The sequence below is a fragment of the Brassica napus genome, chromosome A10 (genome assembly GCF_020379485.1).
Source record: "Brassica napus cultivar Da-Ae chromosome A10, Da-Ae, whole genome shotgun sequence".
Classification (NCBI taxonomy): Eukaryota; Viridiplantae; Streptophyta; class Magnoliopsida; order Brassicales; family Brassicaceae; genus Brassica; species Brassica napus.
In genome coordinates this window covers 3,870,386-3,942,474 of record NC_063443.1, presented here as the reverse complement: position 1 = coordinate 3,942,474, position 72,089 = coordinate 3,870,386, and the positions used below count along the sequence as shown (strand labels likewise).

The 72,089-nt window shown below is 31.5% G+C and overlaps 5 protein-coding genes across 6 annotated transcripts; 3 read left to right on the top strand and 2 right to left on the bottom strand.

Annotated features, from left to right (window-relative positions):
- The first annotated feature begins 16,597 nt into the window (after nt 1-16,597).
- LOC106345356 (heat stress transcription factor B-4-like) lies at nt 16,598-18,078 on the top strand. 2 transcript variants are annotated; one of them, XM_013784561.3, is made up of 2 exons: nt 16,598-17,008; nt 17,087-18,078. In XM_013784561.3, the coding sequence occupies exons 1-2, from the start codon at nt 16,739-16,741 to the stop codon at nt 17,804-17,806; spliced, it is 990 nt and encodes a 329-aa protein (XP_013640015.2). In that variant the 5' UTR covers nt 16,598-16,738; the 3' UTR covers nt 17,807-18,078. The 2 variants fall into 2 exon arrangements, with proteins under 2 accessions (XP_013640015.2, XP_048599497.1); XM_048743540.1 differs by having other exon boundaries at nt 16,623-17,008; nt 17,095-18,078.
- A 13,522-nt stretch (nt 18,079-31,600) lies between these two features.
- Nucleotides 31,601-36,637, top strand: LOC106386667. Its single transcript, XM_013826485.3, has 7 exons — nt 31,601-34,807; nt 34,905-34,991; nt 35,222-35,458; nt 35,572-35,730; nt 35,818-35,871; nt 35,973-36,116; nt 36,216-36,637. Exons 1-7 carry the CDS (start codon nt 34,661-34,663, stop codon nt 36,597-36,599), a joined length of 1,212 nt encoding a protein of 403 aa, XP_013681939.3. The 5' UTR covers nt 31,601-34,660; the 3' UTR covers nt 36,600-36,637.
- Nucleotides 36,638-43,898: 7,261 nt separating this feature from the next.
- Nucleotides 43,899-46,458, bottom strand: LOC106384284. The gene is made up of 4 exons (XM_013824274.2): nt 45,777-46,458; nt 45,553-45,653; nt 44,495-45,367; nt 43,899-44,369 (listed from the first exon to the last, which is right to left on the bottom strand). Exons 1-4 carry the CDS (start codon nt 46,456-46,458, stop codon nt 43,899-43,901), a joined length of 2,127 nt encoding a protein of 708 aa, XP_013679728.2.
- Nucleotides 46,459-49,644: 3,186 nt separating this feature from the next.
- Nucleotides 49,645-60,771, top strand: LOC106454046. Its single transcript, XM_022689496.2, has 7 exons — nt 49,645-50,221; nt 50,319-50,405; nt 50,636-50,872; nt 50,986-51,144; nt 51,232-51,285; nt 51,387-51,530; nt 51,632-60,771. The coding sequence occupies exons 1-7, from the start codon at nt 50,075-50,077 to the stop codon at nt 52,013-52,015; spliced, it is 1,212 nt and encodes a 403-aa protein (XP_022545217.2). The 5' UTR covers nt 49,645-50,074; the 3' UTR covers nt 52,016-60,771.
- Nucleotides 60,772-67,903: 7,132 nt separating this feature from the next.
- Nucleotides 67,904-70,398, bottom strand: LOC106454047 (cysteine proteinase RD21A-like). Its single transcript, XM_013896230.3, has 5 exons — nt 69,867-70,398; nt 68,995-69,230; nt 68,773-68,913; nt 68,240-68,689; nt 67,904-68,167 (listed from the first exon to the last, which is right to left on the bottom strand). Exons 1-5 carry the CDS (start codon nt 70,324-70,326, stop codon nt 68,081-68,083), a joined length of 1,374 nt encoding a protein of 457 aa, XP_013751684.2. The 5' UTR covers nt 70,327-70,398; the 3' UTR covers nt 67,904-68,080.
- Nucleotides 70,399-72,089: the final 1,691 nt, after the last annotated feature.

Sequence of the window (72,089 nt, the reverse complement as noted above, 5' to 3'; positions counted from 1 at the left end):
TAGATATGTGCACATAAGGGCAAGTTTCATCTGGATCCAGCTTCAGCAAACACTTTACTACTCTTTCAGCCATCTCAATGTTACCCTTTTTCCTGCAAGTAGAAAAAAAGAGAGCTCCATATAATAGTGGCTTCTTCCACTGTTATGTTCTTTATCATTTCTTTGTCTTCGTCCAATAGCTATGCTTCACCCAACACGTTAAGAGTAGTGTTTTATTGATGGCTCAACAAAATACTTTTATTTCATCGTTATCAAATAACCAGCCATCTTCTCTAATTCACGACAAATTCAAATTTACAGTTATCAAATCTCTGACCACCTTCCTAGAAAGTGAGCATTATTCTGCATGACGCCCACATATAACCAGATCACAAAATTTAAATAATGACAGAACCAATACAAAATATGTGTGCAGACTATATGAAAATAGGAACATCTAGTAATACGCAAGAAGAAATTTCTTACTTAAACTTCACAAGCGTACCCAATAACAAACAAACTCACTAATATGAGTATCATGAAGGTTTTGGTTCTAACAAAATGATGCAAAGACACTAATAAGTTATCAAAACCCATCAACTTATATATACGATACAAAAGCTTAAAAAAACTAAGCACACCATAAAGAGCTCATCCATAGCGAATTTATGTTTAGTTTTTTTTTTTAAATAACTAATTAGTAATATCTGATATTCAAAGCCATTCAGTAGAACCAATAACTGATACAAAAGATAGTGATTACTATCCAAACAATTGAATTAGCTTTTCAAAGGTAGAAGAAAAGACATACGATGTAAGAGCTTATCCACTGAAAAGTTGGAAATTTGATCAACTTTAACTTGCGAGCTTTAGAAAGTTGCATGAGGCGGCCTAAAATTAAACCAATTAAACTGTAAGTTAAAAAGTAAAGAGAATGCTTATTGTTGAAAGAGGATTCGTCGGTGACATCACACGCAAGCGAGATTCCCATTGCTCCACGGTACTATGCTGCAGTAAGAAGAAACCACATAGGTGAGTATTACAGGTTCCCACCATAGTGAGGAAAGAGAAAGAATGCATATATAACATTAAGCTGAATCGAGAAGGAAAATCCGGGATAGTCTGAAATCGCTCTTGTCTGGTAGTATCCCAGATTTGCAGCTCAATTCTCTTCTGATCCAGCTCAGTAGCCTGCCTGTATCTTGAATTTAATTCTGTGAACAACAAAAAAAATGAACTTGAGTGACAATTGACCACTAAAATGAGCACTTACGAAGAGTGTCATGTATCAGAGAGATCATACTTGATAGTTGTAATGAAAGAGATCAACATGGTTCTTGTCGTAAGTTGCATGATCGAAGTGAAGCATGCTATTCAATTACGTCTTTTGTATTTCTTTGATCCAGTTCTGTTTAATCAAGAAATCAAAAGAGCAACATAATCAAAAAAGAAAATGATTTAAGAGAAGATAAGATTTGATAGGAACCACTATGAGATTATCTCAATACAGCTATAAACATATAGAGATGTAACATCCACCATTGACGAAACTAGACTGAGATGCGGCGCCACAATAGATAGAAATAACATGAAAACAAAAAAAAACTAAAAAGACCGTTTTCTATGATTCGACTTCCGTTGCATAAGAAAACCCTCTTTAATAGAAGTAAAATAATATGAGTGTTTTTGATAGAAACCAAATCGATTCATCAAGCTGAGGAAGATAATTGGTTTTGGTATCAAAAAGTTTTTCGCAAAAAGAGAGATTAAAATAAAAGAAGTAATTGCATTTATTTTAATGACATGATCTAAATATTTTCTTCAAAAGAATGACATGTCATTAAATTATTATTTGATTGGTTGATTAAACATGATGATGTGGATACTCTAGATGTTGATTATATTTCTCTTATAGTATTATAAGATTCGTGTTTGTTAAAAATAGTAGTTCATAAGATTTTTATATTCATTTGAGTCATGATTTGAATATTGTTCTTTTTTTTTTTTTGAAGATAAAAGGGTTAAACCCGGGTCTATTAAAGACACAGACCTAACCCCCGGGTGGAGGTACAGCCCACGGATAGACCCTCTCCTGGGCATTCAAATGAGCCGAAAGCAATAGCCCATATCCGTGTGGCCAGCGGGGTTCGAACCAGGGTTCGCCGTATTGGGTTTAATCCCTCAAGCGCCACTGGACTACCACCACTGGTTCATTTGAATATTGTTCTTAATCATTAAAAAAAAATTGTTCTCTTTCTTGAAACTGTATTTGGGTTCTTTTCTTGTAAAATGAAAAGCTACTTATAGATAAATTTGTTAGAAATTTTACAACTATTGTATGATGTTATTAGTAGGTTGGGTTTCAACCGTCCGGATACCCCCGAATTATAAAAATAAGAAAAAGTAACTAGCACTCTAATTATGAGCTAATTGACAGTTTGATACAAAATTTAATTGTATGTTTCAAATTTGGGAAGCTTTAGTTCTATAAATATGTGATTCAAACGCATGAAATATATTTAATGTATTAATCTTATAAATATTTTTAATAATATAAATAAATGTAATGCATGGGTCTAATATCGTATGTAATTTCCTTATCCAAAAATATTCACTTCCACTGATAATTTGAAATTATATTTGTGTGTCTAATTTCGTATATGTATCAAAGCCTATATCTAATAAATGGAATTCTTATTTAAGTATTTCTCAAAAGCATCTACTAGAGAAGCTAATAAGACTAAGTTGTTAGAGAACCTACTTAAGCAAAGGTTTGTAAACTCGTGCCACTGAAACAAGTTCTGGAATGAGACAAAGGAAGAAACCAAGTAGAAGAGACACGAGAGAGAACCTTGTAGGGATACCCACCTTGTCGTATTTACCACAGGATTCTGAGTCTTTCCAAAATACTATAAAAGTATATATCTTGAGAACTATATAAAGAATTATGTGTTTAATTTAAAAAGAACTTATGGGTGCAGATGTTTCCTTTTATCCTTATTCGCACTGTGGTCTCTCTTAGAAATTCACGTGTCTTGAGTTATAAATTAGACTTGTAGTTTCACGCCATTCGATTTGTATTTTTCTCTTTGTTTTTTTCTTTCACGTTCTAATATTGAAAATAGGGATATGGTTTAGTATCTTACATAATCAATTTTAGAAGAAAGTAGAGAAGTCATGTGATGAAAGAAGCCATTGGTGATATACTGATATTCAAACTTCAGTTCACTTTAGAAAATATTAGAATAGAATCTTCTAGCTCTCCATACGCCATAGGGCTATGTCATGCATTGATGATGCATGCACATGAATATATGACCACTATCGCCAAAACGTGGTGCGTAGACAATAATCGAGAAACCAACAAAAAATCATGTTATATGAAGGCAAAGTTCATGCATGAAAAAATATGTATTCATTTTTTTTTTTGTAACTAAAAAATATGTATTCATAAGACGTGGATATGATCTCATATCGAAGAAAATATAATAATTCGGAAGCTATGACAATTCAGTCAATGGTTTTGATTGGAAACCCATAGTTGATATGAAACTTAAATCAATAATGCCAGTATGATAATTTTAATCATCGAACGTTTTTGTAGCATAGCGATTTTTTTATTAATTACATTATACCGCAAGATTCCTGTGATACTAACTAACCTCAAAACTTACATTTTGTGAGTTATGGTAAAATTTGTTTTTATCTCTTAAAGTGACTGGCATTTGATTATACACATTTTCCCACGGTTTCCCCATAAAAATAGTGTTACCCGCAGTTAGAAAAGTGTCTAGAAAGATCGATCATTCATTGATTGCTAATCTTCCTACTAGCAAAAATGTTTTTTTTAACTAACTACTAGCTAACTACATTTAACAGTGATTGAGTTATTTTGGCTCTGATTCCTTCATATTCTTGTTTTCTGGGAGACTCAAGAAAGCTAATCAAGTAATACCAAATATTATAGTGCAGTGATATACGATAACCAAAATCATTTAACAAAAATAAAATAACAATAATCAAAAGATGCTCTGGGCTTGTCTCGGTTTTCTCATTATAGTAGTAACGCGAATATTTTCAAATCATCCAATACTTTATACAACTGTTAAAATAATCATTATAATTTTTTTATTAGAATTTAGATCCTAGATCCATTCTAGATATCAATACTTTTTTTTAGCTACATTAGATGTTCGTTTCCACATTTTTTCTTTAAATACTTCCTTTTGTAAACCTCTTCATGCTATTCATTGTTGTTAATAAAATTCGTCAAAAAAAATCTACAGCGGTAAGTTTACTGCTGTTAGTGACATAATTGCTAACAAACATCTCTAGGTGGATTGCTTTTAGGATGAAATCATATGCGGTTTTCTAACTACTTCTTACGTACACATCGGATCTACTAGCTAGCATCTCCATCGAGATTTGCAATATCAAGCGTTCCGCGGTTCAGATTAAAATTCGGATAGATTCTCGCACTATATCTTACCTTCGCATATCGGATCAACGAGTAGTAAATCTTCACCAAAGCTCTACGGTCTCGAGCATTCGACTATATACATGACAACTTAAATACTTTTGGTATCTATATGCTAAATTAAATGATAAGTATTATAGACTCTTCTCTTAATTTCCTTTGAATAAATATCACATTTTAATTTGTTATATGTAATCTTTTTTTTTTATGTCAAAAGGCTATTCTATTACTCAAACATGAGGTGGTTTGGATAACCAAACCGGAATAGAACAACCAATAAAAAAGCAATTCCCTATGGAAAGATCTAGCCGTTTTAGCTAAAAAAAATCAGAAGTCTGATTGCACGCCCATGGAACATGAGTGATTTTGAAGTCTGGAAAGCATATCTGTAACGTTTATATCCTCTCCAATTATGTCGCAAAGCTTGGCCAAGCCTAGGGGTCCTTTATCATTGCAATAAGTTCCTTACAGTCTGTCCCGAAGCTCTGATATGTTGAATGTTGAAGCATGTTCTCCATCGTCCATCGCAGTGCTTCTACTTCAGAATGCAAAGCTGATTCGCGTCGCAGAAAATTTTTTGTCCCCATAAGTTGAATGTTCCCTGCACTTTCCATCCATACCCATCCACATCCACTAAAGTGAGCCAATGGTGTCCAAGATCCATTTAGCAAGAAAATATTACCCAAGCTTATGGCTTGGGGTTCCTCAGGATTATTTTCTTGTACCACTGGTTGTACCGCTTCATTGGCATCAAACCAGGCTTGACATTCACTTTCTGCATGTCGAACTAGATCCAAAGGGTCTTTATATATTCCCCTGAAAAGTTTTTCATTCTTTGCCTTCCAGATATACCAAATTATCCAGGAATAAGGATCCCTATCTTGCTCTGGCACAATAATGTTGTTTTTCCTCCAGAATAGATAGTCTATATTTGTGTAGACACTTGATACTGGAAAAATATATGTGCTTGTTGGAGTTGATGATAGAGACCAAACTTGGAGAGCTAGTGGACATTCGAAAATGGCATGGGTTACAGTCTCTTTTATTTCTCCACATCTTGGGCAGTAGTTGCCACACCTCATATTGCGCCTTGTTAAGTTTCTCGCTACTGCCACATGACCAGTTACCAATTGCCATATAAGATGACATATCTTCGCAGGCGCTTTTAAGTTCCACGCAAAAGCTTGGAGCTTTGTGATACTTGGCTCCAAAACTTCTTTTTCGTCCGCTATCTTTAATAAATTCCGAGCCACCCAATATCCAGATTTGATCGTGTATTGGCCATTTCTTGTGTAGCTCCAGCAGAATGTATCACGACGAAGAGCTGAGCTTATGGCCAAACTCCTTATGAGTGGTATGTCCTCAGGATTAACATAGTTTTCCAATGGATCAACATCCCAATCCTTCGATCCCTGATTAATGAGGTCGTTGACTCTCATATTAGGATGCATAACTGGTGCTAGGGGGACAGCTGGTCGCGCATGGGTTGTTGGAATCCACGGATCCTCCCACACCTTAACTTCATAACCAGAATGTATCTTCTGTTTGATTCCCAATAGTAGCAGTTTCCTTGCAGCAGAAATGCTAGTCCACACATAGGATGGGCTGCTAGCAGTGTTTACTCTTAATGGAGAGCTCAATCTATAATATCTTCCCTTTAAGACTCGGACCACCAACGAATCAGGAAATTGTACTAGTCTCCATAGTTGTTTTGCCAATAATGCCAGATTAAACTCATAGATCATACGGAAACTAATCCCCCCCTCCTCTCTTGGTAAGCAAACTTTTTTCCATTTCGCCCAGTGTATTCCTCTTTTTGGTAGATTAAAACTCCACCAGAATTGAGCGATGGCACTGGCTAGGTTTTCACATATCTCCATAGGGAGCAGGAAAGTAGGCATAACGTATGTCGAAAGAGCGAGCAAAATGGACTTAATCAGCACTTCCTTTAGAAAAGCAAAAAGTTTGCATTTAGATCCACTTATGTCTTTGGGGATGCCTAGGTAAGTTCTCATTCCTCCTTCATTCTGTATTCTAAGTGCATCTTTAATCTCTTGTCTACTAGTTGCATTAATCCGTTTACCAAAGAGTAAGGATGATTTATCAAAATTGATACATTGACCTGATGCTTTGCCATAATTCCTGACAACTTTCATTACTTCTTCATATTCACGGAGCTCCGTCTTACAGAAGAAAAGGCTATCATCAACAAAAAGAAGGTTGGATACTGACGGAGACGCTCATGTGACGTGCATCCCTGTTATCTTCCCTTGATTTTCTGCATGATTAAAAAGGCTATCGAACGCTTCCGTGCATAGAATAAAAATGAAAGGAGACAAAGGATCTTCTTGGAACAATATTTTTTCTTGGTTCTCCATTCATGAAAACCTTATATTTTACCGATGTAATGCATCGCATTATTTAGGTGATCTAGATTTCTGAGAAATCCATTTTACGCATGACAGCTTCAATAAAAAGACTATTCATATAATCTTTCTTATTTGTGTGAAACCAAATATATATATATATATATATATATATATATATGGCTAACGGTAATTCATGCGGTTCTATTCAAAGTTTATAATTAATCAGTAATAAGCCCGAAGTTATGGCAGAATAAAACGGTAATAAATGCATAATAAAACGGTTTTATGTGGTTTTTTGTATATTATAAAGAAAATTAATGTTTATTTTTCTATCTGTTTCCTTTTCAAATATATACTATAAACCTTTTTTTTTTAATCTCTTGCTGCTGGTTAAACTTTGAAAAACTACGATAAGCAAGCACCACCTTTCTAATTATTAAAGATTGTAATCTAACAACGTCAAATGTGTACCCCAATATCGAAATCATGAAAGGGCTGCCAGAAGAGTTTGGAGTATGTCTGTTTCTTCATTGGAAAACACAACCGTTCTTTTTGAGAATCTACAAAACAAAATAACCAAATTAAGATAATGGTATATAATTAAATTATTTAGATTGTTTAGATTCTCTCCGTTTTATAATACAATATTATAAAAGATGTTTTTGTTTCAAAAAAAAAATATTTTAACGTATCTACACATCTTTAATTTTATTGAAACTGTTTAATCAATTATATTTCACAATTTTTAATAATTAGTTGAATTATCTTTAATTTATAGTTTTAATAGTTTTTTATAAATAAATTTCTTAATTTTTGTGATTTCATCCATTACACCATCTGTTATGAAACAGAGTAGTATAAAGTCAGGTGGGCTCAGAACATAAACAACTTTATAAAATAGAAGGTAAGATTTAGAAAAGAAAGAGAGATTCATACTTAGAGATTCTCTATTTTCGTATTGTACGAATTATACAACTGATTGATCAAGTATTATATTCAAAATTGTGTCTACAGTTTCTTTTAAGTCTAGTCGATTTTTAATATCAAAACTTTCATTAATATCACGGGATATGGTTCAAAATATCTTACAAGGGTTATTTATGAGTATAATAAAATGATAAAATAAATACGAACAATAACTGTTGACCTAAACTTTATTTTGTGTAAACGAAGGACTTTTGTTTTAGTTATGAACTAAATAAGCAGACAATATTATTAGGATAATCTTAAAATTTGATAGGATAAATAAAAAAGAGTTACTTTATAAGTTCCACTATATTATATTCCATCTACCTAATGTTGTATATATTATATACTACATGATTATTCCAATATAAATATTTATATAGTAAATATTTAATATAATAACTGAATGATATTTTACTTTTAAATTATTTTATAATTTATATTAATAATATTATATTACTTTAACTAGATATCGGATTTTAGATATATAATATCTAGTCGGTTCGTTTTCCATTTGGTTATATTGATTGCATCTATTTCTCTAAATTAAACTATAATATTTTTGTTCTAAGTAGATTAAAATTTTGATTAATTTTTATTTTCATATCTTGGCTTTTCTCTTAGATGTGTAAATATATTTATTAAAATTATATATAAGTTAGTATATATTCTTTCGAGAATGAAATAAAATGTAAACTAAATTATTCAATATAAAATTAAATAAATAAATATCACAATAGTATTTTTAAGTCTCATACATGTATTAAAAAATTTCAAAATAACTAGATTGTAACAATTCATTAATATTTTATTTTTATTTATTAATATGTTTGAGTCATTCCGTAATTATATGTAAAGATAAATAAAATTTTATTATAAAAATAATATGTTGTCATTTACTTAAAATCTTTTATTTTGAATATAAGAAATTTTATTAGTCCAGTTACTCATTTTGAGTATACTGAATTACATATATTTATTTCAAATTTAAATTGAACTATAACTATTTTTATTCTAATTAAGCCAAATTAAATTAGTTTTATTAATCTTATTAGTGTAAATACCTTATATATTTTTTATTTTGTTGGAATTATAAATATATTTATAGTCAACTAAATATCAAGCAAAAAAAATTGAATAAAACTTCTCAATGATAATAATAATAAACCATTTTAGACAGTTAAAAAACAGATAGATGAGAAGAAGATATCTCTATTACTTACAAATATGTTTTATGTTGCTTACAATTATGTCTTAAAATAAAAATTATTTATTTTCCTTATATCAAGATTACTTTTGTGAAGTTTTGTTTTTTCTATGAATTCACTTATATGTTTCATAAAATATATAAATATAAAAAAATATTTTTGTTTCTATGAAAATATCTTTTATGTTGCTTAAAATTATGTTTTAAAAGGAAAATTATTTATTTTGAAAATATCTGCACTATTTTGTGAGCTTTCCTTTTAAAAAAAATCACATTATATATATAAATATAATATTTCTTTTTCAAATTTTATAAATGTCTCCTTTAAATTATATAATTTAGTTTGAAAAAATAAAAGTGAAACTAAATTAAAAATCTAATTAACATATGTTACTCAATAATTTTTCCAGTAATACTATATAGATATAATATTTTAATTTATTAAAAGTATATCTGTAAATAATCGTCGTAAAAATTAAGTGCTACATGTACAAAATTGATTTATTATATAATATTATAGGATGTTAGTTTTATCCTTCTTTAGTTACATGTAAAGAAGAGATAATATTTCAGTAGTCTGCACTTCACATCAGTATGAAACTCATATACTTATTCCTTTTCTTTTAGAAAAAACAATTTAGACCATTTCTAGATTTATGCATGTCATCCTTCTACATTTTATTTTAAATTGTTTAGTCTTAGTGGCTGTTTAAGCACTTTATATATGTTTCCTTCGGTCCATTTTTTTTTTTTTGAGAAAGTGTTTTCCATTTTTGTTTCTTTCCCATATAGATCTTGTTTTATGATTTTTGAGTAAGGATTTTTCTTCTTTTTTTTAACGCTGATTTATTATGATATTATAATTATGAAAAAGATTACATATATGATTCGACAACCGACAATACTATATACCTTAAGAGGATCTACGCCTAACTGCATCATCTGAACCGTCCTACGAAGACCTACGTCTGACCTACGTCTGACCAGATTTACTTACACCATGTTGAAGATCTCTTGTAAGCTTTTTTTTCATAGTCTGCATAATTGTTTAATAAATCGCTTTCTCCGGGAATTGAAACCTAGACCTCCTATAATGCGCAATCTGCAAGAAATTGCATAGCATGAAATTTGAATCCCAGACCTAGGTATAAAAGCCTTTAAACCTTAACCACTAAGCTACAGTGCTTTCACAAAGATTTTTTGTTATAAGGAACATTTTTTGTGGTGGGAAATTTGAGGAACATTTTTGCTTCTTGTTATAAGGATTTTTTTTTTCTTGTTATAAAGCTTTCTTTGGTATCTACTATCTAAGAATAAAAAGAACAAGTTCGAAAGTAAAGGATTGTTTTAGTGTTCGAATAGTGTAATGGAAGAAAGACAGTTCACCTACAAGTGCAGTTTTTCTATCTTAAAGTTACCATTCGCGTTTTTCTTTATTTATAAACTACGTAGCAGGAGATCTGCATGCATATCAATATTTTTTTTTTCTTTCTGTAAAAAAAGCAAGAAATCTGCATGCATATTTCACCACCATACCTTTGAGACAGTTTATCTGTTTTTATAAATATTTTTGTCATAAATAATTAAATTTTAAAATATATCTAAACTTCTTCTATAAATATTATGTTTTCATTTTAGTTACTCACAACTTTAATAATACAAAAACTATTGTTATCTATTTAGCTCATTCATAATATAATTTTTATATCTGTTTTAAATTTATATTTATAAAATATATGCGGTTTTAGTTATAATATGTACTAGGTTAATACCCGCATCTTGCGCGGGATGAACATTATATATATAAAATGAACATTATATATATAAATTATTTTATATATAATATGTTTATAACATATTATGAAATAATAAATATATATTTAATAATTAAAAAGTCATTATCTACTACTTATATAATTAAATTGGTGCGAACATATAAATAAATTTTATAAATCGAAAAAATATTTTTTTATCTGATATGATATATAATTAAATTTAAATGATAGTAACATATATATGGTATATTTTAATATTAATATTTATTAAATGATGATTTTTCTCATATTTTTTTAATCATTTATATCTGTTATAGCAAAAAGTCTAAATTAGTGATAACAAATTTTTTATTGTGGGATTAATGGTTTATGTAATTTATAATATTTTAAAAAATGAAGTTGTCAATATTTTTGCAAATGTTTTTTTCAAAAAAATGTTCAAATTAAATTTCAAAATTAAGATATTTATGTATTTTTATATGGCATATAGTTTAATTTAAAATGATACATATATTTATATATCTTTTATTTTTGATAATTATTAAATGAGACTTTCAACTTATATTATTTTTTAGTTATTTGTATCATGTCATAAAAAAAATTTTAAATCATAGATCACAAAATTTGAATGTGAAACTTTAACAGTTTTAGTAATTTATACTCGTTTTTAAAAATTCAAAATATAATATATAAATAATTTTTTAATTTTTATTATATGGTTACTATAATTGTTTAATTTATTTTAATAGCTTAAATTTAAACAAATATAATTATAATACACACTTATTTTTATCAAATCTTTATTACTCAAAATCATTAATTGTCATATATATTTTAGCCAAATTAGGTAATTCTGTAATCTTATTTAAGGAAATAATGAAGCACATTAATAATGTATTTATTGTGGTTTAATAAAAAGCTTATTATATATTTAGATGGACCAACTTATTTCTCTAAGGATTCTAAGAATCATTCTAGTAATGACACGTGGCTACAAAAAAATGTTGCAATGCTTCTCAAATAATATATAGGGGATTATATAAACATATAGTATTGTAGTTTATATATGTATACAAATAAAAGAGATCGATATGCATTTCGTTAATTGTTAAAGTTTTATTATATTATGTGTTTTGATTTTTATTATAATTTTAATTATTAAAATATATAATTTTCTTTAATTAAATTGATTTTACCATTTAAAACTGTATTGATCTGCATTTATCTCGCTTGATCTACATAATCTGTTTGATCTGTTCTACTTGAACTGTTTTTACCATTTGAAACCTTACATGCTAATTAGCAACGGTTTTATCTATTTTTATCTCTCTATAAACTATGACAAAATTAAGATAAAACATTTTTGTAACTAATACGAGTTTATTTATGAGGGAGAGAAAAGTGCTACTTGCCCGAGGAGAATTATACACATGATATATATTTGTAAGTCAGATGATATATATGAGGGGGGGGGGGGGGGGGGGGGGGGGGGGGGGGGGGGGTGTTATACACATGATATATATTTAATTTCGAATTACAGATTTTGTCAATAAAGGTACCCTTTGCAATATCCTGAAAGATGAAGAACTCTTGTGATCTTTTAAATTTCGCATGATTAGTCGTCCATTAAACAACAATATCTAACAAATAAAGGAGCAAAAATAAGCATCAAATTTTAGAAAAAAAGGGAGCAATGTAATGTTTAAATAAGAAACAGTCTATATAGTGAGCACAAAAACAGTTGTTGTGAGAAGAAGAATATATAAAGTTTCCAGTAATTTGATCCAGAAAAAAAGTTTCCAGTAATAACAATAAGTTGAGCATAGTTGCACTAGAGAACATATGAGAAACCTCATAAAGTTTTCTTTTTTCTTTTCTTGTTTCCAGTAATAATAATAAGTTTTTTTTCTTTTTTTGTTTTAGTCGACAAAAAAAAACCTCATAAAGGAAAAGTGTTGACCCACCTAAAAAAAGTTAAAAGAAGGATGGCAAAAAGGGTAAATTCAAAGTAATTGAATTGGTATATACTAAAGTTGTAATTATTGAAATAAACAGATAAAAAAATAAATGATTGTTTAAGAAAGCAAGAGAGGGAAGTGGTGGGTGAGGAAGGGGATCGTAGTGTCAGAAAAGAAAGAAGGAAGAAGGGGTCACGGGTTTGCCTTGAAAGCCACTTTTTCATTCTTTATTTTGTTTAATTTAGTTTAATTTATTTTATTTCAGACACTCAGACACATATTCCCTTCATCATCTCAGTAATCGAGGTTGCTAACTTCCAAAATTTTTACTTTTACATTGTCACACACATTTTCGATATTTCTTCATAAAGGAAAGTGTTACAAAATTAAGTCAATTAACAGTTATGATTTTACCGCAAGTGACAATGCGGAAATTTTCATATGAATTTTTGTAAAATAACTGTATTCGTAAAATAAAGGCCTATTTTTTTATAAAATTTTTTCATTTTTTTAAAAAATTAAAGCTAATGTTTTACGCCTCCGTTTCATATCCCACTAATCTTTTGTTATGTTTCGGTTAGGAATAAGGTTAAGCTAATATTTTTTCATCGTAATCTCTCTTCAAAAATAAAATTAATTATTAGAAGTTAATTTTTATTAATCATATAAATTTTGTATAGAGATACAACTTAACGATAAAAGAAAAAAGGTTAAATCTAATATAAAAATATTATAACCAATTATAACCAACATTTTTTTTGTGCGTGGGCATACAAAAGTAACACATGGGTCTCCAAATATATATATATTATAACCAATTATTACAGAAAATTCACCAAAAATATTGATAGAAATCCATATATCATGTTCATTATTTCTTTTTCCGATTTTTTTTAGCAACTTCTTTTTCCAATTTGAAACTTGTTTCCAAGCCCCAACTTAGGTATTCCCCTATCATTTCCCACGTTGTGTGTTTAACCTATTCTCTCTCTCTATCCTCCAAAAATCTTTGATCAAATGTCTTGTAAGTGCTCCCATATTTCAGCTTTTAAAATTTTCAAGATCATGGACGTTTTCTATTCAACATCCTTGATGTACTCCTTTAAACCTTTGAAAAGAGAATTCCATGATATAATGGCGACTGTTAAAGTTTGTGCTGAGAATTGAGAATCTTAAATCGTTGTGTGGTTATGTTTTTCTAGCTCTGGAATCACTGGAAACAACATGTCTAATATCAAATTGATCATCCTTGACACTAAAAAAAATTTTCCAACGTCACCTGCTCTTCGTATAGTTCTTCCATCGTTGTGTTGCCGTGTTGGTCTCCTCATGCACCACCACTTGCACCACCACTTGCACCACCACTTGCACCACAATAGTCGTATTCAACATTTGCCTTTGTTTGTGCATGTTGTTTACCTTATTAGGATGAGATGAGTGAAACAACATGCACAAAGCATGTTGGCTTTCTTGTTTCTTGGCGAGAGCTAGTGAGTGTGGACTACGTATGAACTTCACTAGGGTATTTTGGCTTTCTTGTTAGCTTGGTGGAGCTTCACCGGAGGTTGTGTTCTCGGTCAGTCTGGCGGTTCTATATGGGCCCCCGGTTAAAAGGGTGTACACGGTCTTGGGTTGGTTGGTTGGAGGCAGCAATCTTCAACTGTACTTTCCGAACGACGGCATCACTGGTTCAGAGCCTTTCTCGTGCTGCTGGTGCGATTCTTCTTGGGTTAGTAAGCAGGTTGGAGATTGTGATTCTTTGTGTAGGTTGTGGCTTGTGGGTCTTCGGAAGCTGTAGGAGCTGTGTGTTTCAAGGTTTGAGGGTGCATTTTTCTCCGGTAGCTCGCGGTAACTGGTTCTCACTCCGTTCATACCTGTTCCTCTGGTCCGTCATTGCTCCGGTGATGTCTCGTATAAAGTCTCAGTCTTTGTTTATTTCCTGTTGATCATTTCTTGCTGCTTGGATTCTTTTGTTTAGCTTAATTTTCTGCAAATCTGTTTCTTGTACATCTCTGTATTTCTGTAAAAAATTGAAAATCTGGTAATAATATTTAATATTTTACCAAAGAAAAAAAAAAACATGCACAAACATCCTAATTAAGGGAAACAACATGCACCACCACTTGTTCCTGAAATAGCGATCATGGTCAACGCATGCAAAAAAAAATCCGTTGGTTCCTTCCACTCTGATACTAAAACGATATGGACCAATTTAATTTTGATCTAATAGTCACAACCACTGTTTTAACGTGAAAGAACAGAGAAAAAAATTTACTTCAATTTTCTTTAACCATAACCTCTTTTTGAGAATAAATTTATTGTTGATAATTGTTTTGTTACTAATAAAAATAAAATATATAATATATAATTTAATGGTAAAAAGAAGCTTAAAACTGATATAAAATAGAAAACATTAAAACCAATTGTAAAGGAAAATTTCTCCAGAACTCTTTGACGACGTATATCGATATCTTACACTGCAATATAGGTACGGATCCGTGGGATATTATCGCCAAACAGTTTTTGTATGGTGAATGGCCTAGTCCATCATATTCAATAATTGAAAGTTATACATTGTGAATATGAAATATGAACGAGTAATTTTATTATATTCCACTGAAGCAGTTATATATGATTAGATTTTAAAATCTGTTTTTTACATGAGTTTATAGTATTTAAAGTTACGTTTTTTTATTTCATAATACATGAAGTTTTGATTTTTTACACACATTAATTTTTTTTTCTAAAACAAATCCTTGAAAATATAATTTTAACCTAATTTATTTAATTATAAAAAATATTAAAAATTTAATTGGCTACACTGATAAAATTAAAATTATCTAAATATGTGAAAACATCATCTATTATGATACAACAACGATCATTTATCTATACTGAAACAAACTGAAAGGAGTATATATTTGATCTAGTCACAAAACGAAAATAGCAAGTAAACCTAAAAGTAGAGAAACACTATGTGGCAATTAAGCCGGTGAATATGTTTGTCGTTAATTCAAACAAAGTTAAAATTATTCAAGTAGAATCACTCTTTTACGTATTGGTCAATAGTCTAATCAATTGACATCCATGATATTTATTTTCTGAATCAAAGATTAATCATTTGATGATCATTCAAAATCATTTACATTATACATCTATATTTTCACCTCAGGTTTTAACCAACATTTTTGGGTGTGTGGACATACAAAAGTATCACACGGGTCTCCAATTTCATTTACATTTCTTAGAGCATCAACATTCACAAAGTTTTTGAAAGGAGTTTCTATAATATATATATAATATACATATGCTAAAATTTAAATCACATTTTAAATAATATTTAAGTCGATAATAACCCAAATTCTCAACATAAAAAAATCTCTCATCCGAGAGACTATTTCTCTTCTCTCTTTTTTTCTTTTATCGCCTCTCTCCTAATTTTATTATTTTCATAGGAAAAACTTGGTTGAGATATCAAGGGATGATCATGTCCTAAGACATATTCATCTATAGTAAAGCATGTGCATTGAGAGATTGAGATTAAAACATGTCCACTGAAAGATATATTAGAACCTCATTTTGAGGACTTCTACAGTAAATATGTTTTTACAAAGAAAAGATGTTCTTACCATCTCAATTTGTAACCAACACTATTTGTGTGAGTGTGTGTGTCTGTGGGCATGCAAAAATAAGATCACACACGGGTCTTCCAATAACATATATAGCAGGAAAAAATATCCATACATTGTTATAAAATAAAAGTATATAAACAAAAAGAAATTACAAATTAATAGTAGTTACACATGAGGACAGATACACACACGTACGATCTATAACCTCAAAATAAATAAAAAGCAGAAAAACAAAACAGAAAATAGTACACACTCACTACTCAGTACTGGAGTACCGCCCCAGGCTCCATTTTTATCCAACCACACCGATACAAAACAAACACAACCGTCTCTCTACCTCTGTGTCTTTTTCTCTCACCCTCTTCTCTCTCTTTTATGGCGAAGATGCTGGAGAATAGCTATGGTTACGGCAATGGAGAAAGGATACAGTTAATGGTGGAAGGTCAAGGAAAGGCGGTTCCTGCACCGTTTCTGACCAAAACGTATCAGCTTGTCGACGATCCCGCGACGGATCATGTCGTTTCTTGGGGAGACGATGACACCACTTTCATCGTTTGGCGTCCGCCGGAGTTCGCTCGTGACCTTCTCCCTAACTACTTCAAACACAACAACTTCTCTAGCTTTGTTCGCCAGCTCAACACTTACGTAAGTTCATATGTCTGGTCTCGTTAAAGAACTGATCTTGTCTTGATTTGATAGATCTGTGTCTGATTTTGTTTATAGGGTTTCAGAAAGATTGTTCCAGACAGATGGGAGTTCGCGAACGAGTTTTTCAAAAGAGGAGAAAAGCATTTACTCTGCGAGATCCACCGGAGAAAGACATCTCAGATGATTCCAAACCAACACTCTCCGTTCATCACTCACCATCCTCCGCCGCAGATTCCTTTCTCCGGCGGCGCTTCTTTCTTCCCTTTACCACCTCGTGCCGACGCCTCCGCCGCAATGGACGACCACTACTGGTGCGAATCTCCTTCCCCGAGACCACGTGTAGTCCCCACCACCGCCGACGCGCAAGTCGCCGTATTAACCGAAGACAACGAGAGGTTACGGCGGACCAACACGGTGTTAATGTCGGAGCTTGCTCATATGAAGAAACTGTACAACGACATTATCTACTTTGTTCAGAACCATGTCAAGCCTGTCGCTCCGAGTAACTCTTTCCTACAGAAACAGCAACAACCTCCTCCTCCTCCTCCTCCAATCGATTATTACAATAATGCCACTGTCCCTAATCACTCTCCTCCTACTTCTCAAAGCTCCATTACTCTTCTTGAAGATGACACTAATCCGGAGAGTATTACGAGAAAGACGAAGCTTTTTGGAGTTTCCTTGGCTTCTTCCAAGAAGAGATCACATCATTTCTCAGATCAAAGTAGCAAAACTCGACTTGTGTTGGATAAGTCAGATCTTGGATTGAATCTCATGACTGCTTCTACACGTTAAGAGTCTCTTTTTTTTTTTTTTTTTTTTGGTTAAGTTTCAGCATTATCAGCACTAATGTTGTTTATGAATGAGCATCATCATCAATCTTAAAGACTTTGTTTTCTTTGATTAATAAATCTTCTTCTAATCGATTGAGTTTTCAGTTTTGTTTTATTGTTCATGAAAAATGAGAATGACAGTGATGTCTAATGTAGATAAGGCTTTTAGGCTACTTTATGCATTTTCGAAATTTTCATGTGTATTGGACCGATCTAGTTTGTTGATTTTTTTTATTTAATGCTTTTTCAAATGTTTCTTTATTTTTTGGTGCTTGTGTTTTGTTTGTCTTCTTTCTTTTTTCCGAATCAAATAAACCACGTCATTTGATTCTAGTAAAACTTCAAATCGCTGGCTTCTATCATCGATTTCATGGACCGAAAGTGAGGAACCAATATCCATACATTCAGACAACAATCCGGTTATGTCTACGCAGATGATTCAGTTCTGGCTAGCTTCCCTCTCCACAACCATCGTTTTGATGACTCATCACACTAAGGAGTTCAATTTTTAGGCTTCTTTATGGGTTTATACTTTCATTGGGCTTTACTGAAATCTTCTCGCCTATCGGGCAAGGTCCACTAACCAAACAGTAAAGTCTTTGTGGGGGGTCCAATAACCAAACACTAAAGAAAAGCTTTTAACTTGTATTTTTCTTATTCCCACATTAAAGCTTCAAACTTTTTTTTCGTGAATACCAAAAAGTTCAGAGTCTATCGATATACAAAATTTTGCACAATACCCACGAACGAGGACAAATGTGTGTCGGGTCAATAGTAACAAATTTTACATATGCAGATTACAATATAGTTATGCTAATAGTATATTTAACTCCATATCGAAAATTTACGATATTTCACGTTTATTCGTTTCAGTTAGACCATCTCCAATCACACTCTATTTTTTCCTCTATAATTTACACTAAAATAGAGTAACTCTATTATAATGTAACTTTTGCTCTAATGGTGTTACTCTATAATAGAGTTACTCTATTATAGAGTGACATATAGAGGAATGTCACTTTTTCACTCTACTTATACACAAAAGGTTGTGTTACTTTTTTCGATAACCTTATGAGCTATATTATATTAATACGTACAATAGTCATATAGTGTATATCAAAAGGGGAAATTGCCAAAAATTATCAAAATTTAATTTTAAATGTAAATGTATATGGATTTGTATATGAGAGAGCGGCTAGGGCTTTGGGGGCAACAATGGCGATTATCAGCTCCATCTCCTTATGACGGCGTCATCCTCATCCAGCATCCTCGACTGCTCTCTCATCACCACAAGGGAGACTGTAGATCCTAAAATCTATACTAAGGTTCTAACTGGTAGCCACAAAAGGAATAGAATGAATAGAAAAAAAAAGAATGAAAGAAAATAAAATAAAACGAAAATCTATTCCTCTCCTAATTTGTTAAGAAATAATTGTAGTCTTTTATTCCTTAAATCTTAATGAATGTTAAGGAATCATAGGTAACAAATATTTCCTGTAAATGGTGAAAATTATAAGGAATGGTAAGGAATGAGTTATTCTCAATCATTCTCTTGGTCACCATTTGGAACCTAAAAATTTGATAGTGATCGGGAGTTTAATCAGGAGAAGATAAATGATGTAGGTAACAATATCTTTAGAACACAACGATATAATCAATTTCCAGTAGGCGAAAATGGACTTTTACTGATGAATAAGATCGGATACAATGAGTAAAACAAGATCGAATGTTACAACGAGATCATCAAAAGAAATGATCTAAAGATCGATGAAATCAAGGTCGAAGTATGGGTGCAGCTCTCTCTCTAGGGCGTGTTCCTCTCCATGTTTGTTCTCCTCTCTTTATAGTAGGCCGACTTCGTGATCTCCGTAACCGCTCCGCGATCTCTGTATCTTGTTCCACGATATTTGGGCCCTCGAAGTTTCCATCTCGAGCTCGAATACTCGCTATGGGCTTTAGCTCTTTACGGCCCATATCCTTGATCATGGCCCATTAATGTATTGAGCAAAATTGAGTACAACATTTGTCCCCCAGTCTCTTTTGATTTGAACGAAAAGAAAAGAGGCGATTAGCTTTTAGCTCGGATTTCGTCGTTTGATACCCGATATGATTTTGGCTTGACTTAATGATGATTCTTGAAAACCGTTGTTTGGCGCGCTTTTTCCATTTCTTTTTTTAACACGTAACGGCAATATAAGCCGCCGCTAGGGTGAGCCCTAGGTCATCATTATCCTTCTCGAGAATGATGATAGAGCCGTTAGGATGGTTATAAATACGTGAGAGATTTCTTTTTCGTCTCAACTCCGAATCTTTTTCCTTATCCCTCTTTATTTTTGCTCCAAGATTTCTTGATCATTGAACTTGAGATGTCTTCGTCATTCAGTTTTCCTCACCCGACGACTACGATCGATGATTTTTAAGATCTCTACAAGGTGTATGAGGTCGATCGCGCCATCGTCTTCGATTTGGCTGGCGCATCTGAGACTCCCGAAACCGTTCGGGGAAGGTATCGCAGAGCCTATCTTTCTTTCTTTCAGTCTAGCGGTCTTACCTTCTCGATTCCGAAGTCTGTGCTCGAGATTCTGGCAGAGCTTGGCTTATCGTTTACTCAAATCCCTCCCAAATTTTCTTAGGCACCTTATCGCGTTCTTGGTTAGGGCTAGGGAGGAATGTCTTTCCTTCGGTCTTGGTGAGTTCCGACACCTTGTTCTGGTGAAGCGAAACAAGCAGAATCCTGGTACCTTCCTCGTGTCTCCGCGCCCATGACGCCATGTCATTGAGGACGTCCCCTATCGCGATGAGAAATGGCGCGAGCAGTTTTTTCGTTCTTAAGGTGGATCGAGAGTCTCTGGGCAACTTCGATTTTTTTCGACTTCCCCTGAGTTGGCTGAGAATATAGGTTAGTGATTTCTTGATCTGAATGCCAATCTTTTTCTTTGGGGAATTGGTGACTCAATTTTTCGTTCCTTCTGGAAGTTTTTTGATGTCAGGCTAGATTCGTGGTTTGATCGGAGTTTTTCAGAGAGGTCATTTGAACTGGTCATCGTTTGACCGGACCCGGATCCGAACTGCTTTTGCCATGCCAGAAGGGACTAATAGAGCCCCATCGGTTGTAGGAGGTTCTGAGGAAGAGACAAAACATTTTCGGGAAGTCGTTGCGACTCCTTCCATTCAGGCTCAGTCTTCAGATTGATTGGTTAGGCAGCTCGTGAGGAGGTCTTCGTTTCGTGCTTCTGGGTCGGCATCGAGGAGCCGAGCTTCTGATAGACCTCCTTTGATCTCGATTCGAGACTCCGGCGATGAAGGTCCTTTCGAGGAGAGGCGGTCTCCTATCTTGTTGAGCCCTGGTTTGGAAGACGAGATAGTTGCTGCGATCCCTAAGCGATGTCGATCGTCGAAGGCCGCCCTACCCCGTCCATCCCATTCTAGGCTTGTTTCCTAAGGCGATGGTTCTTTGTTCGCGGCCCAAGGCGACTTGATTTCTCTCGCTGGTCGCATGACATCTGTGGGCTGCCGTCTCCCGTCCCTTGCTTCTTCGGATGAGAAGAAAGCTTACGCCAAGGTTGTGGTCGCGAGCTAAGGTTTATTCCTTGCTTTCTTTTCTTTTGAAATGCGCTTTGAGGTACTCACTTGTCTGCTTCGGTTGCATTTTAGGTAATGGAAGCGTTCAACGAGTACGTTGTGGTGATGGAAGATCGCGTCGAGGCTTCCCGGAATGATAGGGAGATCGAGAGGATCGGTTCCGAGATCAAGAGGCTTTCAGAGGAGCTCGTAGCTACCAAACGCGAGGGAAAAAGGGATGCTGAGAAACACGTTGAAAACCCTAGAGAGAGCTACACACATACATCGACCTTGTTTCCATTCCAATCTTAGATCCTTTCTTTACCGATCTCAATTGTATCATTCGATCTAATTCAACTCATTGTATCCGATCTTATTCATCAATAAAAGTCCATTTTTACCTACTGGAAACTGTTTACATTGTTGTGTTCTAAAGATATCGTTGCCTACATCATTTGTCTTCCTTAGATAAAACTCCCGATCACTATCAAATACTTAGTGTAAATTTTAGGTTCTACACTTATCATATATTTAGTGAATTGTTTGTTGCTATTTAGTTAGTTATTTGATTTTAGAGTTTAGAAGACTTTTTGGGAAGTCTTCTAATATATAATGCATTAAAAGACTTCTTAGGATGTCTTCCCGGGCGAATAGTAAATTTAGTGTTTAGATGACTTCTTGGGAAGTCTTCTAATGTATTTTATGCTAGAAGACTTTCCAATAATTTTTCTGAACTGAAAATATTTAATTTAATTGAAAATTTTGTCTCCTCCTATAATTTTTTACACATTATTTCACTTTTTCTCAAATGGCTGCAACGTAAATGTAATGTTTCTCATTCTAAAACTCTTCAACCTCTCTCTAATCTATTTGAACTTGAAGACACCAAAATTTATATCTATTTCTCATCATTTTTTCTCATGTCTTTCTCACTACACTATCTTGTTTTCTTTAGGTTTTTTATTTCATGGTTTTCATCTTCCACTATTTTAAAGATAAATCTATAAATTTTGGATATGTATTTTGTGTGTTTTATATGTTTGATTCGAAAAAGCTATAGATTCAACCTAATGTCATTCTTTTATTTATTATTTACGTATAAAATTTTTTATTTTTGAGGTTTTTTTATGTTTTATCCATTTTAACGTTTGGATAGGTGGTTTTTTTCTGATCTGAGGACAATATCAGATTTTAGACTTCATTATCAGAATTTTTGGAAGATTTCTCGAAAGACCACTCGAATTAAGCGTAAAACATAAAATTTAAGCGAAATTTGACTGCAAATTAAAAGACTTCTCTAGAAATCTTCTAATTCACAATAAAATTTCAATGAAAATTTTAGTTCTCTCTTATGGTTCAGAGACTCTTGTTTTGATACTTTATATAATAATATATCTATTTTATCTCCAATCTATTAAACAATTCTTTGTTTATTGCTTAATTCATTCATTCAAGTTATTGTACTCATAAACTATTGTTTTCATTATAAATCTTTTGTTAAGATTATGGTTGTATAAATTAAATGGGAGGCTTATAATAATATAACAGTTGACATAAGTTCAATATAACAAACATAACAATAAGTTCATAACACGATAATATAAGTTTTAAAACATATCACACATAAGTTCATAACACAAGATATGGATAGGTATGACTTTGAAGCTACTTAAATCTCATGAAAGTTAAAAAAAAATATATCTTATGATCTAAAAAAAACATTTAACCACATAACTTAATGTTCTTGAAGTTACTTAATACTTTTGAAAGTTAAAAACATATCTTGACATTACTTAATACTATTGAAAATACAAGTTTTACAAAAATTAACAGAGAAAACTTCTCCATAAGTCTCCTCTTATTACCTAGAAATATTAACAAACATGAATGTTTGTAACCTCAATTAAGTTATGAATTTCATTCATGAGCCCCAATATTTATTAATACACATGAATTAACAAAAAATCTTAAAAAGTCTTTTTCAATTTGGAGAAAATGAAATTTTAATAAACATTAACATAAAAAATATTGGCTTAATTTTGAATTGAAATATTTCCGAAAATACCAACTATTTTCTGATAAAAATGTTAGTTTTGCAATTGACCCAAATTTTACAGATATTTGACTTTTTCTTAGAAGACTTCTAGAGAAGTTTTCCTGTTAAAGACTACTTACAGTCACATGAAGTCATTTTGCTGCTGCAAGAAGTCTGCATACATTACTTTTGCAATTAACCATGTTTGACTTTTAAGTGACCAATAAAATTTGAGAATTTTCTTTCTAATTAATATTAAATCTTTTACTATTTATTTTCTATTACAAAACTAACCTACACTGACATCTTGCAACATTTCAGTCAATGTAAAAATTTACTTGTTTATCCGAGAACACTTTTAGAAAAGTCTACTCATTTTGTTTTGTTAACAAAGAAAAATTAAAAAAACTTCTAGAAAATTTTTCTTTGAAAATCACACAAAAGTAAACTGCAAAACTAACATATACATTGACCAAAAGACTTTTAGAGAAGTCTTCTCCTCAAAACAGATCTGAAAAAAATCAAATATCATTCTTTGATTAGATTTTGGTGAGGTTCATGTTTAGCTCATACAATCTCATATAACTTCATAATGAAACTTACTCACTCGTTCTTGACCAAGAACCATGTACTTGAGTAACTTTAACAAGCTTATAATTATGAAATGAAAAATTGGGATTTTGAGATGAAATAAGAGAGAAAATGAAAAGGAAAGGGTTTGTGTGTGTAAGAAATGAGGATATGAAGATGTAGGTGCTGATTTTAGGTTCATTTAGAGTTTGAAATTGGTTATTTGTGGTGGTTGGTGTATTCTTCAGTGGCGGAGCCACCCCTTTGGCATATGGGTCAGTTGACCCATGTAAATTTTATATATGTGATTTTTTTTAACTTGTATTTAAGAAAAAACTCTGAAAATAATGTAAAAATTGGTTTATTGACCCTTGTAAAATATGCTACTTATAAATTTGACCTCCTAAACAGTTTGGCTGCCTCTGCCACTGGTATTGATGACAATGTTGTAAATAAATGAGGAAGATGAAGATAAATGAGTAAAACAATTATTTTTGGAAAAAAAAGAAAAAAAAATATTGACATTTTCTTAAATAATTCGAAATTCTTGGATGAAAAAAAAATGAAAATATTTTTAAGAACATAGTTTACTTTTGCATTTGACATCAAGTTTTAGATCATATTTTCAAAACTCCCATACCAAAAATCAACTCTATTTTTTTAGTATAAAGTATACAAAGTACAGCATAAATTTAAAATAAATTATATGACTTAATACATATAGATAGACTCAATTATGAAAACTTGCATGGCGTGACATTGTGAAAAATACTTTAGTAAAAAAACATTGTGAAAAATAGAGCATAACAGTTAATATATAGATTTTAACATTTTACATAAACCAATATAGAATGGAGTGATTTGATTTTTTTTTGAAGAAAAAAAAAAAATATATATATATATATATATATATATAACATAACGTTTATAGTTACCAAACGTTTATTAAGAAAACACATTTGAATAAAACAGTACATTACAAAATATAACATAATGAAAAATAGTACTACGTATAATCCAAATGATAAATTACAAATTTCCATGAACCATAATTTTTACATTAAGAAAACATAAATATTAGTATTCTATAACAAAGATGGCTATATATAACATATAATACAATCTGTTATATTCTAAATAGAACAATAACTTACTTTTTATAATTACTTATTCTTTTCTTGAATTTTTCAATCCAGTTTAAAAAATTCAATTATGAAATATACACAAAATTTTGTATCCTTCTTAGTCAGATTCCATGTTTAAAAAAATATAAGGAAAATAATACCAAAAGGAAAAATAATCAAAACAATTAAAATAAAATAGGAGAATGAGAAGAAACCATATCATTAAAGGCATAGTACTATATATCTCTATAATATTATTTGAGAAATCAGTTTTCTACGTGTTGCACACACGTTAATTCTCACGGTGCTTGATTACGATGATACCCTTAATTAATCAAATATATCTAATTATTACTATTAAATATTTATTTTATATTATTCATTTTTTCCTTTTATTTAGGTTTCCTTTTTATTTATTTTTTCAAATAACCTATATAATAACTTTTCTTATAAATTTTAAAAATGAAAATATCTTTCATATATACTGTAATTCATAATAAGAAAAGTTCACAAAATAATCATGATTTTAAAGTAGCGAAATAATCTTCCTTTTAAAAATATAATCTTAAAATAATACATATTTTAAAATTATTAAGCATTTTATTTAAATAAATCTATTTCTCAATTTATTACAAAATAATTTAAATAACATAAACTATGATATATTTAATGAATAAAATTTAATTTCATCTTTCTTTTTTATTTAATTTCCTTTTTGTATTTTTCAAATAATATATATGATATAGAAAATATTTATAAAACTTAAAACGAAAATATTTAATATATATAGTGTGATGTCATAAAAAGGAAAGCTTAGAAAAAAACTTGATATTAAAGTAACTAATTAATCTTTCCTTTTAAAATTTATCAGTTAATATTTTTATGCAACTTTGTACCTATCATCACTTTATTTTTAAAATTTTATTTTTGAAAATTAACATATACAAACTTACTAAGAAATCAAAGATATATTTACACATCTAATATTGAAAACCAAACTAATACAATGAATACAGTTAATACAATTTGGTTGAATTAGATTAGAAATAGTTATACTTGAATTTGACAGAATATATGTAACACAATATACCCATAAAATAAGTAACTAGACCAATCCAAAGTCATACAAAGTCAAACATTAAATAAAAAATCATATATTTTATTTATAAAATATTTTGTACATATAAATTATGAAACGACTCATCATATTACTAAATAAATATGAAACTCTCAAATAATATTATTAATATATTAGCCAACTATTACAATTACGTATTTTGTATAACTTCTACATATATATATGCATAAGGTATCAAAGACTATTATTAAAATACTATTATTGTTATATTTATTTATGTGACTTTGAATCGACCAACACTTTAGTGTACTTTTACTATTTGACTCTCAAAACAACATATATTAAATTATACATAATCTTACTAAAATATATTTACAAATCTAAAACAGGAATCAAACTATATGAAATAGAAAAATTAATTAAAATTTTAATCTGTGTAACAAAAATATTTTAGATGAATTGGAAAAGTAAATATTATCTAATATATCCAAATAATAATCAAATAGTCGAGATATTGTATATCCAAAATTATACGTCTAATTGACTAATTAAATAACATAATTTATTTAAAATAAGCCATGCATTTCGATTACAATATAAATAACATTATAATTTAAAATTAAAACAAAATATTAATAAATTATAATAATATATCTACCTTATAAATATTTATACCCGTGCATGAGCACGGAAAAATCACCTAGATGTAATTGTACACAATATGACGATCAGTATTTTTGGGTTATGGAGTGAAGAATTATAATGTTTTTTAGTTATTGCGTCTGATTTTCCAATATTAATATGTTATCTTTAAGATAATAGTTTCAGTTATTATTTTATATGGTTTTTTAAATAAACTATTTCAAGCAATAATTGGGTGTGGGAATAATGTTTAAATGAAATGTAGAGGTATATATAACCTATGATTTAAATAAGGCCTTAAGTAAAAATAAAATGAAATTATTATTTTATTAAAAAACACAGACATTTGTCCTCGTTGGTGGATATTGGGCAAACATTAAATTTACTTTAGTTTTGTAAACATTAACCATGGCGCAAAAATTTGATGATAGAGGCGAAGTTATCTTTTAATGGGAAGCAAAGAGCAAACAAAACTGCCCGGTTGTTGCAATTTTAGCTAGGCCTGGCCACCTGGGCAAATAAACTTAACCTGATAATCTGAACCGGATCCGGTCAGTGGCGGACCCAGCATCAGATTTAAGGGGGTTCAATATATTACCTAAGAAAAAAATATAATTTGAAATGGTGACAAGGAGGGATGGAACGCAGATTTTTGGGGTGACATTAGGCTAAGATTAACCATTAGAGCTAACTAATCTTCTTAACAGTTTAAACTTGATAGGTTTTGGTATAACTAATACAACCAGATTAACTGTAGCAAAATTACTCTAACAGGTACACTTGGTACAACTACATATTTAAAATTTGATGCACATTTAAAACGTGGTAAACAACTAAAACATGATAAACTTATTAACATGTAGTTGTACCAGTATTTTAATTGTACAGTCGTATACATAGTTGTACCGAGTTTTGAGTTGTACAAATTTGTACATAGTTGTATTTTGGTCAAGAATTTGAAATATGTAGTTGTACCAAATAATAAATTTAATATACCTTAGTTGTACTTCTTGTATATATTTACATACCTAGAGTCACATACTATGGAATCATTAATTTTGTTGAAATATATTCGGTGTAAGTTTTTTAAAAATATAGTGAACAAACAAGTACACAAACCTTTAAATTGCAAGGTAGATCATGGAAACTTCTCTGATTTTGTAATAATTGCGAAAAATTGGTTAAACTTCAAATAATTAGGATGGACCATTCTGAGGACCTTCCAACTTGTCTAGTATGTGGTTATTTTCATATGAAAAGCCAAATAGAATTTAAAAAAAATTAATTAAAGAAGTTGTATCAGTTGTACCAGTATTTCATGCATGGTATATAAAAAGTAATTGTAATAGTTTTACTAGTATTACAATATATAGTTATACTAGTTATACCAGTATTACAGCACAGAAACATAAATAGTATGTTATATGAAGTTTTACCAGTAGTATCTAATAGAAAAAACACATTACAAATTTTGTCAATTACAAAGTTCAAAACACACATAGATAGCATCTCTAACCCATAACTAAGTTCCACAACACATAAGCAAGTTCTAAAACACATAAGTAAGACTCATTCATCTTCCCTCGTTGCCGCTTTCTTCGTAATTGGTTTCTTCGTAGTCGCTGTCATCGTTCTCGCTATCATCTTTGTCGCTGTTGTGACCAAGCCACTCTGAAATAACTCGTTGTACCAGGTATACTTGTTTTTATGTTACACTCGATATAACAGTTATACTAGTAATACCACAGTACTAGTTGACCTATTGTATAAGTTACTAATAGTTGTACCAGTTTGACAGTTCATATGTTTCTTATGAAAAATCACGGTATTACTAGTTGTACCAGACTTATTACTTCAGCTATTCTTAAGAGTTATAGTAGTTATACTATTAGTACAACTGAAACCACTAGGTGTACCAGTAGGGAAATCGGCCAAATTCATACAACACAGGGCCGCGGTCCCGATTAGTACATACACATGAACATGTGCTAAAACATACATCAACATATAATATATTTAAACTTCATACACGAACAAAGATATTTAGGTTTATCTATACAGTGTACGTGTCTCCGTAAGCCAAATGGTAATGAATGCTTATGTGGATTTAATGGGTGCTTACATGTCTTTAACATTATAATTAATTAATAAAAAACTAAAAACATTTTAAATCTTTAGATGGGGGCGTCAAACAAGGGTTCAGACCATATCTCACCATATCCTCAACCACTGTGTCAAACCAGATTATTATTTAATGTGTCTTATATATATGAAATATGTTTTATCTAGATATTTCCATCTTCCTACTATTTTGTCATCATCCAAACAAAACAAGAAAAACATAATCCCTACATCATCTTAAATATGTTCATATTCCTTGTTATGAGTTTTAATTATATAGAATCAGCTCTGCAAAATATATAAATTATAAGTAATTGTGTTTATTTAACGTAATTGTTTTATTGTGTTTTAAAAAAATCAAAAAGCATTTTCTAAATTTAAAAGAAAATATGAAAAAAATAAAATTTGAAAAAAAAAATCGAATATTATTATAAAAAGTTTGAATTGGAAACATATAATTTAAAAAACATTTTTAATTATTTTTTCAAATTTCGAAATGTTTTCAAATTTTTGTTTTTCATATTTTATTTTTAAATTTCGAAAATGCCTTTTGATTTTTAAATTTTTTTTTTGAATTTTTTTTTATTTCTTTAAAACAAAATAACAATAATTAAGTTAATTAAACAAATTTACTTAGAACTTATATATTTTGTTGAACTAATTCTAGATAACTAAGAACTCATAACAAGAAATATGAACATATTTAGATGGTGCAGAGATTCTGTTTTTCTTATTTTGTTTGGATGATGACAAAATACCTACAAGGATGACGGAACTAAGGCCGATAAGTCTATGTAACGTTGGATACAAGATTATTTCAAAGGTGTTGTGTCAAAGACTGAAAAGTTGCCTTCCCCGGCTAATCTCGGAAACACAATCGATTTTTGTGGCAGGAAGGTTAATATCGGATAATATTCTTATTGCGCAGGAAATGTTTCATGGTTTGCGTACTAAATAAGTCATGTCAAAATAAGTTTATGACAATTAAAACGGATATGAGTAAGGCATATGATCGGATAGAGTGGAATTTTATTGAGGCTCTCCTTCACAAAATGGGTTTTGATCCTTATTGGATCAAATTAATGCGAGGGTGTATATCTTCAGTTCAATATAGAATACTTCTCAATGGGCAGCCTCATGGTCTTATAACCCCTCAGCGGGGATTACTTCAAGGGGATCCCTTATCCCTTTACTTATTTATTATGTGTACTGAGGCATTAATTTCAATTAACTGGTATAAAGGTAGCCAGAGCATGTCCAACAATTTCTCATCTGCTTTTTGCAGATGATAATCTGTTCTTTTGGAAGGCAAACAAATAAGAGTGTCAAACTATTCTTAGGATACTAAAGGATTATGAGGCTGTCTCAGGTCAACAAATTAATTTTCAGAAGTCCTCAATTCAATTTGGACATAAGATTGATGAATCCAGCCGTCAAGAGTTGAGAGATATTTTGGAAATTCAGAACCTAGAGGGAGTGAGTTCTTATTTAGGCTTACTAGAAAGTTTAGGAGGATCTAAGGTCCAGGTGTTTAGTTTTGTACAAGATTGTCTGAATAATAGGGTGAATGGTTGGACCTTTAGATTTTTTAATAAGGGGGAAAAAGAGGTGATTATTAAATCGGTGGTCACGACACTACCGAACCATGTAATATCTGTGTATCGGTTACCGAAAGCCACCGTAAAGAAACTAATGAGTGCAGTAGCTCAGTTTTGGTGGAGTCCCTGAGGAAATACAAGAGGCATGCATTGGAAATCATGAGATAAAGTATGTGTACCCAAGGACAATGGTGGGCTATGTTTCAAGGATTTGACTGATTTTAATACGGCGATGCTGGGAAAGCAATTGTGGCGACTGATCGAGAAGCCAAATGCTCTTTTCTCTCGAGTTTTCAAAGGATAGTACTACAGGAATGTTTCACCCCTGGAACCGATCCGCTCATATTCCCGTCATATGGCTAGAGGAGTATTATCTCTGCTAGATCTCTGGTTTGTAAATGAATAATTAAAAGGGTTGGAACTGGGTCATCTATTTCAGTTTGGAATGACCCATGGATCCCATCCACTCGCCCGAGACCAGCTAACAAAAACCTTCATAACAGTTACCCGGACCTCACAGTGGATTCTCTTATTAATCAAGAATTCCGAACATGGAATTTACAGGCAATTAGGACTTTGGTGGAACCCCATGATGCAAAAATGATTGAAAGTATTCCTTTGAGTAGGAATCAGATGGAAGATAGGAATGGATGACATTTCACTAATAATGGAAAATACACGGTTCAATCAGGGTATCAAATAGAAAGGATATATCTTGACAAGGGAAAACCACCAGAATCTTATGGACCAAATGTGGATATACTTAAAGCATTCTACTGGAAAGTGAAGTGTCCTCCGAAGTTAAAACATTTCTTATGGCAGCTGCTGACAGGTTGTATAGCAGTCAGAAAAAAATCTAAGAGCGAGAGGCATACAAGGAGATACATGTTGTGCACAGTGTGGAGATCCGGAAGAATCAATAAATCATGTGTTTGCACGGCAAGTGTGGGCACAATCTAAGATCCCATCGAACCCAAACTTTTTTTCTATTAGCTCGCTTTTTGCTAATATGGACCTTTTTTTTTTGGAGAGTTACCCCAAAAATGGAGGATCATCAGTTTGCATGGATATTATTGTACATTTGGAAGGCCCGTAATAATAAAGTTTTCAGTAACCTTGATGATGATCCGAGAGAAACACTTAACTTAGCAGAATTGGAATCAACACTTTGGACTGAGGCACATGTAATAAATTCTCCCAGGTTGGTACATGAGGCACGGAACATACCAAATTCAAGGACTACATGAAGATGGTGTTACACAGACGGTTCTTGGAAGGATAAAGATTTATTTTCAGGGCAAGGCTGGTTCAGCACGCTACCGAGGTTTGAGGGTTTGTTAAGGACCAGGAATGTAAGGGCATGTCTCTCACCTCTTCATGCGGAGATGGAGACACTCATTAGGGCGATGGAAAGCATGAAAAATCTAAGACAGTTTAGGGTTACGTTTGCTATGGATTGTTCTCAATTGGTGAAGATGGTTTCAGAACCAGAAGAATGGCCCGCCTTTGAAAGTTACCTGGAAGATATTAAGCTCTTGAGAAGAAGTTTCATCAACTCATATATTGTTCATGTTTCCCGGACGGAAAAAAAGGCGGATCGCTTGGCACGCAGTGCTCGGACACAACCGTCTTTCGTCGTACACATGGATGCAGAGTTGCCACCTTGGTTAACAGAGTCTACATCAGTCTGTAAATGTTTGCTGTAAAAAAAACATATTAGATATAAATAATGCACAATAGATATTTCAACCAATAATCTGGTTTGGCACACTGGTTGAGCATATGGTGAGATATGAGCTGGACCCAGGTTTGACACCTTCCATCTATGGATTTTAATGATATTTTTTATTAATTAATTAAAATATAAAAGCCACGTAATCATCCGTTAAATCCACATAAGCATTCGTTACCATTTGACTAACAGAGACACGATCAATGTATGGATAAACCTAAATATTTTTGTTTTGAAATTTAAATATATTGTATGTTTTAGCACATGATCTGTGTGTATGTACTGATCGGGACCACAGTCCTCTGTTGATGAATGAATTGGCCGATTTCTCGTGTACCAGTTAAACTTGTTGTTTACATGATTTCTGCTACAAGTTGTACCAGTTATACCATCTCTTATAAACAACTTTCTTTCCACAATTTCATGACTCAAAATATATTTACATTCTATTTAACTTCAAATCACTCTTATTACCTTCATGTCTCTGGTTCAAACATGATTCAACCGAATCTAATTTGTGAGATTGCTAGAAAAGTGTGATAAATAAATAAATATTTATTTAATTCTGTCAAGAATCTGTAGAAATTTTTGACAAATTTAAGCATAAATTTTTATTTAATGCAGACAAGAGAAACGGTCGGCTGAGATTGGTAGACATGCCTTTCTAAGGGTCTTCAAGGGGTCTTGTAATGTCCTTACAATGGTCTTCCAAGGGTTGAAAATATTTATTTATTTATTTATTTATTTTGTTAAAAATCCATTGAAAATTTTGGATAGTTCTCGATATATTTAATAAAAATAATTATTTATTTAATTCTATGATAAATCTGTAATGAATTTCTAAAAGATTATTCATTAAATTATTTAAAGGACATATTTATTTATTTATTTCTGAAATCTGTCGAGATTTTTTTACAGATTCCAGACAAATATATTAGAAATATATATTTATTTGGTTTTGACGGAAATATTTAAGAAATTTCTGATAGATTCCAATGGATTTATTAAAAATGGTAATCTATTTACTGATGTTATTAAATCTGTTTGGAACTTTAGATGGAACTAAATCTATTGGTAACTTTCAATAAAAGTGAGAATTCTTAGGTCCTTTTCAGTATACATTTTTTATAGCTTTTTAATTTTTATTTTAGGAGTGTTAATTTTGGGTTAGAGTTTATAAATCATAGTCTTTTTTTGTAACAGAATAATTCATAGTCTTGATCTATATATATTATTTCTTGTGTTGTAGTTAATTGTGATTGAATGTTTGGTTATTGATCCAAGTTTGCCTACACTTTTACAAAACTGAATAAAGAATAATATATTAAATCCTATTGGATACTATAGCTGATTCGGTCAATTACTGGTTTCCACGCTACCACCCACAAACGAAGCTTTTGTGACTGGTAGTTGTTGTTGGCAATTTACAATAATCACACAAAACTCTATAAATCGCTTCAAACAACTCTAAACCTCTAAATTTCAAAAGCTGTTCAAGCTAACATTTATGGTTGCGGGAGGACAATTTTTTTAAAAAAACTATATAAAAATAAAAATATTCCATTATAATTTTAAATTGAAAAAAATAGAAGTATATATTTGATTTATATTATAAAAGTTTAAAACAAAAATATTTATATAATTTTTTAAAATTTAAAAATATAATTTAAAAATAGAAATTTTATATTTGTTATAATAATATGATTTTTAACATTTTTATAATTATATTAAAATATGAATATTGTTAATTTATTATTTAACCATTGCTGCATTTGATAGTTAACAAGTCATAATTATTTTGCAAACGCAACAATTTTTAACCATTGTACCAGTCGAACAGATCGTTTAATAACGTTTAAAACTGCAACCATCCACATTCACAAACGCCCGTAACTACGTCTGCAACCGCTAGGGTTACACCAGTTAGGCCCCAGTAAAATCCACACTAGCAAGGAATCGGAGAAAGTATACAGAAAATAAATTAATTTAACATATTTTTATTTTCCCACTTCTGTAGTAAACCATATGAGTACATTAATAGCATGTGTATATGCCCGAAATGAAGTAACATATTTCAAGGAATTATCTATATGATCAATTGGATCTTGTCTACTTTTAATTAAAAGATGGGAGAGAAACTAGGTAAAAGACAATCCTGGAAAAGTGAATTAAGCTAAGGACAATAAGACACAATTAAATTATAAGAGATATTGAGTTGTCACTTTCTTCTTTTTTTATGTTATATGTGGATTGATATTAAACACCAAAAGTATAAAGATGTTCTATACACAATCATCTCATCTAAGTTAAGTATATAAACCTGAAGACCTAGTAGCAGTCCAAAATAGAATTGTCATGATCAATCAAATGGTAGTGACTTTTGTGCTCGGCATTCTAATCATACCAGCAATTGTCATCAATGGAGAGTTTTCAGATACTCATGATGCTAAAATAGATCTAATTTTAAAGAAACTCAACAAACCTGCTGTTAAATCCATCAAGGTTGATTAATTTTAGTCCTATAGAGAAAATTACTCCTAATTACACCAATTTCATTTGCGTTTAATTCTTACACACGTACGTCTTTTAATATATGCAGAGTCCATACGGAGGTATAATAGATTGTGTCCATATGAAGAATCATCCTATTTATGATCATCCTTTATTTAAAAACCACACTATTCAGGTCTGGATTTTTTTCCGGTTTTTAAGTTTCACTTTTTCTTGTTATGAACATATATATTATGTTCAATATAAGATTTTGATAATTTTGTATATAATTTTCTAATTCCAAAAGCATTACAAATAGTTGTGATACATAAGCACCCATGTCAAACTGTCAAACCCGGATTAGTAGAACTAAGATATGGTTTATTTTTCCTCTGTTTATATATAGATATTAATGTTATGTTTTAGATGAAACCAAGTGGTGACCACGATAAATGGAACAATGATACTTTAAATATAGACGACGAGAGTATAGTTACTCAACTCTGGACAATCAATGGAAAATGTCCCCAAAATACTATTCCAATCAGAAGAACGACAAGAGAAGATATTTTACGAGCGGAATCAATAGAAAGCTACGGCAAAAAATATCCCAACAACATTCCTCGAAGAAAACCAGCCAATTCGACTAATGAAATCCATGAGGTGCATTCCTTTATATGATTCAATAACCATTTGAAGACCATTGCTTTCTCTTTAGTCGTACATGTCTACAAATTTGTATTTTATAATTCATATATGTGTATGAACATATATAGTATGCCACCCTCCGCGTAAATGGAATTTTTCGTGGAGCTGAAGCAGTTATAAATGTGTGGAAGCCTTATGTGCAAATGCCAAGAGAATTTAGCCTAGCACAAATGTGGCTTGTGGCGGGTCCTCCTTCTAACCTTAACACCATTGAATTTGGTTGGCAGGTCTTAGCTTCTTATTTCAGTTCCATATTTATAAATATATTATAGTATTCTCTTTGTAGTCTTTCACTAACCGTTATTTCTAATTAGGTCTATCCAGGACGTTATGGTGATGACAATGCTAGATTCTTTGTTTACTGGACTGTAAGTTGATAATATTATTTCATTTTGGCTATATTTTGTTGGAATATATACTTATAGATATGGTTATTGTTCTTTATGTATGTTATCTAACATGGAAATAGGCAGATGGGTACCGTTCAGGCTGCTACAATCTTGATTGTCCAGGCTTTGTTCCTGTCAATCAAGCATATGTCTTAGGAGAACCTATTGGTCATGTTTCTACCTTAGGTGGTCAGCAATATGAGATTCCGACAACTATATGGAAGGCAAATATAATACAAAATTCTTTCAGAATATAACTACAACAATTATACTTACAGATATATTTCAAAGCTGAGAACTAATTTCTTTTTTTTTTATCATAGGATCCCCGGACAGGGAACTGGTGGTTGAAACTTAATCACCATGTATTTATCGGATATTGGCCTTCCATATTGTTCAATCATCTACGAAATGGGGCAACCGAAATTACATGGGGAGGCGAAATAACAAATTATAGAGTTAATTTACAACATACAATGACAAACATGGGAAGTGGGGGTTTCGCATCGGAAGGATATGAAAGAGCTAGTTATTTTAGAAAACTTAAGATATATGATGAATGTAATACATGGAAACCAATTCATGATCATGTTCCTGAATATTTCATTACCCAAGAGAGTTGTTACAATATAAGATATGCCTATGAAACTGACTGGGGGGATTATTTCTTTTATGGTGGTCCTGGTCGAAATCTGTATTGTACATGATTACATATTAACATGTTGTAGATGCAACTATGCCATTATCGAGTCATCTATGTTATTTTCCACCATCTTATAGTGTTAGTGATTTGCAAGTGATTATTAAATGATCCTTTTGGTCTTAACACCGATAAAACGCAATAAAAAATCATCAGATAGTTTAATGACTTGAATATTCAGTTGACTCTTTATATAAGTTTCTTGACTGGTTATCTCTCTAACATTAGAAACTTATAACATTTTTTTGGGTTTAACTGTTCGAGAAACTTATAACATGGCAGTAGATATATAATTGAGTGTCGTCTAAACAGTTATACATAAAGAAAGGAACGGAAAAGAAACCAAAAGAGAGTGAATTTCCAGAATAAAATATGAATCGGAAGGAGAGTACTCTGACATGGGAGAAAGGTGAACCTGGCTATGATGCTCTTCGACGAGTTAGAGATGAAAATGAAGTCCAAGGAGAGATAGAGATAGTGTGAGCGATGGAGAGTTTGACTGAGAGAAAAAAAGAGAAAAAGAGAGAGAGAGCAGAGTCAGCAGACGCGGTGAGATATCAGTGGGATACACTATGCAACAACGAGACCAAGAGACTACGGTTGATTGTTTTTTATTTTAGGGAAAATTAACACCTAAACTAATAATTTTGTCCCTTTAGAAGAAAATCAAAATTTATCACTTTTGGACCTTCACTACACTTTTTATATATAAAAAATTCATCTCAATGTTTTTATACTGCAAAAATAGGGAAATTTACTAGACACAAATTAATTGTGATATTACTAGAATGACTAATATTTTTAAAAAAGTATTAGAATATTTTTTTTGTCGAAATTGTTTTTGCTCATAGTTATAACAAAAATATATATTACCAAAGTGCCCTTACAATTTAATCGTTGGCAGAATTATTTTCAAAAAAAAAATCTATCGAGTAATAAGTTTGTTTATAAAATTTGTATAAAGAATAAATCTACTGTTAAAGTGGTGTTAAACTTTCTTAGAAGATTTATTTCCACCAAAGATTTAATTGTTTGATTTGAATAGAAAACCGATTTCTAAGGATATGTATGCCGAATAAGGTAGCAGATTTGTTATAAATGGTAGATTTTTGTGGTCAATTTATTTTTTTATGTTCGACTTATTTTTTATGGCAGAATTATATATTTGACTTAAATTTTTTTTGTAGACTTTTTATTTTAAGTGGTGGCATACTATTTAATTTATACTAGCTTAAGATCCGCGTAATTGCGCGGGATAAATGTTATATATATAACTAATTTTTATGTATTATTATTATTTGTATTCATTTACGTATTATGTATATAATTAAATTAGAGTAAAGACATAAATCAAAATATTACATCTTGTTTATTTACAATATTGTTTTAGTAAATAAATCAAAACAATCATTTTATTTATTTTATATGGTATGTAACTAAATTTCAATGACATGGACATAGATATATAGTATATTTCAATATAAATATTTATTATTGAGAATTCATATTCATATGATAAACACAAAATTTTTAATGTGCAATTTCTTAATGCAAATTTAAAAATTAAAATATTAAAGTTTCAACATTTTTTCAATACAAATTTAGAAATTATCACATTTAAGTATTTTTCTATGTTATATAGTTTAATTTCAAACTATATAAATATATAATATGAATATCTAGTAAATGAGACTTCATATTCATACGATTTATATTATAATTTGTATCTTGTTATTACCAAAAAACGTTAAACCACTGATCACAAAATTTTAGTGTAAGACATTTAATGTTTTTAATAATTTATAGTCATTTAAAAAATTTAAAATGTAACGTATAAAAAAGAAAAAAATTAATTTTTTATTATATGGTTACTGTTGTTGTTTAATATCTTTTAATAATATAAAATTAAACAAAAAAATGCTAAGACACAAAACTTATTATCAAATATTTATTATTCATAATCATTAATGTCATATATACATTAATTATATTAGGCAATTCCGTAGCTTTTATTTAAGAAAAGTGCGAGAATATTCTTTTGTACACTATTTATCAATTTAATAGTTAGTTTAATAAAAAATATAATATAAGTTAAGATGGACCAACTTATTTCTCTAAGAATTCTGAATTTCATTCTCGTGGTGACATGTGGCTACAAAACAATGTTGTAATGTTTATCAATTAATATATAAGGGATTGTAGCATATTTGTTGACGGAAATCTGAGAATATGTAAACCAAACTTAATTTAATGTTTAATTTCGACACGGTTTACATTAATTTCGAATTTGGTTTATTTTTAGGTTAGTCAAGATCAGAATTATGGAAACTTTTGGTAATTGTCATCATCTCTTTCATCCATCTTTTCTTTCTTATCAAATTATCCCCTTTCATGGTGGTTTAATCACTTGTTGCAATCCTTATTGACTGGAGAAACATGGATCACATCAAAAAACGGCCAAGGAAGAAACACACATGTAAAATTTATAATTAGATGGGTGCATAATTCTAAAACATGTCCACTTAAGTGATGAGTTTCAATTTAGTTTAAGGCTATGGTCATTAGATTTAATTTAGGTTGGTGCTACATTTGGTGGTATTACATTAGATTTACACGTTGGTCATTTGTCTTTGGCGGTACATTACATTTTATTTAGTTTTCTTTCCAGAAGTACATGCAAACGAGCCCTTATATTCATGTCAGACCATACAAGTGAAAGAAACCACATACAACCCTTATACATCCATCCGGGAACAAGCAAAACACTACAATTAACGGAAGACACTTCTATTGCTTTCATCTTTCACCTAGTATGAATGAGTAAATACATAATAACTTGGTAGGCTGCATCATGGTGCGGAGCTTTGCTGATTCAGAACCTCACCTCAGCTCGGCTGTTGGTCTGACGCGGGTTATGACTCATAACTTATGAGGAGACGCTAGGTCCCGCACCGTTTTCTGGCGGTAGAGACATTCCCCACTTCCCTTCTGGTCCTTGTGGTTCGATCACATGAACCCAACCATCAGTAAGCCCAACTGCAAATTGATTTGGCTCAAAGGGATGTGCTGCGATTAACCCCACCATCAGTAAGCCCCACAAAGATAAACAGATAAAACCTACAACTCAAGATCTTTATCTGAACATAGAGGGAACTTAAACAGGCAATGTAGCATACCTAGGAAACAAGTACATTCATAATATCAATATCTATTAAATAAAATTCATATTAATACGATTGTATCATCATTTGTATCTTGTTATAACAAAAATATTAAGTCATTGATCACAAAATTTTCAAAAAGATTTTTAACAATTTTTGTAACATATAAGAAAAAAATCAAAATTTTTTTATTATATGGTTAATGTGATTATTTAATTTCTTTTAATAATATAAAATTAAAAAATGAGAAAAGATGAATTTTTTTATCAAATCTTTATTATTATTAATAATCATTAACTACCATATATATGTTGATCATATTAGGTAACTCAATAGCTTTTATTTAAGAGAAAAAATACACGCTTTTATATTTTTGGTTAATATAATGTTTCCTAGTAATTGAATTTTAGCCCAGCATTTTTTCAATTGATTGTAACGTTGCCACGTAAGATAAATTGTCATCTTAATTAACTGACAACTCAACAGTGATCTTTTGTAATTATTGCAAACTTAATGTTACAATTTTTTAAATATTTTTATATTAATATATGTGGGATATTTGAAGGCAAATTGTAAGGATTGGACTTTAAAATTTAAATCAAAAGCTATATACAGTTTTTCTTGTGGTATTGGTTAATTATGATTGAGTTCTATTTATTGATCTAATTCTTCCTAAAATTTTAAAATGTACGTAAACAAGAATATACTAAATTTTGTTGTATATATTATAGAAGAACTGATCAACTACGTAAAGTTCACAATAACAACATAACCAGAGAAAATAAATGTAAATATAAAATAAATTAATTTAAGATATTTTCATTTTTCCTACCTGTAAAAAACTATTCAATTTTTTTTATAAATGATGCATGTTTTAGATTTTCACATATAATAATAAAGCATATTTTAAGTTATCTATATATATAAAGTTAACATTTTCACTTCTTATGACAAGTGGCAGGAGGATTTGATGACATGTGTCTCCATATATTTTTTGTTTTTACATTTTAGTTCCTTCTTCTTTTACACTATTGGAGAAAATGACTAGACTAATACAAAAAAATGAGGTAATGACTAGATTAATACAAATCTTTTGAAAATGACTAGAGTATTTTTTAGAACCCTAGTAAATTATTGTTTAAGCCCTTTATTATTTTTTTTAGTTGTGATTAATTTTAATTTGAAAATCCACATCAGAAGTAATGATACCACGTCACCTAACACGAAAAAAAATCAAACGACGATCATTAACTTCTCCGAGACTGTTCTCCCACTAAACCCTAACTGTTTTCGAAATCGTGTTCACTACAACTCTTCTCGACAAAGCGGCTTCTCTGAAATAATCTCTGTAATCTTCTTCTCTTGTCTCCGTAAGCGTTTTCTCTGAAATCGTGTGTCCGTAAGCTTCTTTTTCAGATTGGTTGTCTCCTCAAATCTCCGTAATCGTATTCTCTGGTATATTTCGAGGCTTTGCTCTGAGTTTTTCGAGTATTTGAGTGAGTATAATTAATGCTGTGAGTTAGATATATGTTTTGTCTGAGTTTGAGTTAGTATTCGTTACGGCTGATTTAGGATCCTTAACGACTGATTTATAGAAGGTAATTGTGACTGATTTAGTATTCTTTGTGACTGATTTATTTATGTAATGATGGCTGAGTTATGTTTTGTGGCTTGTTTATTTTATGCCTTTCTTCTGATTTATCATTGATATGTTATATATGTCTTTTTTGATCAGATGGATGTTTCCGAAGATCTAGCAAGGGATTACCCTCCAAGACTTTACCCTGAAGGGGCTTCTATTTTTGAAAACAAAAGCATTAATACGAATAGCCATTTTTCTGAGATCCCTCGACTTAGACAAGCAATTGGAATAGATGTGTGAGATAATCTGAAGACGTATCCTGTTGGATTGATTGCTAAACTGGCTGAGAGCAAATTGGTGTGGTCTGTTAAGACCGTACATTATCTACTTTGTAGACAGCTGCGAGTCTATAAGAAGGAGATTTGGTCTCTCGTTGTTGATCAACCTCTCAGGTTTAGCTTAATAGAATTTGGTGAGATCACGGGTTTAAACACAAATCCACTGCCAGAAGAAAGTTTTGAACCTGATCCAGAGAATTACAAAGCGTTGTGGGAGTTGTTGAAAGTGCCGCTTGGGTACGGACCCAAGTTTGTTGAACTTATAGAAGCTTTAACGGAGTGTCCATTCTGGAGTGCTGATCAGCGGAAATGGTATGGGCTGTTGTTTCTTCAAGCCATTGGACTTTATGGCTTGCATCATAATTGTAGAATACCCTTTGAAAGTGCAAAAAGAATATTCAATGATGACGCCCTGATGACTTATCCTTGGGGTCGGACTGCCTATGAATTTCTTGTTGATTCTATCAAGAAATAATTCAGCCTTCAAATAGCATTTACCTAGCCTAAGAAACAATTAACTCAGCCTTGGAAACAATTAACTCAGCCCTTAAATAGATTTTACTTAGCCTTACAAAAATTAACTCAGCCTCGAAATAGATTTTATGTTGCCTTAGGAACCATTAACTCAGTCTTCGAATATATTTAACTTAGCAACGAAACAATTAACTCAGCCTATAAATAGCATTTAATCAAATATTAGAAAACAACAACTTAGCCATAGAATATTAGTTTCGACATACAACATACTGGAATAGCAAATAACATAAAAATATAAGTTTTGATACATTACATCTTCACCACTTCCTTGTGTCCCTTAACAGGCTTATCCGTTCAAAATCACGTAAGAACAAGCCGAGCTCTTTGATCCAGAAACAGCGGTTACACATGTTATCATCCTTAGTGACATCAATGTGCCACAAGCAGTGACATTGTCGCTGCACAAGATTTGCACATTGGCATCTGTAGAACGATGACATAAAAAAGCAAATGAACAGGATCCTATGGTCGCGAAAATAGTCACCATGCCACAAATCCCAACCCCATTTCACAGAGCGCACTAGTTTACCGATCCTGTCAACAGATTCAAATGGAATACCATCAAAATACTTCTCTTCACCCTCAAAGATTGCTCGAGTCATTGCGTGTGTATACACAGCACGCTCATATCCAGCATCTGCTGCACGCTTCATGAGAGAAAGCCCTTCTTCGTGAAGGTCCAAGGAGTAGAAAAACTGTACACCCTTTATATAAAGCGTGCTTGGATTTCCCTCATCGTAGCAAGCTTTCAACAACTCAGAAGGCATATTGAGTCCCCAGGAAACAGATAAAACATCGAGGAAATGGTAAACCCCACGCCGCTCTGCTAACACCTTCATCGACCTTGACGATGCTTTGAGGCCATAGAGATCTTGGATGGAGTTACGGGCCGCACGTTCAACCACTACCACCTGAATTTCTTCAGGCAATTCAAGAAGAGGGAAAAATTCCATTTACTCTCTCAGGGGTGAAATTGATTTAGATAGACAGAGAAAATATGTAAAAATATAGAATATAGAGTTGAAAGTCTTATTTATTGGCAGTGTGAAACTCAGTCGTCTAACGACCTTTCTTTTTTTTTGGCGGGAATTTTTAAAGAATAAACATGAAAATCAACAAATCAGCCGTAATACAAAAACATTAAAACCATAAACTAAGCCGTAATACAAAAACATGAAAATCCCTACAACACTTGCTTACATCGGACAAGTTTTCGCATTATAATATAAGAAAAATAGGATGAAATCTGCTTTAGAAGTTGCACTATCAACTTCTAAAGCAGATTGCATCCTATTTCATACTACTAATTCAAAATAACTCAGCCGTTAAAAAGGTAACTCAGCCTTAGTAAACAATAACTCAGCCCATGTTAACACTAACCCAGCCGTTACGCATATCAGAGTCGTTGAGATGCTTTCCAAAGGACATGAAAAATAACAGCCCGGCCATAAGTATTAACTATTAAAATCAACAACCCAGACGTAAGAAAAACATGAAAATCAACAAATCAGCCGTAATACAAAAACATTAAAACCATAAACTAAGCCGTAATACAAAAACATGAAAATCCCTACAACAACCCAGACGTAATAAAAACATGAAAATCAACAAATCAGCCGTAATACAAAAACATTAAAACCATAAACTAAGCCATAATACAAAAACATGAAAATCCCTACAACACTTGCTTACATCGGACAAGTTTTCGCATTATGACCACTCTGTCTATATTGAGAACATGTGTGCTCTTTCCTAGGACGTTTGTTTGATAGTGCAACTTCTAAAGCAGATTTCATCCTATTTTTCTTCGGTCTGCCTGGTGGTTGACGTACAGTCGGGGGCAAGCAGCGTTGGTTAGCCACGAGTTCTGGAACAGGTTGCGCTGAATCAACCGGCATGACCGATTCAGCGTATGCGCTAACCAAATAATTGCTGGTATAGTAAGGACTGCACAGGGATATACGAGAAACATTCATGTACTGCGCCGCTGCGATTGCGTGTACATATGGTAATTTCTCGAGTTCGAAACGGCGACATGTGCACTTTCGCTCTACCAAATTAACAACATGCAAAGACTCGCCGGAAGATCCATATTTAACTTCAGTGTGATGATCATCAATCCTCTGTACCGCTAAATCTCTGGCGGCAGTTACACGACCCTATTAAAATAATATATAATTAATATGAAACGACTGACTTAGTACATCTTAAGGGCTGACTTAAGAGCTGTAAAGACTGACTTATGAATTTAAAGGCTGACTAATTTTTTTAAAGGCTTACTTACATGTAGTAGTTTCTCCACACCACGAGTAAGCGTGGTTCGCTGCGATCTGGCATCCTCTCTTCGTTCAGCAAACCATCTGGTCATCATAACCCGTATCGATTCTAATATCCGAACAATGTGAAGACCTCTAGCATTCGACAATGCTCTGTTCATTAATTCCGCTATGTTCGTAGTCATCAAATTGTACCTCTCGCCCGGAAAATGAACACACGTCCACAGTCGGACATCAGCCCTTTGGAGGTAGCCGTGGAGTGCTGGATTAATCGCTTCAATCTCCTCCAAAATCTGAGTAAAGTCAGACATCCTAAAACATCTCGCCGCTTTCTTCACCAGACGAAATGCATCTTTTCCTTTGTACCGTCCCAGTATATTCTTATATAGATGGTACATGCAAATTCCACGAGAAGCAAGCGGATACACATTTGTAATTGCTTTCCCAATCGAGTTATGCCTATCCGAGATTATCGCAAGACCCTCTTCGTCAGGAATCAAAAGTTTTAGTTGCGTAAAAAACCAATGCCAGGAATCATCATTTCCAGTGTCAACCACTGCGAAGGCTATTGGAAAAATCTGAAAGTTACCATCCTGAGCTAGTGCTGTGAGAATCGTCCCTTTGTATCTACCATTAAGAAACGTACTGTCGACAACCACAACTTTGCGCATGAAAGGAAACCCATTTACGCTCGCACCAAACGCAAGAAACACATACATGAATTTTCCATTCTCATCGATTTGAAGACGCGCAACTGTACTCGGATTTTCCCTTATTATCATGTATAAGTAAGAAGCCAAGCGTTCAAACCCACTCTCAGGTGTTCCCTGAACAATTTCCCTTGCAAATTTCAGCGTCCGGTAAGATTTCCAATATTCCATCTGTTCACATGAAAAACGATACACATAACTCAGCCACATCATACAATTAAGTCAGTCACAACGTAAAACTAATTCAACACTATTTTAATATAACTCGGCTGCATTGTGTAAATATATTAGCCGCTACGAAACACATATTACTCAGCTGTTTCGTAAACATAACTCAGTTACACCAAAGTAATTACCTTTACACCAAACTGCTTAGTGATAGCTATTCCAACACTCGTAGGGCGAACGGCCGGACCAACGTCGCCGAGAAAGTTCTTGTACAACTCTCCTAAAATATCTGGTGTTGCATTTCAACATTGATTAGAACGCTCAGTTGTAGAACATGTATGATTCGATTCGTAAATACAAACATAGAACGCCGGGGATTCCCCTTTGGTAGAAGCACAAACCCTCCAGATACATCCATCAACCCAACACTTAACAATGAATAATGTTTGGGTTGATATGTCTACATCATAATCAAATCGATCCTTCACAGTAAGAAGTTTCAATCGTCTCTCCAAATCGGCTTTACTCTCGTATCGTTGCCCTACCGCAAGATTTAACGACGACATCTCCAACCTTAGAAGAACCTCCTCACTCTCTTTAGACCCGCTCATCGAGAAGTTCTGATATATCTTCTTGGGAGGTATCGTTGGTGACTCTTCGCCTTCTAAAGGAGACTCACCGTATGAGCTGAAGTTATCATCTTCAGATGACGCACCGTCCGAGTCGTCGAACATATCAAATCGGCTATCAAATTCATCGTCTTCTTCGTTTTCTTTGCATGTTTCATCTTCTCCGTCTACGTTCTGATTTTCTCCTTCCACAATACTAGAGCAATCAATCTCATTGTCCTCTTCTTCCTTCTCTGAACTGCAACCATCGTAACTCCCACTGTAATTATCGTCTCTGGACTCAACTTTTGACGCTTCTACTTCTGAGCTAAAACTGAAGTTTGTTTTAGTCTTCTCTCTTGCTCTGTCGTCCTTGTTCTCCGTAATCTCAACACAAAGACGTAGTTGTTCGATTTTATTTAGGGCTACAAAACCATGCAACTGCCGAGTATTGGACACGTACACTGGTGGAGTGTCGTGCGCCATTGTTTTCAATGATTTATTCGAGAACATGTAATATATAACTCAGACACCCTAAGTCAGTCCACATGTAGTAAGTAAGTCTGCCGAAACGTGGATACTAGTTCAGTAATTAATCTTTTTCGACAACCCAACTGTAAATAGGATGAAATACAATAAGCCAACCATATCGTTTAACAATTCAGCCGTAAAACAATATTATTCTAGTAATTAATCTTTCGCTAATAACTCAACCACAATATAGCTGAGTTTCATGTTAAACCATCCAGTTTCGGCTGATTTAAAATAACCCAGCCGTCAAACATCCCATAACCCAGCCATTCTGTGTTTATTAACTCATCTGTGGGTATATAACTGAGTCGTGTCTTTACTACGACTCAACCAAATTTTCCAGAAATTAATCCATCGATGATTAAGTCAGCCGTAACGTCAGTACGTAAGTCAGCCGTTGTCCAATAACTCAACTAGATTCATATAACTCAACCCTTACACGTGGTTTACTTATCCACTACAAGAAAACAGCGATATTCTGACGGACATTCCGACGAAAAATGAATTCCTCGGAATATCCCGAGGAATTTCCGAGGAAACACAAAATTTGGTTTCCTCGGAATTTCCTCGGAATATACTGATGGAATATTCTTATGGAATACCGAGGAAAATTGTATTCCTCAGAAAAAACCGATGAATTCCGAGGAAATATTATAGACGTTAGAGAGCCGTTGGGGGATTTTAAAAATTCTGAGAAAATTCCGACGAACTAGCCGTTGGCATCGGAATTCCGTCGGAATTTCCTCGGTCTGTCGGCAGGATTTCAACTATAAATACAAGCATCCCTCTTCCTCTTCATTCACTTCATATCTTCATCCTCCCTCTCACTCTCTTTACACACGAATTTGATTCATAAAAAACATGTCTTCTTCAAATTATTTTCGTTCTTGGATCGATCGACCTCATTTGGATCCGAACACGAGATTGCTTACGGAAGAATACCAACGAGGTATAACCGAATTCATGGGGTTAGTTCACCGACAACCGGAAGCAAAAACAGGTATGTTAAGATGTCCTTGCTCTAATTATAAAAATAAAAAGGTTATTAAAGAGTGGGATGTTTGGACTCATATATATTTGAGTGGGTTTACACGAAATTACAAAATTTGGTATCATCATGGGGAAACTGATTATGAACATGGTAGTACTAGTACTAGCGAACCTCAGCCAGCGGTTAGATTAGAATAACCAATTAGAACGGATGTAGATTATGGTGTAGGTACTGAGCAGATGGTAAATGATCATTTTAGAGGGGAAGATTTACCCAATGCAGAAGATAGGAAATTTTATGATATGTTGGATGCTGGAAAGCAACCATTGTACGAAGGTTGCAGAGATGGTCATTCAGCTTTATCATCTGCTACAAGATTGATGGGCATTAAAACAGATTATAATTTGGCTGAAGACTGTGTGGATGCGATTGCTGATTATGTAAAAGGTATTCTATCCGAAGATAATGTAGCTCCTGGCTCATACTACGAGGTTCAGAAACTCGTAGCTGGTCTTGGTTTATCGTATCAGGTAATAGATGTATGCAGAGACAACTGCATGATTTATTGGAGGGCGGATGAACAGCGGGTTTCATACAAATTTTATGAGAAGCCTCGTTATAAAGATACGAGTGGAAGAGTTCCAGTGCCATATAAAAGGATGTGATATTTGCCTTTTAGGGAAAGGTTGCAGAGGTTGTATCTGTCTGAACGCACAGCGCAACCAATGAGATGGCATGCGGAGCACTCAACAGATGGTGTGATCAGACATCCTTCAGATGCAAAAACGTGGAAGCATTTCCAATCAAAGTATCCCGACTTTGCGTATGAGAGAAGAAATATCTACCTTGGATTATGTACTAATGGTTTCAGCCCGTTTGGCAAGAGTGGAAGACATAAGTTCCGAGGGAAAGAAGTTCCTCGGAATTTTCCGAGGGACATAAGTTCCTTGGAATTTTCCGAAGGAAAGAAGTTCCTCGGAATTTTCCGAGGGAAAGATGTTCCTCGGAATTTTCCGAGGGAAAGATGTTCCTCGGAATTTTCCGAGGGAAAGATGTTCCTCGGAATTTTTCGAGGGCCAAGTTCCTCGAAAATTCTCGATGAACATTTCGAGGAATGTTTCGTCGAAACTTCCGAGGATTGGAGCATCGGAATTCCATCGAAATATTCCGAGGAAGGCGTCCCTCGGTATATTCCGAGGAATCTTCCGACGAACTTGGTATCCTCGGAGTTTCCTCAGAATTTAGTTTCCTCGGAATTCCATCGGAAATTTCCGAGGGATTTCCGAGGAGATATTTCCGAGGACTTTTTTCGTCGGTATGTCCTCGGAATAGCGTTATTCCGACGACATACCGACGATTTTTTCCCTCAGTATGCCAATGTTTTCTTGTAGTGATCGTCTTAAATCAGCCTTTTTTACTAAGTCAACTATTTTATTATAAGTCAACCGAAACTTATACATATACCAGCCGTAATGAAAGACGTATTCTTTTACGGCTGACTTAATGAAAACACGGAAGCGTATTCCTACGTGTCGCCGGATTTTTGCTTACGTCGCGTTAAAAAGTAATGGCATTCTCGTAAATATGTTTTTTTCTCATAATGTGGATAAAGGGCACGCTTGGTTCTGGTCATAAGTCCTAAAATATATAATATCTGAGTGAACTTCCCAACTCTATAAATCGCTTTAAACAACTCTAAACCTCTAAATTTCAAAAGCTGTTCCAGCTAACATTTATGGTTGCGGGAGGACAATTTTTTTAAAAAACTATATAAAAATAAAAATATTCCATTATAATTTTAAATTGAAAAAATAGAAGTATATATTTGATTTATATTATAAAAGTTTAAAACAAAAATATTTATATAATTTTTAAAAATTTAAAAATATAATTTAAATATAGAAATTTTATATTTGTTATAATAATATGATTTTTAACATTTTTATAATTATATAAAAATATGAATATTGTTAATTTATTATTTAACTATTGCTGCATTTGATAGTAACAAGTCATAATTATTCCGCAAACGCAACAATTTCTAACCATTGTACCAGTCGAACAGATCGTTTAATAACGTTTAAAACTGCAACTATCCACATTCACAAACGTCCGTAACTACGTCTGCAACCGTTAGGGTTACACCAGTTAGGCCCGAGTAAAATCCACACTAGCAAGGAATCGGAGAAAGTATACAGAAAATAAATTAATTTAACATATTTTTATTTTCCCATTTCTGTAGTAAACCATATGAGTATATTAATAGCATGTGTATATGCCCAAAATGAAGTAACATATTTCAAGGAATTATCTGTATGATCAATTGGATCTTGTCTACTTTTAATTAAAAGATGGGAGAGAAACTAGGTAAAAGACAATCCTGGAAAAGTGAATTAAGTTAAGGGCAATAAGACACAATTAAATTATAAGAGATATTGAGTTGTTACTTTCTTCTTTTTTTTTGTTATATGTGGATTGATATTAAACACCAAAAGTATAAAGATGTTCTATACACAATCATCTCATCTAAGTTAAGTATATAAACCTGAAGACCTAGTAGCAGTCCAAAATAGAATTGTCATGATCAATCAAATGGTAGTGACTTTTGTGCTCGGCATTCTAATCATACCAGCAATTGTCATCAATGGAGAGTTTTCAGATACTCATGATGCTAAAATAGATCTACTTTTAAAGAAACTCAACAAACCTGCTGTTAAATCCATCAAGGTTGATTAATTTTAGTCCTATAGAGAAAATTACTCCTAATTACACCAATCTCATTTGCGTTTAATTCTTACACACGTACGTCTTTTAATATATGCAGAGTCCATACGGAGGTATAATAGATTGTGTCCATATGAAGAATCATCCTATTTATGATCATCCTTTATTTAAAAACCACACTATTCAGGTCTGGATTTTTTTCCGGTTTTTAAGTTTCACTTTTTCTTGTTATGAACATATATATTATGTTCAATATAAGATTTTGATAATTTTGTATATAACTTTCTAATTCCAAAAGCATTACAAATAGTTGTGATACATAAGCACCCATGTCAAACTGTCAAACCCGGATTAGTAGAACTAAGATATGGTTTAATTTTCCTCTGTTTATATATAAATATTAATGTTATGTTTTAGATGAAACCAAGTGGTGACCACGATAAATGGAACAATGATACTTTAAATATAGACGACGAGAGTATAGTTACTCAACTCTGGACAATCAATGGAAAATGTCCCCAAAATACTATTCCAATCAGAAGAACGACAAGAGAAGATATTTTACGAGCGGAATCAATAGAAAGCTACGGCAAAAAATATCCCAACAACATTCCTCGAAGAAAACCAGCCAATTCGACTAATGAAATCCATGAGGTGCATTCCTTTATATGATTCAATAACCATTTGAAGACCATAGCTTTCTCTTTAGTCGTACATGTCTACAAATTTGTATTTTATAATTCATATATGTGTGTGAACATATATAGTATGCCACCCTCCGCGTAAATGGAATCTTTCGTGGAGCTGAAGCAGTTATAAATGTGTGGAAGCCTTATGTGCAAATGCCAAGAGAATTTAGCCTAGCACAAATGTGGCTTGAGGCGGGTCCTCCTTCTAACCTTAACACCATTGAATTTGGTTGGCAGGTCTTAGCTTCTTATTTCAGTTCCATATTTATAAATATATTATAGTATTCTCTTTGTAGTCTTTCACTAACCGCTATTTCTAATTAGGTCTATCCAGGACGTTATGGTGATGACAACGCTAGATTCTTTGTTTACTGGACTGTAAGTTGATAATATTATTTCACTTTGGCTATATTTTGTTGGAATATATACTTATAGATATGGTTATTGTTCTTTATGTATGTTTTCTAACATGGAAATAGGCAGATGGGTACCGTTCAGGCTGCTACAATCTTGATTGTCCAGGCTTTGTTCCTGTCAATCAAGCATATGTCTTAGGAGAACCTATTGGTCATGTTTCTACCTTAGGTGGTCAGCAATATGAGATTCCGACAACTATATGGAAGGCAAATATAATACAAAATTCTTTCAGAATATAACTACAACAATTATACTTACAGATATATTTCAAAGCTGAGAACTAATTTCTTTTTTTTTTTAATCATAGGATCCCCGGACAGGGAACTGGTGGTTGAAACTTAATCACCATGTATTTATCGGATATTGGCCTTCCATATTGTTCAATCATCTACGAAATGGGGCAACCGATATTACATGGGGAGGCGAAATAACAAATTATAGAGTTAATTTACAACATACAATGACAAACATGGGAAGTGGGGGTTTCGCATCGGAAGGATATGAAAGAGCCAGTTATTTTAGAAAACTTAAGATATATGATGAATGTAATACATGGAAACCAATTCATGATCGTGTTCCTGAATATTTCATTACCCAAGAGAGTTGTTACAATATAAGATATGCCTATGAAACTGACTGGGGGGATTATTTCTTTTATGGTGGTCCTGGTCGAAATCTGTATTGTACATGATTACATATTAACATGTTGTAGATGTAACTATGCCATTATCAGTCATCTATGTTATTTTCCACCATCATATAGTGTTAGTGATTTGCAAGTGATTATTAAATGATCCTTTTGGTCTTAACACCGATAAAACGCAATAAAAAATCATCAGATAGTTTAATGACTTGAATATTTAGTTGACTCTTTATATAAGTTTCTTGACTGGTTATCTCTCTAACATTAGAAACTTATAACATTTTTTGGGTTTAACTGTTCGAGAAACTTATAACATGGCAGTAGATATATAATTGAGTGTCGTCTAAACAGTTATACATAAAGAAAGGAACGGAAAAGAAACCAAAAGAGAGTGAATTTCCAGAATAAAAATATGAATCGGAAGGAGAGTACTCTGACATGGGAGAAAGGTGAACCTGGCTATGATGCTCTTCGACGAGTTAGAGATGAAAATGAAGTCCAAGGAGAGATAGAGATAGTGTGAGCGATGGAGAGTTTGACTGAGAGAAAAAAAAGAGAAAAAGAGAGAGAGAGCAGACGCGGTGAGATATCAGTGGGATACACTATGCAACAACGAGACCAAGAGACTACGGTTGATTGTTTTTTATTTTAGGGAAAATTAATACCTAAACTAATAGTTTTGTCCCTTTAGAAGAAAATCAAAATTTGTCACTTTTGGACCTTCACTACACTTTTTATATATAAAAATTCATCTCAATGTTTTTATACTGCAAAAATAGAGAAATTTACTAAAATGACACAAATTAATTGTGATATTACTAGAATGACTAATATTTTTAAAAAATTATTAGAATATTTTTTTTGTCGAAATTGTCTTTGCTCATAGTTATAACAAAAATATATATTACCAAAGTGCCCTTACAATTTAATCGTTGGCAGAATTATTTTCAAAAAAAAATCTATCGAGTAATAAGTTTGTTTATAAAATTTTTATAAAGAATAAATCTACTGTTAAAGTGGTGTTAGACTTTCTTAGAAGATTTATTTCCACGGAAGATTTAATTGTTCGATTTGAATAGAAAACCGATTTCTAAGGATATGTATGCCGAATAAGGTAGCAGATTTGTTATAAATGGTAGATTTTGTTGTCAACTTATTTTCTTATGTTCGACTTATTTTTTATGGCAGAATTATATATTTGACTTAAAAAAAATTTGTAGACTTTTTATTTTAAGTGGTGGCATACTATTTAATTTATATTTTGGCATATTTGGTGACGGAAATCTGAGAATATGTAAACCAAACTTAATTTAATGTTTAATTTCAACACGGTTTACATTAATTTCGAATTTGGTTTATTTTTAGGTTAGTCAAGATCAGAATTATGGAAACTTTTGGTAATTGTCGTCATCTCTTTCATCCATCTTTTCTTCCTTATCAAATTATCCCCTTTCATGGTGGTTTAATCACTTGTTGCAATCCTTATTGATTGGAGAAACATGGATCACATCAAAAAACGGCCAAGGAAGAAACACACATGTAGAATTTATAATTAGATGGGTGCATAATTCTAAAACATGTCCACTTAATTGATGAGTTTCAATTTAGTTTAAGGCTATGGTCATTAGATTTCATTTAGGTTGGTGCTACATTTGGTGGTATTACATTAGATTTACACGTTGGTCATTTGTCTTTGGCGGTACATTACATTTTATTTAGTTTTCTTTCCAGAAGTACATGCAAACGAGCCCTTATATTCATGTCAGACCATACAAGTGAAAGAAACCACATACAACCCTTATACATCCATCTGGGAACAAGCAAAACACTACAATTAACGGAAGACACTTCTATTGCTTTCATCTTTCACCTAGTATGAATGAGTAAATACATAATAACTTGGTAGGCTGCATCATGGTGCGGAGCTTTGCTGATTCAGAACCTCACCTCAGCTCGGCTGTTGGTCTGACGCGGGTTATGACTCATAACTTATGAGGAGACGCTAGGTCCCGCACCGTTTTCTGGCGGTAGACATTTCCCACTTCCCTTCTGGTCCTTGTGGTTCGATCACATGAACCCAACCATCAGTAAGCCCAACTGCAAATTGATTTGGCTCAAAGGGATGTGCTGCGATGAACCCCCCATCAGTAAGCCCCATAAAGATAAACAGATAAAACCAATCACTCAAGATCTTTATCTGAACATAGAGGGAACTTAAAAAAGGCAATGTAGCATACCTAGGAAACAAGTACATTCATAATATCAATATCTATTAAATAAAATTCATACTAATACGATTATATCTTCATTTGTATCTTGTTATAACAAAAATATTAAGTCATTGATCACAAAATTTTCAAAAAGATTTTTAACATTTTTTTTGTAATTAAAAGTTGTTTTAAGAAATTCAAAATATAACATATAAGAAAAAATCAAAATTTTTTATTATATGGTTAATGTGATTATTTAATTTCTTTTAATAATATAAAATTAAAAAAATGAAAAAGGATGAATTTTTTTATCAAATCTTTATTATTAATAATCATTAACTACCATATATATATTGATCATATTAGGTAACTCCATAGCGTTTATTTAAGAGAGAAAATACACGCTTTTTTATATTTTTGGTTAATATAATGTTTCCTAGTAATTGGACTTTAGACCAAAATTTTTTCAATTGATTGTAAAGCTGCTACATAAGATAAATTGTCATCTTAATTAACTGACAACTCAGCAATGACCTTTTGTAATTATTACAAACTTAATGTTACAATTTTTTACATATTTCTCGATTAATATATGTGGGATATTTGAAGGTAAATTTTAAGGATTGGAGTTTAAAATTTAAATCAAAAGCTATATACAGTTTTTCTTGTGGTATTGGTTAATTATGACTGAGTTCTATTTATTGATCTAATTCTGCCTAAAATTTTAAAATGTACGTAAATAAGAATATACTAAATTTTGTTGTATATATTATAGAAGAACTGATCAACTGCGTAAAGTCCACAATAGCAACATAACCAGAGAAAATAAATGTAAATATAAAATACATTAATTTAAGATATTTTCATTTTTCCTACCTGTAAAAACTATTCAATTCTTTTTTATAAATGATGCATGTTTTAGATGTTCACATATAATAATAAAGCATATTTTGCACTGATGTCATTTTTACAGCATTGAGCATTTGTACATAACATTCTTTTGATAGATCAATAAATTTGAAATTTCATCAAAAAAAATAATAAAGCATATTTTAAGTTATCAATATATATAAAGTTAATTTTTTTACTTCTTATGACAAGTGGCAGGAGGGTTTGATGACATGTGTCCCCATATATTTTTTGTTTTTATATTGTAGTTCCTTCTTTTTCTACTCTATTGCAATTTGACATAATATTTTCTAATTGTGCACTATAAACTTTTTAACACTAATCATTAATATATGAAGTTTTATAATTTATTTTATTGGTCAGTAAAATTGAAGATGAATAAAGAAAAAAATTAAATTATATAAATATATTTTAAATATTTTATTTATTCAGAACTAAAAAATAACATAAACTTTTATTATTTTATTATTTTTTACTATTTTCTATTATTTTATTACAAATTATAAAATTATTTGAATATTAAAAATTATAAAATAACTAAACAAAAAAACTAGAATACAACACATATTTAAACCTAAATCTCCGCATCACAAAGAAAAAACAAAATATTATAGTAGCATTAACTCAATAAAAGTCTGGAACACAAATGAACGCGATCAAACACCAATCCAGAAAACCAAAAAAAAAACAAATCAGAGGAAGAATAATCAACGATAGACCAAAGTCACCACGAAGCAGGAAAACACCTGCCTAAAGCACAACCACCAGCTAAGAGGTAAGAAAGACTTCAAAACCAAAACAACCACATACAAAGCGTCCATGCCAATAAAGAACTACAAAACTCTGAATAGAAGAGACCAAAGCTCCAACATACTAACTCCACACATCTATACGAAAGTATTACATTCAAGGTCACTTTTGCACATTTTATTACATGTTGAGACACTTTCAACTACTCACACACATTTTCACTCTTCCAATGCAACTTTACATTTTCCCAACCCACAAAAACCCGACACTGCCCTTTTTTATTATGAAAACTCAACCAATTAAGTTTAAATATTTTCTTTGTATTTTCACTTAAGAATAATTAAACTTAAACAGAAAAAAATTACTTCTTCTTTCTATTTTCTTCGCCGTTAATCTCTCTGAACAAAACAAAATCTTTTAAATCACGCTCTCCTCCACTTCAATCATCAAAGAACATAGCCTTTCCTTTGAATCCATCCCACATCTTCATTGCAGCTAAGAAATCACTCATCTTGGAATCTCGAACTTATCACCGAACTCCTCCACTGCTCTTGCACCTTCCGACGTTGCCGTTCTCGATCCATATAACCAGTCTCTTCTTCATCACATTGATTTTGGTTGACTAATCTCTCCGTTTTTGTTGGTGATCTGAGTTTCAAGGCCACCGAGTTAACTCGGTTTAGTCGGTTTAACGAGTCATCTGAACGAGTCAACCATTTACTATTATTTCTGGGTAAATCGTTTTATTGTCTTTCTACATGTTTTATCCTTTCTTTTTATTGAACTTGAATTGAGTGTATTTTGTGGTCAACTATTACGAAGATTCCCTAATAGATGTGGGCATTATGATGCTTTAGAGCCTCTGTGTGGATATTTTGGCTTCAGATCTTGCATCATTAGACAAAAAGACATGTGCTTTCATCTATGGCGTTTCCTACGCCGTTTTCCATCGTCTCCACAACCATTCTCTGCCGTCTCTGTCACCGCACCACCGTCTCCACCAACATTCTCTACCATCTCTGCCATAATTCTAACGTGCATACTCTGGTTTGTACACTGATGATTATAGGGTCGTATGTACATATCAATTTTTTTTTTTGAAAACTTGGTGTCGTTTTTTCATGTCATTATGAGTCTCCCTTGTTTGAATCAAAATTGATTTTTTATCCACTAAAAAGATTCCGATCTAGCATCTTTGAAGGTTCGTTTTTTATATGTCATTATGAGTCTCCCTTGTTTGAACAAACTAACCACTAGTTTTTCATTAATCATTAATGTGTCCCACATCCTCAACTGATGTTCATTTTGGTTGATTATTCCTTTTAAATTGGTCTATTCATAAAATCAGAAGTCTTTGCAACAAAACGTATGTGTACACCAAAAATTATATAATTTATACATGTGTACACCGACAAAACATTGTACACAATAAAGCTTGTACACATGTACAAACATATAACAACATCAATGTAAGCAACACGAAATCATTATGGTATCAAGTTTGTTTACTTAAAACCAGTAAACTTTATACTACTTGTACACATTCAGACAAATTATTCTTTTTAGATTGGTCTATTCATAAAATTAGAAGTTTTTGCAACAAAAACGTATGTGTACACCATATATACTTTGTACATGTGTACACCGATAAAACATTGTACACAATAAAAATTGTACACATGTACAAACATATAACAACATCAATGTAAGCAACACGAAATCGTTATGGTATCAAGTTTGTTTACTTAAAACCAGTAAAATTTATACTACTTGTACACATTCAGACAAATTATTCCTTTTAGATTGGTCTATTCATAAAATTAGAAGTTTTTGCAACAAAAACGTATGTGTACACCATATATAATTTGTACATGTGTATACCGACAAAACATTGTACACAATAAAGCTTGTACACATGTACAAACATATAACAACATCAATGTAAGCAACATATATAATCGTTTAAAATACAATTAGAAAAATGAAATGTTTGCGTAGACTAGCGGTAAAAGGGCTTTTCTTCCAACTCTCAGGCTCTAGGTTCTATTACCGGTATTGCTCATTTGTGCTAAATTTTTTTGAAGAGTGGCAATTTTGTAATTATGTCATCATCTTCATATTAGGGTTTCCCATGATTTCTGCAACTATATATCGGAGCCGCCATAGATTTTCTTCATGCATTTTTTTTATTTTTTTGGCGTTCTACCTCCAAACCTTACACATATTGCATACATTTCGATTAAAGCCAACACATGAGAAAAAAAAACAAAATTTCTCATAATTCTTGAGTTTTAACCTGTTACAATCAAAAATTCCCTAGGTTCTATTAGTGATATTCCGATTAACACCGTCTTCCTCGTCGCACCTGCTACTACTTCAGATTTATTCTTTCGACAGAACAATTAGCTGATGCTCTGTAGTGGGTGAAATTTGATAAAGAAAATATAAAAAGTCAAATATGTTTGTGTGGTTCACATTAAAAAAGGAAAAAGAAGCATTTTAATTTTTAAAGTGATTAAAATCTGAAAGCATGTGGGTTTGCTCTAATTGAAAAGAAGGTTTTTAGTTTCTTTTAGTTATGGGTAATGTGGTCTTTTCTCTTTAACAAACTACCTCAGGAGTAGAAATGTACCTAAAATGTAATAAAAAGAGAAAAAGTGACCGAGAGTGTTAATCACTCCATCTATACCAAAGAAAGCATGAGAAGAAGAAAAACAACCTAAAGAAGGAAGAATAGAAGCCAACCACAGAGAAACCAAAGCTCAAGTTTGAGACAAAAAATAATTTTCCAAACCCACAAAAACATACACGAAGGAAAATATTATCCAAACCTGGAGTGACAAACATGGCGAAATGGAAAGCCACCAAAGACGCAACCAGTGATGAAAATTGTAATGAGATAAAAGAACAAAAAGAGATAAAGAGACTACACAAAATCAGCAAACTGTGGAACACAAATGAACGCGATCAAAGACAACTCCAAAAAACCAAAAAAGCGGATCAGAGGAAGAATAATCACCGGAAGACCAAAGTTACCACGAAGCAGGAAAACACATGCCTAAAGCACAACCACTAGCTAAGAGATAAGAAGCACCTCACAAACAAAACAACCACACACAAGGCGCCAAGCCAATGAAGAACCACAAAGCTCTGAATAGAAGAGACGAAAGCTCCAAGAGATTAACTCCACGCACATATACCAAGGGAAGTATAAGAAGAAGAAATACAACCTAAAGGAGGAAGAATGGAAGCTAACCACAGAGAAACCAAAGCTCAAGGTTGAGACAAGAAATCTTCCAAGCCCACAAAACATACACAAATGAAAATACTATTCAAACCTGGAGTGGCAAACATGGCAAAATGGAGAGCCACCAGAGACGCAACCAGCAATGAGAAGTGCAACAAGATGAAGAACAAAAAGAGAAAAAGAGACTGGACAAAATCAGCAAACTGTGGAGCCAGCCTCGAATTATGAAGAGAACATAAAAATCAGATCACCAAAAACCAGATTTTGAAAACCAAGACGAGCAGAGACTTTCAACGGCAAGCCAACTACGAGGAAGATAACATAAAATACAACTAAAGTCTGACCCAACCCAAGGAGATGTAGTTCCTAAAATTAGCCAAATAAAAGGAAGAAGAGGATTAATATTGACCAAAACAGCGTACAACATCATGAGAAACAACCGCACAACTAGGAACTTATAAACCTTATCTACAACAAATATCAGATAATCTCACAAGAGAAAAAATGAGGAAAAACAAGAGAAACGAAACTGAGTCCTTTTCCGGTGATGGTAAGAAACACCCACACCGAAAATATAAACAAAATACATAGATGGTGACGCCTCAAATCAAAATATGCAGAGGCGGAAAAAATCTTAGGAGAATAATGTTCGACGTTGTTAAAAAAAGAACAATGTTCAAAATATAAAAATATGAAATACAATTTTGACGTTGAAACCGTTAATGTTAAAATTAAAAAAAATGTTTAAATGCAAATTTATTGAAATTTAATATGATTTACACCAGAAGCTCAATTCACCACTAATAATTACTATTATACACACAACAACACATTATTGAAAAGACAAATACATAATATATTAACCTATAACTTAATACTAGATAACACAATAAGATACTAAATCATGCTGTTCACAAATAAATATTAACCATATAATCACATCATTCAAAAATTTCATACTTAACGACAATAAAATAATATTTCGTGCGATGCGCATACACTCCCTAATTATCTATATTTTTGTGATTACTTATTTTCACAAATTTAAGTCGATAAGAATTCAATAAATGCAACTAAATTTTGAAATATATAATTAATCATTATTAATTAATAAAAATTCATGAAAAACAGAAAAAAATATCTTTTAAATTTATTTTTTCTATAAAAACATGCATCTTTATGAAACTAAAAGAGTATATGATTACATTAATTGCATGTATATATGTCCGGACTCAATTTCAATCCATAATAATACGCATTAACAAAATCTTGTCTACTTTAAATTAGAAGATTTGGTGAGAAATTAGATAAAAGACAATCATGGAAAAGTTATTTAAGTAAATGGCAAGAAGAAACAACTACAAGTATAATTATTTTGATTTGTTTTTCCTTAGCATTAGCTTCTTTTTTTTCTTAGTCGTTTTATTATTTAAATAAGAGGTAGTCTCTTAGTAAACAAAGAAGAATAGAATAACCAATAAAATAATTTCATATGAAATGATCCAGCTGTTCTACTAGCTAAAGAATATGCAATTGCATTCCGAATTCGAAATAGGTGAAAAATCGTGAAGGATCAAAAACTTCTTTATTGTGCAGCTATCTCCTTCAGCTTTGTAAAGAATTTTGGTCATGCATTAGGTTCCTTAACCATTGTAACCAAATCTTTATAGTATATTCTGAATTATTACTAAATATTATTATACATAATACCAAATTTGAAAATAATATATCTTTTTTTTATGCTTCAAGATTTTAATTTTGCTCATCTATTTAAAAGCTAATATCAACGTACAGTAATTATGAAAATTATTTATTTATCTAGATTCTTATAAAATTTTGATATTATTAAAAAGAATTGTATGCTAATATTTGGGAAAAGATATTGTACGATTTATTAAATTGCAATTTTAGAATTAAAAGTATTTAATAGTTGAATTAATCAATTAAATAATTAAGTTATTCAGTCGCATATTAGAGTGCATAAATAATATAACAATTCAAATTTAATAATATGTTTTTTAGGGGCTGTTTATTTCTCCACCCACATAAGCCATCTGGATAGAGATGAGAGTTTTGTTCGTTCAGATATTAAAAGTACATGTCATTCAGATGATTAAACCTAGTATCATTTTGTCACTCACGAAAAATGACAAAACCGCAAAAACCCATTTTCCCGCCAAAACCACAAAAATTATTTTCCCGCAAAAACAAAAAAAAATCATATTTTTCTCGCCAAAACAAAAAAATCTTGTTTTCCCGCAAAAACCAAAAAATTTTGTTTTCCAACAAAAACCAAAAATCTTGTTTCCTGTCAAAACTAAAAAAAATCATGTTCTCATATCAAAAGCGAAAATCAGATTTTTCCCACAAGACCCGAAAAAAACATTTTTCCGCCAAACCTGAATATTCACATTTTTCCACCAAACCCGAAAAATCTCGCTTTCCCGATGATACAAAAAAAAATCATGTTTTCCCGCGAGAGCTGGAATTTTTTTTTTCCGCTAACACAAGAAAAACATGTTTTTCGCTAAAACTTGTAAATGTTGTTTTTCGGCAAAAAATAAACAAAAATCTGACTTCCCGGCTAAAAACAAAAACACGCAGTTTCCCGCCAAAATTAAAAACTCGCGTTTTCCCGCAAAGAATGATAAAATCTCAATTTCCCGCAAAAAAAACAAAAAAAAAACTTTCACGTCAAAACTGGAAATTTTCATTCCCGCAAAACCCCTAAAATCTTATTTTTTCGCCAAAATCAAAACATCACGTTTTCCCAATAATATAATCTCGCGTTCCCGCTGAAAACGCTTTCCCGTCAAAACTCGAAATCTCTATTCTTGAAAAAATCATAAAAATCTTGTTTTCTCGCAAAAACCGAAAATCATATTTTCCCGCCAAAACAAAAAAAAATAGCATTTTCCCCAAAACCAAAAAAAAAATCGTGTTTTCCCGACAAAAACCAAAAAAACTCATTTTCTCGCAAAACCGAAAAATCTCATTGTCCCACCAAAACCAGAAAATCCCATTTTCTCGTCAAAACCGTAAAATCTTGTTTTCCCGCGAAAACAAAAAAAAAAGTTTTTCCTGCCAACATCAAAAATTGTGTTTTCCGCCTAAACTAAAAAAAAACATTTTTCCGCCAAAATCAAAAAAATTCATTTTCCAGCAAAACCGAAAAGTTTAATTTTAAAATAATTTCAGTGTAAATATATTTTATACTAAATAATAAAAGTCAATATATTTAAAATTATTATCAAACATATCAAAACATGGATATATAAGTAATTTGTTATGGATGAAAATGAAAATAAAGAAACGAACATAAATTTATCACAGATGAGACATCTGGATGGACAAACAAACAGTCACATAAAATCTGAATTGATCATCTGGATGGATCATACAAATGGATCGGGTGGATGGAGATGACAGAGGTGAAACAAACAGCCCCTTAATATATAGAGAGAAAGTAATGATTATATATAGAGAGAAAGTACCTTATGTCCTCAAAAGGAACAGAGTAAAAAAAAAAAAAACTAGACACTGAAAAGCACATTGTGCTACTAGGACACATTTTGGGTGTTGAAGACTTCTTTGACCCTTCAAAAATAAAACTAGACATGGACATTTCAATAAAAGACCATAATTTTCTGCTCAGTGGGTTTGAATTTTGAAAATACCAGATTCTGATTGGTGGACTCTTGAAGAAGTTGAGTATGTTTAATAAAAGGACTTCGGGCCCGTAAAAAATTATATTTTGTTAATAGTGTTTTTCTCTCTCCTAAACCTAATCTCATCTTCCGATAGCAAAAAGAACGGAGAAAATAACTGACAACGGAGAATTAAGTGGTGGATTCATGCGAAATCGATAATGACGGCGAAGAGAAAGCCATCAGGAAAAGAGATAGCCGATAGTGAGTTTTGTTTTTCCAATTTTGGTCAGTTTTAGTGTTTGTACGAAAGTGTGGCTTGAACTTGATAAGTGTGTGGGCATGTTGCATAGGTTGCGCCAAGATAGGAGGAATCAGTGAATGAAAGGTTACCGACGCGTCTGTTTCCGACCGACTGATTCCCGAGTAAGAGGAATAACTGTTATTTGTCGCTGGAGTACCTATTTCTGGTGAGTGATGTGCTAGAAGGGATCGACGAGATGGAGAGGCTGTTGGGTTCTTGCTTTGGATAGCTTTTTTAAGTTATCGGTGAGGAGGTGTAATTTCTCAGCGGAGGTGCTAGATGATGAGCATGATCATTAGGTAACTAGCTGAACACCTGTACACACGCTTAAGGTTGTACATATAACATGTGATGTACATGTGTACATTAGAAACGTAGGTGTACATATGTACAACTAATGATCTAGTTATATGTTTTTATGGTTTTTAGTGGCGGTGTGTATTGATTTCGTTTTGGTTTACCGTGTTTCCATGGTTGCAGGCTTGCAGTCGGCTTTGTTGGTCTGGTGTATGATAGAGTATGGGGAGGGCAAGGAGGATGGCTAGGTTCATGGTCTTATCTTGAGGATATAGATGGTTGTTTGTTCATGGACAAGAGTCATAAATCTTCATTTCTTTGAATCACAAAATTATATGCATGTTGATTTTACTTAATTAATCTTTTTGTTTTCATTTTCACAACACTCGTTTATATAACTTTATGTCTTTTAATAATGGATCTTATTATTTTCTTTTTATTTAATTACTAATTAATATTCATTGCAACGAAAGATAAATGAATGATGTATATCTGGAAATCGTATAAAGTTGTTGTATACATGGATATCATATAAAATTGATGTACACAACACACATGTACAACATAGACATCATAAAAAGTGGTGTACACATGGATATCATATAAAGTTGATGTACACATAAACATCATATTAAGTTACATGTTCTGGAAATCTTACAAAATATCAGATGAACCCATAATGATCGATGGTTGGGATTTTTGGAATTATCTGGACAAAAAAACATCTGATGAAGATGATGATGTGTTTAAAAGATATGATGAATCTGGATCATCTATCTTATTAAAACAGAAACTCGGGCTTAGCTTTTATTTTGTAAGTTTTTCAAACTAAATACATCTTTCTACATTATATTTAAACCCACACTAAATCAATAATATTCTTTTCTTCATACTACTATGTTTCCAAACAATATATTTTTATACTACTATTCATGTTTCCAATCAACACTATAGTTAATCATGAGTCCAAACAATATAAAATATAAGATTTCATCTTTTTAATAATTTCTTGCAATTTTCTTTCAAATTATTTAGATAAATTAAATAATTTGAAAATTCAAATAATTTATGAAACAACGAAAAGAAATAGAACTTATTTTTACAGGTTTACATACTATAAAAATTTTCAATCAATAATAAATCAATAAAATTAACAGATTATTTTATTTATCTTTCCTAAATAATGGTTATATCATTTATTTAAGTAACATAATAATTCAGTAACAGCCATTACATAAAAAAATATATAAACATTATACATTGTATAGTAAATATAACAACAAAGGCAATTATGAAAAAAATTCAAAATATATGTTATCTAAAGAAAAATGCTTAACACTAATTGTTAACAGCAAATTTAAACCGATTATAATATAAACTAAATTATTAACAAAATAAATTACACAAAACAATTATAATAAAATTAATTAAGCTATATAAAAATGAGTAATATGATCAAGAGATATATATATAGTTTTTACTTATTTTATATCTATAGTTTTCTCTATAAAGTTTTTGTAGAAACGTCATAATTTCATAAAATTGCAAAACAATAAACTTTAAAATTTGGATTAAGAAGTGACAAACTATGAAACTATAAAAATTTAAAAATCAAATTTGATTACATATCAGTCATCCATTGATTCAATCGGTTAGTCTCGGGTTTTAGTGATTTTTAAAATATGTATATTTTTAAAACTGTAAATCGAATTATCGGATCACCGGAATAACTGGTTTTACTGCGGGTTTGAGTCAAATTTAAAAGCACTGATTTAAATGCAAAAATATTTTAAATGCACAAAATTATTACAAATTAACAAAATATTTGTTAAGTTATTAAAACAATTTCATCATAAAATATTTCACGTTTTGCATAAAATATTATGCGCTTGCAAAGGACGGATCAAGATTTAATATATACATTATATGTTAACATAATAATGTCTTCATACTACATAAAATGATAGCTTTCATATACATATATGATAAGCTAACATAAGAGAATACATATTTTAATGTAAGCATCAAATCTAAGGATCATATTTATGCCCGCACAGTCGTGCATGCGATCCACCTATACTACATATAAACATTCATAATGATATATTACATATTCATAAATGATAGATTAACATATGTATGTCTTCATATTAACAAAAATGATAGCTTTCATATACATAAATAATAATTTAATAAAAGATAATACAACTGATAATCATAAATTATAGAGAAATGTAAACATCAAATCTAAGGATCATATTTAAGCCTGCATAAGCGTGCGGGCGCCGTCCACCTAGTTCATAATAAAGCTACAACCATAGATCTAATGGTCACAAAATGAAACATATATGTCTTGTCAAAATGTAGTAGAATTAATCTTGTCCTTCTGATAGGAGATAAGATGTGTGGCTGAGGTTAATTCCTGCTTATTCTCTAGTTAGGTCAATAAGCTTTAAAGTTATGGTTAGTATATTTTAGTTGATTCAATAGGTTGTTGAAAGAAAATATATGTGTAGCAATAAGTGACCTATTATGATATAAAAGATAAAAAGTGACCATGATTTTAATTATTTCCAGATTGTATTATTGTACACCTTTTCAAGTTAACAATCTCTATAATATTATTTGAGGAGTTAGTTTCTTATGTGTCGCTCTCACGTTAACTCTTTCGATGTTTGATTACAATGATACCCTTAATGAGTTAAAATATTACATTTAAAATACTATTGTTTATTTATTTATTTTAGTTTCCTTTTTAAAATTTTCCAAAAACTTTATACATATAACAAAAAGGAATTTTTTTATGATGTTAAAAAATTGAATTGAAAAACAAAAACATATGTATATATAATATGATTTCATAAAAAGTAAAGTTCAACAAAAAGTAATATTACATTTACAAAATATTTTTAAATAACATAAAATATACTTTTGAAGTCATAAAATACTTTCTTTATATCTATATTTTCTTAGATGAAAAATATAAATTTGTATATAATGTGATTTCATTAAACAATATTTACACAGATAATCTTTATATTAGAAAAAGAAATATTAATTTTAAAAAATACAAAAAAAATTAAAGTCATATAAATATTTTTATATATCTATCTACTTTCTTATATGATTACATAAAATAATTAAGTAACATAAACTGATATATGTTTAATTGACTAAAAATAGTTTATTATTAGTATTATTGAAATGTTTTATTTATTTTTCATATATGTAGTTGACTATAATATCTTTCAATTTCAACAAAAAAATCGATAAATATATTTTACTTATATAATATTATTTTCAAACACAATCACAAATTTGTTTACTGCTTATTTTTAAGAGATATTAAAAACTAAAAATAAAATTTAAAAATAAAAATCGGTTGATCACATAGTTACAAAATAGTTTAATGAGGTAGATATATTATATTTTATCATTATTAAAGTTATTTGTTTTTTAATACTAAATTTGATTTTAAATTTTATGTTTTTATGTTTGTGAAACTTAATAGAACCATAATTAAAATACCAAAGCAAATCTGAATTCTCATTTTTAAGATTAATTAAAATAAATTTCAGTTTACATTCAATAAATGAAAAGCATAAAGTTATTTAGAATTTATAAAATATTTTAATTATTATAAATATTGATATATGTTCATGAGCTTCCAAAAATGTATCAGCTACTTATGCATGTAATTTCCTATGGATCATCGCTTTATTTTCTATTTTTTTTTAAAACATCAACATATAATTTGATAAATATTATGAAAATACATGCACATTTAAATGATAAATAAAATTGATTTGATTTAACTTGATTATAATAAAAATAATTATACTTCGCTTTGAATTTGAAAAAATATATGTAACTCAATATACTCACAACATGAGTGACTCGACTAATCCAACTTATATCTAAAATCATAGATTTAACTACGATAAGAATATAAAATTTTATAAGAATAATAATTTATTTTATAAATATAAATCATAGGACAACTCAAAACATATTCAAAATGAAAATAAAATATTAACCACCTGTTACAATTTAGTTTTTTTTTTTAAATTTATATATATACATGAGACTTCAAAATATTATCGTTGTATTAATTTATGTAATTTGGAATCAAACACTTTAGTTTATTTTTTTAATTTTGTTCTAAGCACAATATATCTTGAGTTATACATAATATTCATTAAAAATATATTTACATATCTAAGACAATAACCACCTAAATGTAAATAAGAAATTAATCAAATTTTAATATATTTAGAATATAAAAAATTACAGTTGAATTCAGAGATAGAATCAAATTTACCCAAATGATAACGAAATCGACTATAAAAAAAAACAAAACCGATTGGATATAACATATATAAATCATATGTATAGTTAAATTAATAGAATATTATTAATATAAATGATGCATACAAATTACTAATTAATTTAAAATCAAAAATAAATAGCAATCAATTATTATAATATTTTTATTTTAGAAATATTTATACCCGTGCATGAGCACGGGAAAATCACCTAGTAAATTTTATATATCAATGAAACCCAACTAAGAGACTAAAAGCAACTTATGGTTTTTAATATATACACAATACCCAACAGCTGCATTTTTATGTATCCTTATGTCATAAACAACAACATACAATAATTTGACAAATCTCTTCAGATATCTCTTGCTCATATGAGTCAGAATTCTCTCTGAAGAAACAAATGTGCAGTGTCACCAACTTCTTACGCAATGTTCTTCCTGCTCTGTGACCAGAATGGTGTTGCGGGCTTGCGCTTTATGGCCTTGATACTGAACGGACTGTTCTTGTTCTGCAAATGAAATATTCAAAAAATTACCATTAATATGTTGTTTCCCTAAGAAGTGGGAGAAGCAAAACTTACCATTAAACAAGTTCCCTGATCAAGGTCACAAACGGGGTACTCGTGAGGGCAGCAACTATAGTTGTCATCACAACATGTGGCTGCTTCTAGTGGGCAACATCCCCAAGCAAGGCAATACTTTCCATAACCAAAAAGACAACAACAAGTGTTGCTCTCAGGACATGTGTAGTAACTGTCACATTGGGTCGGAGGCGTAACGGGAGATGGAGGTGAAGGTCCAGGGTTTGGTGGGTTTTGGCCATTCTTGATCGGATAAGAAGGCTCAACAGCGATTCCACATTTTCCTGCTGAAGACGCAATGTTGCGCTCCATCCTTATGTATCCGCTCTCTCCCCAACTTGTTCCCCATGAGTTTTTCACAATCCAATAGTCTTTGCCATTCTCTGTTCCGTATCCGATCGCCACAACTCCGTGGTCTAGATCTGTTCCACAAATTCCATCGAATATACCCTTTGGAAAGAAAAACGCATACAAACAGTTTAGTCAAATCATCAAACTCCTAAGAACTAAGAGAAAATGATTAAAATACATACCGAATCATAGAGCTGGAACGCACGACCACCACCCTCAATGGCGACGCTGATTGGTTGGTGAGAAAGTGCTTTCTTTAATGATTCTTCGCTGTTAGCCGGCACATCCTCATATGAATCGATTGTAACAACTTTAGCGTTTTTCTGCAGCAATAAACCAACAAAGGTGAAACAAAAATCATCCACAGGTTGTTTAGAATTATTATTAAAGAACAAAACACTAACTCTGGTCTGGTCACAACGTCCGTCAACACCCTTGTAAGGATAATCTTCCTCTGTATCGATTCCGCCGTTTTTTATAATGAACTCAAAAGCATAGTCCATGAGACCTCCGTTACAACCTTCATTGTATGAAGTGTCACAATCAACCAATTCTTGTTCAGACAAGGATATTAAGTCTCCTGTCACGATCTTGTTTATGCCCTCCACTGCTCCGATGGTTGAAAACGCCCAACAACTCCCTTCATTAATACAGAATTAAATTAGTTGATTCGTAAGTCATTAACATCAGCTCATGATAAACCATTAACATCAAACATAAACACACCTACTAATATCAAATTTCCTTATGAAAACAAACACAATCAATCACCAACTAGCTCAATATTTTGTGACTAAGCAAGTTAATGGTTCGAAAATAAGACCAAGAACATATTTAAGACTTACTCATCTTTGTCTCAACTTTAAAAAGAAAACAATCTGGTCTTAACTCGTAATATTTGTTTCATAAAACTTGGTTTTGTTGTTTCAGTGATAATTTAACTCAATATTTTTGTGGCTAAGCAAGTTAGTGACTACTCATTTGGTCTTAACGCGTAATATTTGCTTCATAAAAACTTATTTATTTTGTATTTTCAGGCATGCAAAATTATTTACTCAGTTTTTTTTTTTTTTTTTGAATTTGAAACAGAAATTATTTACTCTCAGTAAAAGTCACAAGTGGAGACTACTATGGGAACTCACACCCTCACACAGCATGCTTGGAAGGGGCAAATATGTCTTTCCCCACAAGTTCCAATACTTTCTGAACGAACCAGACAGATATTACTATATTTAGAAGTTAAAAAGAAAATATTTCTCACAAATAAAGAACTTACCGCAGCTTCCCTGATCTTTGACCTCAGCCACGGCACCTTCCTTCCTCCAGTCAACGCTCTCCGGGATAGCGTCACCTACACGCGCCTCGTAGCGAAGGCTAGTCTTCGTGGCTTTCCTCTTGAGCCTAGACCCGAGGTACATGGATCTATACTCATCGTTAGTGAGATCCGCGAACTTCGTAAGACCCAATCTGTAACTAAGATTCTTCCCGTTGTGTTCGTCTATGAAGCGGAGGTTGTCTTTAAAGATCTCGAACCGTCGATCTTTCTCTGTAAGAGAATTCTGAGCCTTCCCGTGTTTCACTACCCACTCCTCGTACAGTCTTGAAACTTCGACATCGCTTCTGGAAGAGACGGTGTGGTGGTTTTTGTCGTAGGAAATGATTGACATATCCATCGCTGATGATACCACGATCATCGCTAAGAAGAGGATCACGGTAGCTGAGTTAAGGAGCTTCATTTTTCTTCACTATTTTTCTTTGGAGAAGAAGAAAAGATGATGAAAGATACGATGGACAAGAGGTTGTGGTGTGGTATATATAAAGCCAAATGAGATAAGCCTAATAATTGTTTTTTTTTTTTAATAAATTTTTCGTTATTCTATTTTTGTGTTTGTTTTTGTTGCTCTTCTTATTAATTTCCAAAATAATGGTGACTAGTTCTGAATTTCACTAGAATGTCCAATTGAGATAGGAAAACTCATTTGTAATCTGCTCTGAACGCAAAGGATTAAAAGTGATATGAAACAAGTTGAACCCCAATCTACACCTAGCAAAATTTTAATTTTTTTTTCTTTTTTGAAAATAGATGATATACAAAAATAAATACAAACTCATAATAAATAAAAATAAAAATAATTAGATATTAATCTAACAGATGACAAAAAAAGATAGCTCAACCAGTTTTCGACTTGACCTGTAGTGTGAGTATCAATAAGACAATAACAATGGATGGATTGAGATATCTATCTAACATGTTTTTGTAGTGGTGTTCACTGTTTAGTACCTCCCCTTCGATTTCAGTTTAAGAAAATTTCTTCAAATAATATTTAAAGTGAAAGATAAAATATCAGCATCGGTATAATTTTCCAATCAACCATCTCAAATATATAATGTTAATATAGTTTGCTAATAAAAAAAGAAAATTAAAAAAAAAGAATAAATTTTTTGAATGTGAGTGTCAATTATAGGTTAGACAAAATATGAGAAGGAAGAGATGAGACGTCAAGTAGATCAGATCTGATTGGCAAGCCCCAAATGTCATGTCCACACAAATAGGAGCGCGTGAGATTCTTCTGATAATATAGATACTATGGATAAGTCTTACAAGTTACCTCATTAAAAATCATATTGCCGTCTGAAATTATTATACCGTATTTAAAATACTCAAATAGTTATATTTCCTAATTGGTTAGTTCAACTCTAATTTATGTTAGAGTTATTTTTGGGTTCATTTCATAGAGTGAATTTTACCGACCAATAACATTTTATTATTTTTGATATTTTAGAAAAGAAAATAAAATCTTTTGAAATTATATTATATTTTTAAAATAAAAAGTTAAAAAATAAATAAAAATAATAATATTTACAAAAAGAAAAAAAGTTTTAATTTTTTTTTAATGTTGTCAGCAAAACACTAAACGTTAAACCCTAAACCTTTGGGTAAATCCTAAACTCTTGGATAAATCCTAAACATTAAAACTTTAAATCTATAAATGTTTTAGTGTTTAGTGTTTTTTATTTAGAATTTATGATTTATCCAAAGATTTAAAGTTTACCTAAGAATTTAAAGTTTATGATTTAGGATTTATTGCTGATGACAATAAAAATATTTTTTTAACTACTATTATTTTTATTTGTTTATTTAATTTTTTATTTTAAAAATATAATATAATTTGAAATATTTTTTTTAATATTAAATATAAAATAAAAAAAATTTATTGGCCTGTAAACCCAAGAATATCTTTATATTGTGTACTCAAATTATTTAATAAATACTTTGAAGAGGTAGCTTGCGACGTTAGAACAGTTACTTTTTCTGTGTCTAATATTTCCGCAGCGGTGTACATAAATTTTTTCAAAAAGAAAAAAAGACGTTAGTCTTTAAGGGACAATAGGCTATATACGTGTAACATCAACCTCCAAAGACGTGCTAGCGTGCATAGCCATTCACAAGGTAGATCAAAAATATCTGAAGTTGAAAGATTTTTCAGCCTAACGAGTA

Bases quoted from the DNA above. Each gene is read 5' to 3' on its own strand.
- LOC106345356 (XM_013784561.3), top strand. From the start codon at position 16,739: ATGGCGAAGATGCTGGAGAATAGCTATGGTTACGGCAATGGAGAAAGG. The intron at 17,009-17,086 runs GTAAGTTCATAT...TTTTGTTTATAG, and splicing joins TTCGCCAGCTCAACACTTAC to GGTTTCAGAAAGATTGTTCC.
- LOC106386667 (XM_013826485.3), top strand. From the start codon at position 34,661: ATGATCAATCAAATGGTAGTGACTTTTGTGCTCGGCATTCTAATCATA. The intron at 34,808-34,904 runs GTTGATTAATTT...TAATATATGCAG, and splicing joins CTGCTGTTAAATCCATCAAG to AGTCCATACGGAGGTATAAT. The intron at 35,731-35,817 runs GTCTTAGCTTCT...ATTTCTAATTAG, and splicing joins CCATTGAATTTGGTTGGCAG to GTCTATCCAGGACGTTATGG.
- LOC106384284 (XM_013824274.2), bottom strand. From the start codon at position 46,458: ATGGCGCACGACACTCCACCAGTGTACGTGTCCAATACTCGGCAGTTG. The intron at 45,368-45,552 runs GTAATTACTTTG...TCATGTGAACAG, and splicing joins CTAAGCAGTTTGGTGTAAAG to ATGGAATATTGGAAATCTTA. The intron at 44,370-44,494 runs GTAAGTAAGCCT...TTATTTTAATAG, and splicing joins GTGTGGAGAAACTACTACAT to GGTCGTGTAACTGCCGCCAG.
- LOC106454046 (XM_022689496.2), top strand. From the start codon at position 50,075: ATGATCAATCAAATGGTAGTGACTTTTGTGCTCGGCATTCTAATCATA. The intron at 50,222-50,318 runs GTTGATTAATTT...TAATATATGCAG, and splicing joins CTGCTGTTAAATCCATCAAG to AGTCCATACGGAGGTATAAT. The intron at 50,873-50,985 runs GTGCATTCCTTT...GAACATATATAG, and splicing joins CGACTAATGAAATCCATGAG to TATGCCACCCTCCGCGTAAA.
- LOC106454047 (XM_013896230.3), bottom strand. From the start codon at position 70,326: ATGAAGCTCCTTAACTCAGCTACCGTGATCCTCTTCTTAGCGATGATC. The intron at 68,914-68,994 runs GTTAGTGTTTTG...TTATTGCTGCAG, and splicing joins GACGTTGTGACCAGACCAGA to AAAAACGCTAAAGTTGTTAC. The intron at 68,690-68,772 runs GTATGTATTTTA...TTCTTTCCAAAG, and splicing joins CGTTCCAGCTCTATGATTCG to GGTATATTCGATGGAATTTG.